Source organism: Cetorhinus maximus, chromosome 18, assembly GCF_964194155.1.
Source record: "Cetorhinus maximus chromosome 18, sCetMax3.hap1.1, whole genome shotgun sequence".
Classification (NCBI taxonomy): Eukaryota; Metazoa; Chordata; class Chondrichthyes; order Lamniformes; family Cetorhinidae; genus Cetorhinus; species Cetorhinus maximus.
Window position 1 is genome coordinate 88,964,015 of NC_135896.1, and position 69,839 is coordinate 89,033,853.

A 69,839-nucleotide genomic window follows, 5' to 3' on the forward strand; every position below is an offset into this window, starting at 1 on the left:
TAGGGGAGGAAACCTGCCATCCTTACCTGGTCTGGCCTACATGTAACTCCAGACCCACAACAATGTGGTTGCCTCTTAACTTTGCAAGTTGTCACCACCACCTTCTCAAGGGCAATTAGGGATGGGCAATAAATGCTGGCCAGCAGTGACATCCACATCCCATGAACAAACAAGGAAAAACCTTTCCAGACCTTATCAGATCATTGTAGCACTTTCTGCACTGGACCAATATCTACCTTGTGACTCCACACCTACTAACCTCTGTGGCCAGCTCTATTCAAGCCCTCTTGGTCTCTCTTGGGGATTTCTTCTTCCAGAATGAGGGAAGAGCACAACCCTCCTCTCAGAGGCTGCATTCGTCAAAGCCTTCAGGGAGGCATCTGGAGAGTGTGGGGCCAGCAGGGGTCACCTGCCCATGCCAAAGCTGGCTTTCTGAGCTCCCTCCTGCTCCACCACTTCAAGCAATGGCAACTCCACTCCTGGCTGCTGTTTGCCTTCTAAAATTGTCCTCTGCTACTAGGTCCTGCCCGCAGTTTGCTTCCGACGCCACTGATCGGGAGCTTGAAGTGATCCAGGTGTCAAGTTCCTGACCCTGGATTAAACATCCAGTTCATATACTTTGTGCCTGCACATGATGAGTCACAGGGCACAAGCCAGGTCTACCCAAGGGGTGAGATCACTGAAGAGTTCTGCTGCAGAGGACTCTGATAAGAACTTCAAGGGGTTGGGGGCGGGGGTTGGGTGGGGTGGTGGCATGGAGGACCAGGCTGATAAGCAGCACACTGAGATACCTGGTGCAGGCCTGGCAGACAGCCATCTGTCACTGTCAAGAAGTATGGAACTGTCTGGATCCAAAATGGTAGAGGGCATCACAAAGTGCTTGGAGCCCACCCTCACCAGCATGGAAGTGGTGGCCAAGTCTAGGACATCACAAGCAGACCCCACTGTGAAGAAGCGCCTGGTGGCCGATGTCTCAGCATCCACTGCAGCACAGATGGAATTTACCGAACCTCTCCGTGCTGTCGTGTAAGCTGAGATTTAGGTCGTGAGAATCTGTGCTTGTTGCTGTGAAAGTTCAGCTTGTTGCCATACAGGCTCAGATTGCTGCCACCATTTCTGCGGATCTCAGTGCTCAGAGGCATTCAGAGTCTCCTGGTAGTGCACGAGTCTGTGCTTCAGCAGATTACCAGGACTGCGGAGGTGTCACCCCGTGGGAGTGGCTGTAGTTTCCTGGAGAATGAACCTGCTGACCTCTCTCAGGATGACAGCATTCCTGCTCCCACCACTGCTACTCCGCTAATGCCCTGCTGTTGCCTCTCAGCCAATTGGCCCAGACTGCTGCTGCCCATGCTGAAGTGGTGCAACCCAAAGCTGGACTCTCGAAGACATTCTCCAAGGCCGCCTGCAGTCCCCCTGTGTGAAAATCTGCGGTCTCCCACCAGCATGCTGCAGCTACTGGGGTAGCACTGCTTCTGAGCACTAGGACAGGCAAAAATACATGGAACACAGGCACTAAGAGAATGCACAATGGTAAGTAGTGCATTGTTGTTTGTACAATTTGTTGTATTGTTGGATAAAGATGCCTTGTAAAGGTTTCTGTTGGCGCCTTTTATTATTGGATGCCTGCAAAGTGGACATTGTGATGGGGCATCTCAGATGGATGTAACAGTGGGAATTGGGTCCAGGTTGGTGGGGGAAGTTGTGTCACTGAAAGCAAAGCTTTCTTGCAGCTTGCCCAGTTACAAGGGGCACAGGACGCTTCCTCCTGCCCCCTCCCATTCCTCTTCCTCCCCCACTCACAGGGTTTCCTCTCTCTGCATCCTCTGCTTCATTTTATGGTCACGTTGCAGACCAAGAGGCTCTGCCACCACAGCCCCCATATCCATATCTGGGTCAGGTATTTCTCTGTCCTCCCTGACGGTAAGTGCCAGTTGTCGGAAACCAGCTCTAAAGGTGCTCCCAAGTACATCCAGACATTGTGCAATAACAGATGTTCTTCAACTTGACTTAACCTGAAAGTTGGGTGCCTAGCCTTTTAAATGACACTCATGCTGGGCCCCTCTTGCAGCGGAACATTTGAGCTTTGGTGAGTGACTTCCAAATTCATTGAACGGATCTGCGTGGTCCAAATTCAGAAAATGGGAGCCACCTCAGTGTAACGTCAGGATAGCACCATTTCCACTGCTCCAGGCACGCTCAGGGGGTGCCCATGTGAACACTCTTCTCCAGAGGACGTGTCATGCAGGCTATGCCAGAAGCAGCTGGCAGTGCAGCGGGCAGCTTCAATAGTGCTACAGATATGAATTTCATGCCCAGTGTGTTCACCCATGAATATCACCAATTGTAATGTCAGGCTCATTTGGAGATAATAAATAATAGATGGGTGTTTCTGAATTGTTTGATCCATCATATTTTTTGCTTTTGGGTAAGTAGCCCTGTTGGATTCATGGCAATTAGCTTGTCACCTGGATTCATCCGTAACAAGCCATAATTCTTCAAAGGCTAAACTGGTGTTCTGGCTAATCTTCATGAGTTAAAATATGTTCCTTTAATCCAATCCAACTTTAAAATACTTAGTACTATCCATTCTGTGCATGTTAAATGGACACTTGCAGATCTAACTAAACTGTGACAGAGAGCAAATTCACTGAAATCATTCAAGGGGCCTCAGCTGCACCTTTTGCAATTTAAATCTGATAGCAGATTGAGGAAAAGAAAAACATGCAGTAGGCTAATGAGGAGAGTGTGAGTTGAGATTTGGAGCTGGAGGAGTTCACATAGCCATGGGGATATTTGTAAATGAGGTCATTTATCTTGAAATCAATACAGTGGTATATAGGAGCCCAATGGAGCACAGCAAGGATAGTGTGGGACATTACATGATAGAAAATGGCCACCAAAATTTTGGATGGCTTGGAATTTGAGTTGGGTGAAGCCGAAAATGACAAGGAAAACGCTGGAGAAGTCAGACCTGGAGGGGGCAAGGTTGTGAATGGGAGTTTGTGCAGTGATGAGGGGTATCGGCAGCTACACAGATGGATATATATTGTCAAAGTTTTTCAACCAATTTTCAAAAGAGCAGAAGACAAGATAAATTGAGAAGTAATGATAAGGTGATATCAAGTGTGGACATTAAAAACCTGAAGACTGTAGGAGGCTACACCTCCACCTTTAAGACACTCCCTAAAATCTACCACTTTGAGTAAGCTTGTGGTCACTGCTCCCAACTTCTTCTTTGGCTCGGTGTCAATGTTTGTCTGATTACAGTCCTGTGAAGTGCTTTGGACATTATAATATATTATAATGTATAAATTTACTACGCCATATAAAGGCTCATTGTTGTTGATGGGACCACTAAAAGGTGGGGGGGGGGGGGGGGGTGCCACAATTTCAGAGACCCTGTTTAGAACATAATGTGATGAGCCTTGATTTCAAGAATGAGAGGAGAACATATGATTCATCATATTTGGAGCTTAGGAAGAATGAGAAAAATGATCAAAGGTATGTATTGATAAAATGAAGAAAAGCATGAAAGATTGAAGGTGGAACTGGTTGTGAGAGAGTCATCGAGCAGATGATCCACTTTCTTTGTATCCTGCCCAGGAATAGCAAACAGGTGGAGTTTTCCAAAAATATGGAAGCAATATTTAGATCCTTTTGAACTGAGAATTCCACTCTGCCCTTTACCTAGGTTTCTTAGTTCAGAAGAGAAACAGGTAGCTGGTGGAAGTCAAAAGTAATCTGAAAAATCAGTCAAAAAAAGTTCCAAAATTGTTACCACAACAACAAAAACAACTTGTATTTATATAACGCCTTTAGTGCAATAAATGTCCCAAGGCTGTTCACAGGAGCGTTATTAAACAAAATTTGACACCAAGTCACATAAAGAGGTATTAGGGCAGTTGGCCAAATCCTTGCTCAAAGAAGTAGGTTTTAAAGAAGGTCTTAAAGTGGCAAAGAGAGGCAGAGAGATTTACAGAGGAAATTCCTCTGCTTAGGGCCTAGGTAGCTGAAGGCCCAGCAGCCAATGATGCAGCAATTAAAACCAGGGATGTTTAAGAGAACAGACATAGAGGAACGCAGATATCTCAGAGGATTGAGAGACAGGGGGAAGTTACAGAGATAGGGAGGGGCTCCCTATCTCTGTAACTTCCCCCAGTCTCACAATCCTCTGAGTTATCTGCGTTCCTCTATGTCTGTTCTCTTAAACATCCCTGGTTTTAATTGCTGCATCAGAGGCCAGGGATGGATTTGAAAACAGACATGAAATTTTAAAATCGGGGCATTGCTTAACCAGGAGCCAGTGTAGGAGAGCGAGTACAGGGGTGATAGATAAAGGCAACTTGGTGCGAGTTAGGATGTGGGCAGCAGAGTTTTGGATGGCCTTAAGTTTACGGAGGGTAGAATGTGAGAGGCCGGACATGAGTGCATTCGAATAGTCAAGTCTAGAAGCAACAAAGGCTGAATGGCACTTTCAGCAGCAGACAGGCAGAACCTGGGGCCGAGCTGAGTGATGTTAACGGAGGTGGGAATAGGTGGTCATAATAATGGTCTGGATATGTAGACTGAAGCTCATCTCGGGGTCAGATATGACACCAAGGTTGCAAGCTGATCCCAGTGGATTGGAAAATAGCTAATGCAACACCTTTATTCAAGAAAGGAGAGAGGCAGAAAGCACAAAACTATAGGCCAGTTAACCTAACATCTGTCACAGGGAAAGTGCTGGAATCCATTATTAAGGAGGTTATAGCAGGATGATTGGAAAATCACAATGTGACCAGGCAGAGCCAACATGGCTTTATGAAAGGGAAATTATATTTAATTAATCTACTAGAGTTTTTTGATGAAGTAACATTCAAGCTGAATAAAGGGGACCTGGTGGAGGTGGTGTACTTAGATTTCCAAAAGGCTTTGATAAGGCACCATATCAAAGGTTACTACATAAGATAAGAACACGTGGTGCTGGGGGTAACATATTAGCATGGAGAAAAGATTAGTTAGCTAATAGGAAGCAGAGAGTAGGAATATTTAAGATAGAGGATCAGCCATGATCATATTGAATGGCGGAGCAAGCTCAAAGGGACGAATGACCTACTCCTGTTCCTATTTTCTAGGTTTCTATGTAAATTGGTCTTTTTTAGGCAAGCTATAACTAGTGGAGGGCCACAAGGGATCAGTGCTGGGTCCTCAACTTTTCACAGTCTATGCCAATGACTTGGATGAAGGGAGGGAATTTATGGCAGCGAAATTTGGCGATGACACCAAGATAGGGAGGAAAGTAAGTTGTCAAGAGGAGGTAGAAAGTTGCAAAAGGATATACACAGTTTAAGTGAGTGAGCAGAACATTGGCAGATGAAGTATAATGTGGATAAATGTGAACTTCTTCACTTTGGCAGGAAGAATAGAAAAGCAGTATATTGTTTAAATGGAGAAAGATTGCAGAACTCAGTGGTGTGGAAGGATCTGGGTGTCCTGATAAATGAATCACATAAAGTTCATATGCAGGTACAGCAAGTGATTAGGAAGGCAAATGGAATGTTGGCATTTATTGCAGGAATAGAATATAAAAAGCATGGAAGTTTTACTGCAGCTGTACAGGGTCTTGGTGAGACCACATCTGGAGTACTGGAGTTTTGGAATCCTTATTTGAAAGAAAAGATATAACTGCCTTAGAAGCACAGACTCCTAGACGTTTACAGCACAGAAAGAGGCTATTTGGCCCATTGTGTCCGTGCCGGTCAACAAAGATCTGACTATACTATCCCATTTTCCAATGCTTGATCCATAGCCCTGGAGGCTATGGTAACACAAGTGAATGTCTAAATAATTCTTAAATGTCATGAGAGTTGTGACTCAACCACCCTTTCAGGCAGTGAGTTCCAAGACTCCCACCACCCTCTGGGTGAAAAATTTTTTCCTCAACTCCCCTCTTAGCCTTCTACCTCTTATCTTAAATCAATGCCCCCTGGTTATTGACCCCTCTACTAACAGAAAAAGTGCCTTCCTATCCACCCTATCCATGCCCCTCAATCTTATACACCTCTATCTGGTCCTCTCTCAACCTTCGCTGCTCCAAAGAAAACTCAAGCCTATCCAATCTTTCCTCATAGTTCAGACCCTCCAGCCCAGGCAGCATCCTGGTAAATCTCCTCTGCACCCTCTCCAGTGCAGAGGAGATTTACCAGGCAGTTCAGAGAAGGTTTACTTGACTCATTCCTGGGATGACGAGCTTATCCTATGAAGAAAGGTTGAACATGTTGGGCCTATACCCATTGGTGTTTAGAAGAATGAAGGGTGATCTTATTGAAATATATACAATCTTGAGGGGACTTGGTAAGGTGGATACCCAGAGGATGTTTCCCCTTGTGGGGGAGACTAAAACTAAGGGCATAGTTTAAGAATAAGAGGTCTCCTTTTTAAGATGAAGGCGAGGACAAATTTTTTCTCTGAGGGTTGTTAGTCTGTGGAATTCTCTTCCCTAGAAAGTAGTAGAGGCTGGGTCTTTAAATTTGTTTAAGGCTGAGTTAGATAAATTTTTGATAGACAAGGCCGTTCAGGGTTATGGGGAGAGGCAGGAAAGTGGAACTGAGGCCACAACCAGATCAGCCATGATCATATTGAATGTTGGAGCAGGCTGAAAGGGCCAAATAGCCTACTCTTGCTCCTAAGCCCTATATTCCTATGGTTCAGCCTTAGACAGTTACCAGGGAGTGAAATGGAGCTGGTAGCTAGGGAACGGAGTTCGTGACCAGTGCCACGGGCCTTCCCAATATTTAATTGGAAGAAATTTCCGCTCATCCAGTTCTAAATACCGGACAAATGGCATAACAAATCAGAGACAGTGGAAGGGTTGAGATGGTTTTTGAATGACATTGCTGAGGGGCAGCATGTAGATAAGAAATAAGAGGGGGTCAAGGATAGGTTGTTGTGGGAGACCAGGGGTACTGGTATGGGAGTGGGAAGAAAAGCTATTGCATGTGATTCTCTGGCTATGAATTGATGGATAAAAATGGAACCAGGTGAATTCAGTCCCCCCAAGCTGGAGTTGGTGAAATCAGCTATTCAAGGCTGCAGACAGGTCGAGAAGAACAAGGAGGGTTGGTTTACCTTTGTCGCAGACACATGTAATCGGTGACTTTGATGAGAGTCGTATTTGAATTGTGGAAGGTGTGGAAACCTGATTGGAGCGATTTAGACACTGGGTTCTTGGAAAGGTGGACAGGGATTTGTGAAGTGACAACACATTTAAGGACTTTGGACAGAAATGGGAGGTTGGAGGTGGGGAGATAGTTACAGTGTATAATTCTGCAGAGTTAATATAACTTTTGTCCCTGTGGGATACCATAGTTGTCGATGCTTTTCTACCATTCTTATTTAAGAGAACTGAATGTTGATACAGTCAATCATGTATGCGCCAAGCCCCTCCCCCGATCCCCACCCAAACTCATCAGAACCAATGTCCCACATAAGTTAAGAGACTAAAGTGAATAACAACTTCAAACAAGTCACAGACAAAATGACAAAAACTTTTAAAATGCTTCCGTTGTTACAGCCTGCAGCAATCCCACATTAATTTATGGCACAACGCGGGAAAGCAATTAGCTTCCAGATCTCCTGGATGCTGCCTTCAGCCACTCATAACAAGTCCACAGACAACATGTCATGAATGAGAGCCTCTCAGCTCTGCTGCAGCTGACACCCTGCTGCCATACTGAGCAAGCACTGCAGTGCTGGTGGTACATGTCTGGCTTGCAAAATGGGAAACCCTGCAGGCACTAATGTATTCCCTACCACAGGAAAAACACAAGATGTGCAATCCTTATGTTGGTTAAATATCTTCCAAGCAAGTGAAAATCCCGTCTCTGTCTGCAGTAAAGAGCAGGCTGCAATTTTACTGCCTGGCAATTGTATCCTTATTGCACCACCTATTGGCTTCTTTTTACAAGCAGCTGCTTCCGTTTGCTGTTGGGTCCCAGTGAAAGCAGTTCCTTGACATTATTCGATTGACAGGTCTTCAACTTGAATTGTCGTACAGTTCCACACAGAGGGTGATAGCTTTTGGACTGTGGTGGATCCCTGGAATTCGGTGACATCCTTTACTTAAGAAGCTTTGGTTGGGGGGGGTACTTTGTTTAACTTAGTTCTGCTTCCCAGTGAAGGCAAAGCACTACCACACTGGTGGCTGTACACAATGTTGCAGAAATGGAGAAAGATTTCTGCCACAAACTACACAGATTCATACAGCACAGAAGAAGTCTGTTCGCTCAACATGACTGTGCTGGCTCTCTGAGGGAGTTACCATTCCCCTGCTTTTTTTTCACTGTAGCCCTGCAAATTATTCGCTTTTTGCATGCATCCTTTTAAAAGGGACTTCTCCATTTCACGATATGCAGCACAGAAAGTGTTTTCACTCGTGAGGTTAGGACTCTAGGCCACTGGCCTTGATTTTGAGATTGGCGGGTGTGGGCGTTGAGGTGGGTGATGGGCTGGGTGAACAACAAACTCATTTTTAAAATATATTCATTCGTGGGATGGCTAGGCATGGGGTCATGCGGCCAGTTATTGAGCAGTGACATTTCACGACTATTAGCAGCTGGGCCACCTTCCCATTGCAAAATGTGTTTGCCAGGCCAGCAGATTGAAGCGACCAGTTACGCTTTACCATGCAGCAAGAGCTACTCAGCATCACATCGTTAGTGGTATTAGCATGGGAGACACTGGAGACTCAGATAGTTCACACTGATGATGCAAAAGCATTAACATCCCCACAACCAACATTTCATTGCAAAGCTCTGCAGTCCTACCACATTTAATCATGAATAGTGATAGGCAATTAAGCAACTAACAGGAGGTTGTTGTGTTGTTATAATGATATAATACCTTGAGCTTATTTACTGTACAAGACATAAGGCACCAATCGCTCATAAGGGATTTGGTAAACATATTGTGGGTTCATTTATTAAGACTAGGCACATGAGAACAGTTATACATAGGAATAAAGCTTGAAGATATCAGGGCTGTGTGTGTGCACTCTGCTCAAAGCAAAAGTGAAACTAAGACTGGATCACGTGACACATTTCCCTTGCATTGATGTCATGTTGATATCCCTTAAAGGCATATTCAACAGAGGAGACTCCATGAACACCTCCACTCCTCAATGTGAGTGCAAAAGACAAGGCAGAAGTGTTTGCAACCATCTTCAGCCAGAAGTGCTGCTATGGACGGTCCTTCTCAAAATCCTTCTGAGGTTTCCAGCATCACAGATGCCAGTCTTCAGCCAATTCACTTTCTGTGACGTCAAGAAACAGCTGAGTACACTGAACACAGCAAAGGCCATAGGTCCGAACAACATATGTTGCGCTGAAGACTTGTGCTCCAGAACTAGCTGTCTTTTAACCAAACTGTTCCACCCAGTACAGCTACAATATTGGAATCTCCCCAAAATGTGGAAAAATATGTTCTGTTCACAAAAAGCAGCACAAATCTAATCCAGCTAATTACCATCCTATTTTATTTATTCATGAGATGTAGGCATTACTGGCTAGACTAGCATTTATTGCCCATCTCTAATTGCCCTTGAGATGGTAGTGGTGAGCCACCTTCTTGAACCACTCCAATCCATGTGGGCATCTAGGCATTTAAGAGTCAGCTACATTGCTGTGAGTTTGGAATCACATGTAGGCCAGACCAGGTAAGGATGGCAGATTTCCTTCCCTAAAGGACATTAGTGAGCCAGTGGGTTTTTACAACAATTGACAATGGCTTCATGGTGATCATTAGACCTTTAATTCCAGATTTTTATTGAATTCTAATTCCACCATCTGCTGTGGTGGGATTCGAACCCGGGCCCCCAGAGACAATACCACTACACCATCGCCTCCCCCACACACCCAGGGGCAGAGGGATTTTAAGTCCTGGGCCTCATTGCTATATTCAGGCTCTGACTCCCACCCAAGCTTAACAGAAGCAATTCAGGTGTGCCAAGAACCTGCGATGGAACGGGAGAGGCCAGAGGCAATCATGATCAGGTGAGAGTAGAAGCCAGCCCACAAGATCCAAGATTTTCTTGTGTGGCCCAAAGAATTACTCCTGTTCCTTGGTCCACAGAGAACTGTTAAAATATTTTAGAACGTACTTTACCTCTTCTGGCCCTTGATCCAGCTCCTGGATTTGAATTGATTTGATTTGAAGGGGAAATCACCAATGCTCCCCTGTTCAGGTCTTGGGTTTAAATATCAGTTTGAGCCTCAATAACATCACGGGAGCCCTAACTCCATATTTAACAAGAGCTCCGTCAGTTTAGAATGGATGGCCTGGTTGCCTATCATTTAAAATTACAGTCAGATTGGGGTGGGAAAGCAGTGGGTAAGTCCCCACTCCACTGCCTGCCCTCCCACCACCAGCCCAGTTTCTGCCAGATGAGATGATTGGGGGGAAGTAAAAGTTGAAGAGACTTGTATCACAAAACTATATTTTCCATGATATTATTGCAGGCTTATGGGTGTGAGAGTGGATGGTTCTGTCTGTGTGGCTGATTTAATTGATTTAGAATCAGATAGACTGCAAGGTTGAAATTATCAAAAGAGTTTGGTGTAAAGCAGACTTTTGAAATGGAGGTGGACAAGCGGGGATGAGGGTTCCACAGATAAGGTGTGAATGATATTTGCATTGCTTAGATAAGTGAAGGGGCTGTTTGATTTACAAATGGATAGTAGGATGTTTACAACTAACAAGACAAATAGGGTAAGGTTATTATATTTATTTTTCCCAAAAGGAAAGAAGCCACATTAACAGCATGAAAGATTTTTGTATTATGGGAAAAATAAATTTCCAAAGACATGTAGAACAATGAGATTTTACACGTTAAAGAGAGAGAAACAGATATAAAGAAGGACGGAAGGCCATGGTGGTGTGGCCGTGTAACACCTTGAATGGTACACCATGTAAAGCAACCTTGGGGAAAAGCCTCTAGCCACTTTTGCAGAAATCTGCTGTGTCCAGGAACTAAAGTTGTGTTAAAAAGCCTTTGGAATTTCACTGTCGAATGGGTACATGTGGTAACCTTGCTGGGTTGCCTGTTTAAATTGAAAATCTATTTTTGACTGTTGCCTTAAGGGGGTGTGTAGTTGGGAGACAGGTTAGTTAGGAATTTTGAGATTTGTTATAATCTCAAGTAACTGTACTCTTATGTATGTGTTTAAATTCTTTTTTGTTAATAAATGTTTTAATTTAATTTTTAAAAATTTCTAAAGGTGTTAGTGGACTCATTACTTCTGAAGTCAGTGCACCAATCTTCTCGTAATAAATACAAATTGCAAAACCATTGTGATAGCGTGGCCAAGTTTCCCTTATGGATTTGGTCTACCTGGCACAATCACCTGCCACTTGTGTCAGACAACTCATCCATCCACTATCACTAATCCTGTCTCTGATAAATACGAATATACAAAATCTTTGGTCAAGAAAAGACCAAGCTGATTAATGGAAAGAAATCTGGAACATTCTTCTTCAATTCCAGTGATCTGTTAAGAAAATCATTATATATATGCTAAATGGTAATTGGTTCTGAGGCCATGTTTGTTGTTATCAACTCTTTAGCATACATGCTGTTTTTCATTCATTGCATGATGAACATGCAGTGATCACTGCTTAAGATCCTTGCGAAGTTTTACTATGTTAAAGGTGCTACATAAATGCAATCTGTTGTTGTTGCGGCTGTCAAGCCAACAGGATTCAAATACTACGAAATTAATAAACTGGAACAAAATAATTATACCAACTGGAGAATGCTCATTAATAAAGTAACTTGGGGTAACAGTCTTTAGTTAACCTTTACCAATTAATTGTATGAAAGACAGAAAGCTATCAGTTCCTATGAGCCTACCCATCAATTCTGTGGCAATGGGGTCAAATTGTATTTGTGCTCCAGCACAAAATATAAAATATTAGGAATAACACAGTTCACGACAAGAGAGGGAATCATAATGAGTGCTCGAAAATATCTCACTGGTGAACATTTCATTTGTGATGAAGAACTGATTACTATTAAACAGCATCTGATGAAAGATCACCGATCTGAAATGTTAACTCTGCTCTTCTTGCCACAGCTACTCCCTGGTTTGCTGAATGTCTTCTGTGTTTTCTGATTTTATTACACATCAGCCTGATCCACTGTGTTTTTTTCCCAGCACCAATGCAGATTGAAATTAGCGCCAAAGACTTGGGAGGTTAATGCTCCAACTCATGGTTGCTGCATTTGTTATGGAGGAGTTGTAGCTGTAACCCTTCCCAAGGTTTCTAGTACCTACACCAACATCACTTACAATGATAGTTCATTACAGTATTGGAAACACTTTCAAAATGTTCTGAGCCCTTACTGATGCCTTTCATTAATCAGGTTTGGTCCTCCACTAGTAAAAACAGAAAATGCTGAATATATAAAATGGTCAGCTTCAATGAGGATCATTTATTGCTAAAGGAATAGAGTATAAAAATAGGGAAGTGTTGTTGCAACTGTACAAGGCATTGGTGGAGACCGCACCAGGAGTACTGTGCACAGTTTTGGTCCCCTTACTTGAGGAAGGATGTAGTTGCACTGGAGGCGGTTCAGAGGAGGTTCACTAGATTGATTCCAGAGATGCGGGGCTTGTCTTATGAGGAGGGATTGAGCAGTTTAGGCCTATACTCACTTGAGTTTAGAAGGATGAGAGGAGATCTAATTGAGGTATATAAGATGTTAAAGGGGATAGACAAAGTAGACGTGGTGCAGATCTTTCCCCTTCTGGGGATTTCTAGAACGAGAGGCCATAGTTTTAGGCTAAGGGGTGGTAGATTTAAATCAGAGATGAGGAGGAATTATTTTTCTCAAAGGGTCGTGAATCTGTGGAATTCACCACCTCAGAGTGCAGTGGATGCCGGGACGCTGAATAAATTTAAGGAGGAGGTAGACAGATTTTTAATTAGTAATGGGTTGAAAGGTTATGGGGAGAGGGTGGGAAATTGGAGTTGAGGCCGAAATAAGATCAGCCATGATCGTAATGAATGGTGGGGCAGGCTCAAGGGGCTGAATTGCCTACTCCTGCTCCTAGTTCTTATGAAGAGAAAAGACAAGTTCCAGGTGCAGATTCTTCACCAGAATAGAAAGCTTTACACTGCAAACTTTAATGCAGCTTTTCTCTTTACAGCCAGGACCTGCTGTACGTGTAGCTGTTCTGGTTTTATGCCTGATATCCAACAATTGTAGTTTTTCTTTGATGTCTGGTCATGTTTAGGGGTGTCAGTATGACATTAATGGGTTGGAATTGAATACTATAATCTTATTCAACTGCATTTGTTTCATTCACTGAAGTTCCCCATGGGTTTTAGCATTCCTACCTCTGAGTTGGAAGATGCAGGGTTTGAGTCGTTTCCACACAGACCCTGTGAGTGCAGACAGGAGTTCCGGCTCTAAGTTTTGCATTAACGTTCAGTGGGATACCCGTGTCTATATTATAAAGGGTTAATGTTAAATATGTAAATAGACAGTCTACCTCATGGGTAGAAATTTTGGGTCAGCGGGGGCCACGATCGGTGGGCCTGGGAGCAGCCAGGGAATGGACCACCGACCGCGATTGGCCCCCGACCGCAATTTCACGCTGGCTGGCCAACTAATGGCCAGCCAGTGTGAAAGTCGCGTTGAAAGGCTCAGCGCTGCTGGGGTGGGGGCAGGAGAAGGGCGGGCACTGAAGTCAGCGTGGGCACGAGGAGCGTTGAAGGAAAGCCCCCTGAAGGCAGAGAGCTGCCTCAGGGAGCGGACGAATTTAAAATCAATAAAAACAGAATTTAAAGTCCAGGAAAAAATATCCACTCATCAGAATGAGTCAGCTCAACATACGGATGCTGAAAATTCTGTCCAAACATTTTAATCTTTTTGTTTATTAACCTCGGAAACCTCATCCCACCGGTGTCTGAGGCTTCCTCAAAAATTCGATTCGCCCTCCCGCCAACTGTAACATTGGACTAGCGGTGAAAAATCGCCATCAATTGCTACTTTAATGGCTTTAATAGGCGAGTGCGCGATGATGTAGGGATGCTTGCCCGACATCATTGCGCACTGTTTCACACTCAAGCGTGCTGGGAGCCTGCCCACATGCTAAGCGAAAAATTTTACCCCATCAGCGATGTAAGATCATATGACATCAGAGTGTGCTGAGAGATAGTTCTATGTGAAGCATCGTGCTAAGCCTTGTACTGTTAGTAGAGTGTTTGATAAAAGGTAAAGTTTACCAACAGCCTTGCTTCCAGCTATCACTGCTTGCTTGTCCCTACAACCACCACCCCCCCACCACCACCCCCCCAACTTCTCTCCCCCCCGCCTTAAACCAGCTTATATTTCACCCCTCTCCTAATTTTACTCAGTTCTGTTGAAGGGTCATGAGGACTCGAAACATCAACTCTTTTCTTCTCCGCCGATGCTGCCAGACCTGCTGAGTTTTTCCAGGTAATTCTGTTTTTGTTTTGGATTTCCAGCATCCGCAGTAGTTTTTTGTTTTTATTTTTGCTTCCAGCAGTGTTGGTCAATCCTGACCAAGGACAACCTCATCTAAGACCCACAACAAATGATAAGAGTGTTCAGTGGGGGTGGGTGAATCCCCCTCGCTGTCTGCATTGTAGGAGTTCATAAAACTATCCCATCTTATAGAACGAACTGACCTATCAGCTAATATAAAGATGGTTGTGGAGATGGAAAAAACACGCTGTGGCGTCATAATCAAAGGAAGAGTATGAAGATACAAAAACAATAATTGCTCCATGGTAATTTTCTTAACAACATGAGGGGAAATTTTAACTCATTCATTCACTTGCACGAAGTTAAAATCAGACCCCATGACGTTTGAAGTACTAGTATATTTATGAAGTATATATATGAAGTTTGAAGTAATAATATATGTATTATATATGACTCAAAATTATTGTGAGCGAGGTTATTTATATTTCCTCTGCTATTTTACAGCAGGTGAAAAGCTATTTGTTTTAAGTTGCTTAACGCTGTTAAAATGGCAGACAGAGGGGTCTCAGAATATGTGAAGTGTTCATTTGCACGAATACTTCCTGGACAAAGGATTCTTGCCTTCATTGAGGCAGTTTCCTCAAGTTAAAGGTTTGGCTAGGTGGACAAAGGGAAGGGGGTAAGCAGCAGAGGCATCTGAATAGGCGATCTCAGTCTTAGTGATGAGGAAGTATATGAGCTCCTTGCACTTGCCGTTGGAGGTGAAAGTGGAGGAGGCAGGGTAGAGGGATTTAAAGACTCAGTTGGTAGTGGATAGAAGAAGCAAGATTGTTGTTCTCCAGGATGACCCGGGAGCAACGGCTAGTTCTGGTGGGGGACTACGATGCCCGATAATATTTTCTGGTTCAGCTGGATCTGATGACTGATGGCTGAATTAGTTGTGCACCATATGATCAAGTCTGCACTCATTGGACAAGAGGGATGGAAGATGGGGACTATACCAGGATGGAAGACATTTAGTGGGGACAAGGATCACAGAATTGTTACAGTGCAGAAGGGGGCCATTTGGCCCAATGTGTCTGCACCAGCTCTCTGGATGAGCAATTTCTTTGATGCTATTCTCCTGCCATCTCCCTATAACCCTGCACATTGTTCCTTTTCAAATAATAGTCGAATTCCCTTTTGAAATCGTCAACTATATCTGCCTCCACCACTCTCTCAGGCAGTGCATTTTTCAGAACTTAACCTGAATTATTTCCTCATGTTGCTTTTGCAAACTATCTTAAATCTGTGCCCTCTTATTCTTGATCCTTTCACGAGTGGGAACAGTTTCTCCCCATCTACTCTGTCCAGACCCCTTGTGATTTTGAATACCTCTATCAAATCTCATCTCAGCCTTCTTTTCTCCAAGGATAACAGTCCCAACTTCTCCGATCTCTCTTCATAACTGAAATTCCTCATCCCTGGAACCATTCTTGTGAATCTTTCCTGCACTCTGTTCAGTGCCTTCACATCCCTCCTAAAGTGCGGTGCCCAGAACTGGACACAATACTCCAGCTGAGGAGAATAGCACGGGAGATGGAGTTATTGAGCAGATCAACAGAAATATCCTGGCAAATGTAAGGTCGAGAGCTAAGCAGTTGGGTGTATGAAAGTGCAATTATGCGTGAGCTAGGGTAGAGTGTTGTTCATAGAAGGATACAGGAGGTGAGGTTGGAAAGAAATATGGGCGATAGGGAAACATGGAAGTGGTCCAAGTTGACTTTATCAGAGATCAACACCATGGGACTAGAGGGGCTATGTAAGAGGGCAAGGCTGAGGGGATGGCCATGAACATGAGTAGGAGAGTTTATATGGAGAGAGAGGTTATGTAAAGTCAAAAGAACTGTACAATCAGAGGAGAGAAAGTAAGGTAAATTAAGATAGAGATTGAAATCACAGAGGATGAGTTCGTCATTCAGTGCAGAGCTTGAGGGAGGATTGATCACAATGAGAAGCTCAGGGCGGGGACACTATATAATTTTAAAGGAGAGGTGAAGAAGTGAAACAAGGTGAGATGCTCAAAGTTAGAGAAAGCGCCAGAGGAATAGGTGGAGAGGCCAAATTGTGAAGTGCAACTGTAAGTACAGTAGGTGTTTTTTATTGTGGAGGAACAGCCAAGGAAATTGTCCCTCGTATGTTCTCAATATTTCAATTTCAAAATCTCGAGTTTCCACTTGTTACAATAGAAAGAGAACATTATTTGGCATGTTACAACAAGCTGCTCTGGTATCATATTCTATTATGAAGCAGTTTAAATTGCTTCAGAGTTTACCTCCTGGCAGTACACAAATAAAAACAGCGGAAGTCATTTCTTTGGATTGTAATGTGGGTACAAACCTACATTGCGTTGCTCAGGAGTTATATAATCATCCTTTTACTGAAATACAAATACAATCAACAACAACTTGTATCTATATAACACTTTGAATGTAATAAAATGTCCCAAGGCACTTGACAGGAGCATCATAAAACAAACTTTGACACCAAGCCACATAGTGTGATATTTGGGCAGATGGCCAAAAGGTTGTTCAAACAGGTTGTTTTAAGGAACACCTTAATGAGAGCTGGAGGCTTAGGGAGAGAATTCCAGAGCTTAGGCCTGAGGCAGCTGAAGGCATGTCTACCAATGGTGGCGCGATTAAAATTGGGGATGCTCAAGAAGCCAGAATTAGATGAGTGCAGTTATCGTGGAAAACTGTGGGATCATTATCAGTCCCCAGTTGCTCAAATTTAAAACTCTAATCTTTGAGTCAAATCTCTCCATGTCCTTTCCCCTCCCTATCTCTCTAACCTCCCCTAGCCCTATTTGAACAGCTCTAGTCCTATTAACCCTCTGAGAACTCTGAGTTCCTTCAACACTGGCCTCGTGTACATCCCCCACTCTCTTCACTCCATCTTTGGCAATCGTTTCTTCGGCAATCTAGGCCCAAAGCTCCAGAATTCCCTCTCTAAACATCTTCACCTTTACCTCTGTCTCCTTCTTTAAGATCCTTCCTTTATCATACCTTTTTCACCAAGTTTTTAGTCAGCTTCCTAATACCTCCTTTGGCTTGGAGATGGTGTATGCTTGTTCATACTTCTGTGAGGTGTCTTGGGCTATTTTCCTATGTTAAAGCCACTATGTCAAGTTGTTGTGGTCATTATCTGATGTTTCCTTTGCTACTGATGAAAAATAAGTGAACACATCACAAACTATTGTCCACACATTATAAGACACCGATACAGTGTAAAATGGGCTCCTGATTTTAAAAACGGACTTTAGATTGTCAGTTTATATACTGACAGTTCAAAAACTGGACAGATAATAACCCAATTTATTGACTTTTTATGTAGTTCTAATAAATGTATAGAATTACAATGCGTTTATAATTGTTTAAAATGATTGCCATTTTTCTTGAGCTCTCTATGCCGCATTGTTCGGGAATTTTCATTGGAGAAGTGGTGGTGATGGCGAACTCTCAGTATTCACCCTCAGTGCCCCTCTGAAACTGACCACAACTTCAGGATGTTGGGCATGTGCAACTTAGCACAAAAATCCTGAAGTTGCAGTTTGTCACACGTGGCTCCACCACAGGCTGCGCTGGGGACTCCTTACCCAACACTCTAGCTGGCAATCACTGAAATCAGCAGGAATTTCAACTTTCTGCTCCCACAAACGCTGTTAGAAACCCCATAAAAGGTTGCACCTTGTTCAATGAAATGTAACTTGGTTTTTGACAATGATGTGAGAATAACATTTGATGAACAACAGAATTGGCCCTGGAGTGCTGTTACACAATCAAGGAGACATGGTGGTGAAGTGGTAAGGTCATTGGACCATTAACCCGGAGGGCCAGGATTATACTCTGGAGGATACGGGTTTGAATTTCACCAATGGCAGCTTGTGGAATTTAAATTCGGTTAATTGATAAGATTAATTTTAAAAATCAGGAATTGAAAACTAGCCTCAGTAATGGTGACCATGAAACTATCATTGATTGTTTAAAAACCTACCGGGTTCACTAATGTCCTTTTGGGAAGGAAGTCTGCCGTCCTTACCTGGTCTGGCCTACATGTGACTTCAGACCCACAGTAATCTGGCTGACTCTTAACTGCCCTCTGAAATGGCCAAGCAAGCCACTCAGTTCAAGGGCAATTAGGGATGGGCAACAAATGCTGGCCTTGCTAGAATGCCCACATCCCATAAATTAATTTTTAAAATTAATAGATTTTTAAGCTAATTCTTTAAAAAAAAATTTTAAAGTTTTTTTTCCAGAATATTTTAGCTTTGGACTTCACTCCGTGTGTATGTCCAATTTTTAATTTGGTCTATGCAAAAAATTTTAAAAGTAAATTTATTTTAGAGTTTTTCATTTCACGTTCAGTCGAGGGGAAGGAGAGGGGGTTGAAAATTCTTTAATGTGATTTGCTGCTTTGAGAACCTGATGACATCACTATCGCTCCAGCTCCATGCTGGGAATTGCCCAATAAGAATGGTGTCATCAGTTACAGTATCACTGCACGGTAATAGAGGTGAAATTCTTGCCAGAGAGATTGCTGAATCTCTCAGCAAGACTGACTTCAAGGTCAGTGTCTGTTCACTGTCTATTATATGTTTACTGTCCAATGCTCACCACTGTCTCTTCACCGACCATTGTTCATTGACCACTGTCTGTTCACTGTCCATTGTTCACTGGCCACTGTCTGTTCACTAACCATCATCTTGTTCATTGTTCTTCACTGACCATTGTTCACTGACCACTGTCTGTTCACTAACCATCATCTTGTTCATTGTTCTTCACTGACCATTGTTCACTGACCACTGTCTGTTCACTAACCATCATCTTGTTCATTGTTCTTCACTGACCATTGTTCACTGACCACTGTCTGTTCACTAACCATCATCTTGTTCATTGTTCTTCACTGATCATTGTTCACTGACCACTGTCTGTTCACTAACCATCATCTTGTTCATTGTTCTTCACTGATCATTGTTCACTGACCACTGTCTGTTCACTAACCATCATCTTGTTCATTGTTCATTGTTCTTCACTGACCATTGTTCACTGGCCACTGTCTGTTCACTGTTGTTGTTTGTTCACTGTCAAAAAAATATATAAATACCTGGAAAAACTCAGCAGGTCTGGCAGCATCTGCGGAGAGGAACACAGTTAACGTTTCGAGTCCGTATGACTCTTCAACAGAACTGTCCATTCAACAGAATTGTTCACTGTCCATTGTCTGTTCATTGGCCATTGTTCAATGACAACTGTCTGTTCTTTGACCATTGCTAACCGACCATTTTCTGTTCACTGCCCATTGCCTGTTCACTGGCCACTGTCAGTCCACTGACCAGTGCTTGCTCGAAACCCCCTTGGTCAGAGTCTGAAGATCTCTCACAGCCCCTCAGCCTCTTGCCTTCAGTTCCCCGCCTGGACTTCATTTCCCAGAGGCTCTGCCGGCTTCCTGCGTCATCGGGATGCGCCACTTAGCGGTGACGCAGTCTCTGTGCGCCGAGTTGGGGCGACAGACATGGCGGCGGTGGACAGTAGAGGTAAAGAGCAGCTTCAGCCCCTGAGCTCTGTGTGCTAACTGTGAGTCGGAGGAGACAGGAACCTTCCCTCCCGGCTAATGTTCCAGTTTCTCGGGGTATAGGGTTTGTTTTATTGTGAGGTTATTGTTTTAGAGAAATATCTGTCATCAATTAGCCTACTCCTGTTTCTATGTCCTTTAGTTTGCCATAGACAGTGTTTGATTCTTGTTTAATTTATTTCTGCACAGTTGCATTGGTTGCTGTTTTTTTTTTAATGAACCATTTCCAATATTTACCAAAGCCCAGAAGATTGTTTATATTTTCACCTCAGGTTCCCCGTCCTAGCCCTGTAGTCCTACCTCTCTCCTATCTCCCCTTATGCTCTCTGAGCTCATCTCATCCAGATCCCCTAACTCCTGTTCTCTTCAGTCCCTTCCTGCCAATCTGCTGACTACCAGCTCTTGCCCCCCATGTTAACCGATTTTGTTCATGATTTTCTCTTCTCTGGTACTGCCCCTATTGCCTTCAAATCTACCATCATCACCGCTCTTCTCTAAAATCCAACCTGTGACTCCTCCATCTTTACAAACCAGTGCCCCATCTCCAACCTCCCTTTCCACTCCAGAATCTTTGAATGTCATCTCCCAAAGCTGCACCCATCTTTTCACCAATTCCATGTTTGAATCCCTCTAATTAGGTTTCTGTTTTGCTACGTTAAAGTGGCTCTTATCGAAGTCACAAATTGATATCCCACATGATTTTAACCATGGCAAACTATTATTCTTCATCCTCCTTGGCCTCTGCAGTTTTTGATGTGGTTGACTACACTATCCTCCTCCAATGCCTTCCTGCATTTTTCCTATCAAAGGGAATCACATCATGCTTCTCTGCATTATATTTCACCTGCCATGAGCTTGCATGTTTTACCAATCTCCTCACTACTAAATTTTTAAGTTTTGTGTCATCAGCAACCTTTGCAGTTATGCTGTGTACACCTAAGTTCTGGTCAAAAGTGTATCAAACAGAGCAATGTTCCCAACTCTGACCACTGGGTGAGTTGACTGAGCACATTCCTCCAAACTGCAAAACAGCCACTCAATAACTAACTCTTCTTTCTATTCTTTAGCTGATTTTATATCCATTCAGTCTTTGCTCCTTTAATCCTAGGGGTTTCAATGTTGTTAGCAAGTCTATTATATGGTACTTTTATCAAGTACCTTCTGAAAGTCCATATGCACAACATCAATCATACTACCCTCAGCAACCTTCTCTCACAACTCAATCAAGCTAGTCAAACACTATTTGCCATTAACAAATCCACACTGCTTTCCCTTTATCAGCCCATAATTTTCCAAGAGTCAGTTAATGTGTGACGGAATATTGTCTGTAAAACAAAAAAATTCCCCATCTCAGAATCTGTAAGAAAGGGTCACATATTTGCAAAAAAAAAATAAACCTTAGACATGAGAATGGATAGAGCATTTGGGGAATGGAACAGCTAATGTTGACACTGACTGAGTCAGTTTAAATATATACTGCAGCATCTGTTCATGTGCTGTAATGATTTTACGCCATAAGCCCAGCTTAATAGATGAAAGAGCACAAGCAATTCATTTCTTCATACAGTCATTTTGGATTTTTCTTTTTTGGAGGGGGATAGGTAAAAGAAACCTAACTAACTCAGAGCCTTGGACTTGGTGCGTTTTCCTTATCAATGCAGAAATGGATAGGAAGTGTGTTTTTCTTTATCAAGTACAAGAAATATCTACAGGGCCTTTAACTTAGGAAAAAAGGGCCCATGCTGCTTCTCAGAATAGATGCTGAGTGTTAGTGGCAGTTTTAAGGATTGATGACTGAATGTTTGGTAGAAACAGATGGACTTTCAGAAGGCTTTGGGAGGCAGAGTGGTGCTAGGATTTTGAGAAAGGGCATCCAAAGAAATAATTCTTTTTATGGAGCACATTTCATGACATTGGGACAGTTCAAAGTGCTTTACAGCCAATGCAATACATTTAAAGTGTAGATTCTGTTGCAGTGTAGGAAACGCAACAATTTGTGCACAGCAAGGTCCACAAACGGCAATGAGATAATGACCAGATAATTTGATTCCTTGACTTTGATATAAGGATTACTATTGGCCTGACCACAGGAAGAACTTTCCTCTTCTTCAAATAGTGTCATGGGATCTTTAACGTTCACCCAGGGGGCAGAAGGGGCCCCTGTTTAACATCTCAGCTGAAAGGTTGCACTTTGAACGGTGCAGCACTCCCTCAGCACTGCACTGGAGTGTCCATCTGGTTTATACACAGGTCTGGAGGGTAGGGCTCCGAGGACTAAAGACAATTGCACATCTGGTAAAAGAGAGGGGCTGCACAGTAGGCCAGAGTCAAAGTTCAGTAGGGGACATAAGGCTTGAGGAGGTTGCAGAAGTAGGGTAGAATTTTATAGACATGGCTAGGCAAAGGTGGAAGTAACTGTTAAGACCCTTGATAGTTCAGCTGGTGAGTACATTACTTGGTGCGTTCAGTTGGTGAGTACATTACCTGGTGTGGAGTTGAGTTCTATAGACCATCAAGATGTCTGCTTTAACTTCCATCTGTTAAATAACCTCAATCATGCGGGTGACAGGCTGTCATGATAAGCCTTCCAACCCTGGGCTGCAGAGGGAAAATACAGACAGGGTTCCCACTGTTAAGGCTCTTGCTTAAATGTGTACAAATCAGTTGGAGAGAGGATTGGAAATTGCTGAGATACCTTCATAATTAAATGGCCTGCCTGATTGCCACTGTCTAGATAGACACATGAAGAGTGGGGGCACTTGGGAAGGCACTGGATGCTCCAAGAAGGTAGCTCATTGCTACCTCCAGAAGATAGGAGTGAGAAAGAATTTAATGGCTCTCCTTAATACAGTAAGCTTCGTGTTATCTGGCACTCTACCAGCCAGAATTCTCTACTAAATGGAATTTCTGTTGGGTCTACTTTTTGATTTTAAATGTGTCTCATCTCTCTGAAATCGGTGCTCAGAAATTGTTCCCCATCAGTCCCACTCATTCACAACTGTTAAAAATTGTCAGACTCTCGGGTAGCTGTTATCCACAGCCTGCCTTTGCTCCGTTCTCAGCATCCCACTGTTCAGCAGCACCATGTTCCCTCGGTGCTGCTTGCTGGATTTGTGCACTCCTGTACCTCTTGCGGGGCCTCAATGCCCACATCATCACGAGGTCTCCGAGGAGCTTTGATTGGTTGAAAACGTGGAGCTCTTGGGTAACTGGCAGCTTTGATTAACCAGCATCCATTCCCCACGCAAACCAGATAATAGAAATTTTACTGTACCTAGTTACCCGAGCAAGTAAACTTAGTTAATGCTGTATGACAACTTTATTGTGTTTTCTCCCCTTCCCTTAGGTTCTGAATAGATTACTCCAATTAACATTTTTAAAAATTGTCTCTTATATTTGTGTGTTTTTATTTCTTCAGATAATCTCCTGGGGATCTCATGGGTGGACAGTGCTTGGATTCCAATATTAAATCCGGGAAATGTGCTCGACTACTTCTCCGAAAGAAGCAACCCTTTTTACGATCGCACTTGCAACAATGAGGTGGTCAAAATGCAGCGGCTTAGCCTGGAACATTTGCAGTAGGTGTTGGTCGATTATCGATATGCCCCGAAATGCAATTGTATTTAACATTTTCCCAGCATAACCTCCAATTCCATTTTCTGTTCGGTTGATTTTTGAAGTTACCATCGTCATTCAGGCTATGCTGCTGTAGATAGGCCAGTTACTCAACATGAGAATATAACATGGCCAAAACAAAATGTGGTCAGTAGTTCTAGGCCACGTGGAAGTCTAGGCTTTTGTCGTCAAAAACCTATTTCAAACTATTACCTCATAAGTGGGACTAAAGTTGATTTTAGTTTAATGGCCCATGGTATAAATAAATGATTTGCCCAAATTTCAAAAGTTAGCTCATAAAATTTGCTGTGTTATCATGAACTTCAAGGACTATTACTTTTTTTTTCCATTTTCTGTACTTTTTGGTTCAAATCCTTCTGCTCTTTTTCTTTTGATCTACTTTTTAGTTTTTCACTTTGTTTCTTCTAGTAAGGGTGGTAAAAGGAGGAGCGGGTATAAATAGAGACCTAAACGGGGATATACATGTGGAGGCAGGGGGCATGGCTGAGGTACTAAATGAATAATTTGCATCTGTCGTTACCAAGTAATAAGATGCTGCCAAAGTCATAGTGAAGGAGGAGGTAGTTGCTACAATGAATGGGCTAAAAATGGACAAGAGGAAGTATTGGAAAGACTGGCTATACCTAAAAAGCTGGTAAGTCACCAGGACTGGATGGGATGCAGCTGAGGATGCTGAGGGAAGTAAGGGCAGAAATTGCAGAGGTGCTGACCATAATATTCCAATGCTCCTTAGATATGGAGGTGGGACCAGAGAACTGGGGAATCGTAAATGTTATACCCTTGTACAAAAAACCATGTAAGGATAAACTCAGCAACTACAGGCCAGTCAGTTTAACTTCAGCGGTAGGAAAGCTTTTAGAATTGATAATCTGGGACGAGATTAACAGTCACTTGGGAAACGGTGAAGTTAAGGAAAGCTAGCATGGATTTTTTAAAAGGCAAATCATGATTAACTAACTTGATCGAGTTTTTTGATGAGATAACAGAGAGGGCTAATGAGAGCAATGCGGTAGATGTGTATATGGACTTCCGAATAATGTTTGCTCAATTATTGCATAATAGGCTTGTCAGCAAAGTTGAGACATGTGGGGGGAAAAAAAGAGACAGTGGCAACAAGGATGCAAAGTTGACTGAGTGACAGAAAACAGAATAGTGGCAAGCAGTTGTTTTTCAGACTGCAAAAAGTTGTACACTGGGGTTCCCCAGGGGTCCATACTGGGACCACTGTTTCCCTTGATATATATTAATGACTTAGATTTGAGTGTTGTCATCACACAGCAGGTGGTATTTGCCAAGCTGACTAAATCCACAAGGGAAACTTGACCACGCTATCACAACAGTTTTGCAATTTGTATTCATTACGAGAAGGTTTGTGCACTGAATTCAGAACTAATGAGTCCACTAACACCTTTAGAGATTTTAAAAATTAAATTAAAACATTTATTAACAGAAGGAAATAATACAACACATACACAAGATTACAATTACACAGTTAGTTAATATTATAACAATTTCCAAAACTTCTTAGGTAACCAGACTCCCAACTACACACCCTCTTTAAAACAACAGCCTAAAATAGATTTTAAATTTATAGCGACAATCCAGCAAGGTTACCACAAGCACCCACTTGACAGTGGAATTCCAAAGGCTTTTAACACAACTTTGGTTACTGGAACAGCAAACTTCTACAAAGTGGCTAGAGGCTTTTCTCCAAGTCTGTTTCAGACGGTGTACCTTTCAGGTATTACACGGCCACACCTCGTAGCCTTCCAATCCTTCTTTAAATATAATTTTCCTACTTTGATTTGTAGATTCCATTGTTCCCACATGCCTTTGGAATTTACTTTTCCCATAATGACAATCTAAAAGATTTTTATATTATGGCCAGCACTTTTGGGAAAAATCAATGTAATAACCTGCCTTATTTATCTTGTTAGTTGTAAACATCCTACCTTGTCTCTTTGAAAACACCTCTCCGCTTATCTTAAAATGCAAATTTCATTCACACCTTATCTGCTGAGACTTTACCCTAGTTCACTCATTAGCATTTCACGTGCCCTTTTATACCTAACTCTTTTGATAATTTCAACCTTACAATCTATCTGTCTCTAATTTAATTAAATCGGCCTCACAGAGCCATCCACACACACAAACGTAAGCCTACTTTACAATACCCCACAATAATATTATGAAAAATACAATAGTTTTGTAACAGTGTACAGGGCACAATTTCAAAAAGCAGATAACACAGAGCTTGGAACTGTGAGGAGGAAAGCAATAGAGTTCACGAGGACATAGGGAATGGGTGGAAAAGTGGCAGATGAAATTAAATGCCGAGAAATGTGAAACTATGCATTTGGTCGGAAGAACAAGGAGAGGCAGTATAAACTAAAACTAAAGGATACAGTTTTACAGAGGTGAAGGTGCAGGGAGACCTGCGGGTATGTGTGCACAAATTGTTGAAAGTGGCAGAGCATGTTGAGAAAGTAGTTAAAAAGGCACACAGGATCCTGGGCTGTATATATTGAGGTGTAGAATACAAAAGCAAGGTTATGATGAACCTTTTTATAAAGCAATGTTTTGACCTCAACTGAAGCATTGACTAAATTCTGGGTACCATACTGTAGGAAGGATATGAAGGCTTTCGAGAGGGTGCAGTAAAGATGTACGAGAATGGTTCCAGGGATGAGGGACTTTAGCTACGTGGATAGATTGGAGAAGCTGGGTTTATACTCAGGAAAGGGATTTCATACAGGGGTTCAAAATCAGGAGAGATCTAAACAGAATAGATGGCAAGAAACTGTTCCCACTTAAAGAGGGCTCGAGAACCAGAGGACGCAGGTTTTTGGCAATTGACAAAATAACCAAAGGCAATAATGAGTGGTTATGATCTGGAGTGCACCTGCCTCCAAGGGTGGTGGAGGCAAATTCAATAGTGGCTTTCAAAAGGGAATTGGATGAGCAGAGGAAGATTAAAAATTAAACCATAAATAGATCCTGTAGTCTCTTTGACCTGGAGCGTGCCTTCACCTGCCAATAATCTGGATAAGCAATAGTGAGGCTCAGGGAATGAATAGAGAATCGTTGCCACTATATCCATCTTACTGGAATGCACCATACTGCACCATATGATTTCCTTCATGTATAGTAGGAAGATTGAACATGCACTGAATCAGATTGAGGTTCCTGCTGTTAATTAGCAGATAATTTATTTTAACCAAGAATAGGTTAATGCATGATATTCAGTCCAAAACTGTGTGTTACAGCAATCAACAATTCTGCTCAATGTGTGAGAATCATTAAGACACTTCCACTGTATGATCTTAAAGTAAAATTGGAGCTTAAAAATGGATGTTCACTTTTTGCGTGGTGAACTTGTATAGGTTGCTTATAATTAATTGACATGTTTAGCTTCATTGATTTGTACCATATGACTCCATCCATATGCAATGGCAGCAATCATACTATAAGCACAAAGGACTTGCACAGCTGTATGTTTTTCTGACTTACCCAGCTGTATGTTTTTCTGACTTACCCTGAGGTGCGAGCATTAGCTGAACTATTGTGTAAATTGCATCCATTTTGCAGGAAGCAACTAACAATAATTGATCTTATTCCTGTGCCTATACTGGGGCTAATGCTAAAGAATTCTTAAAGTAATCTTAAATGAGAATTTCTTTTAAGCACACTATGACAGCATCAGATATTGGGTAAAAGCAAAAAAACTGCGGATGCAGTATCCCACAACTACAGGTCAGATATTGGGTAGGTTGGATACAGTCCAGAGTTTGTATTTACTGCTTCAACTCTGCATTGATATCCCAGCCCCAGCAAACTATCCTGCATTACAACAGTGTATCACATTCAGTTTTCCACATCGCTGGTCTTGGTGACATTTCTGAGTGAGATTGTCTGGTTATTTACAATATTTGCAGTTACTTGAACAAAAATTGTGTAGTTCTGTTGTTTGTTCTCCATCAGCCTGACCTTTGCTCGTCTTTGATCCCAATGAATACCAGGACCTGTAGGCGCAAGCCTACTCTACTTATTAATCTTTCTTCTGTCTGTTCATGTTAGCGTTGTCCCATTTAGATTGTTGTGCATTAATAACCTTGCTGATGCACGTTAATTGGTCCATGCACCAGATGTGTTTGGTAACTGTTGATGTCTTCTTCTGTTCTTCTGGACTTGAAAATGAATATTTTTCACTGCAACTCATGCTGAGATGGGAGTGGAAGTGAGTGGGGCTGGTGCTCATGATCCCTTTGCTGTGATCTTGTGACTCTTGGGATTGTGCAGCAGTGTGGTCTTGAGCTGGATTTCAGATATTGGAGAAAAGAAAAGATTTCATATTAATTTTACAAGCCAGCAACTACAGGTCGGTCAGTTTAGCCTTGGTAGTGGGAAAGCTTTTACAACTGATAATCAGAGACAAAATTAACAGTCACTTGGATAAGTCACTTGGACAATTGTGGATTAATTAAGGAAAGCAGGCATGGGTTTGTTAAGGGCAAATCATATTTATCTAATTTGATTGAATTTTTTGATGAAGTAATCATGCCCCTTTGGACTCCACTCCATATTTTTGTCAAGCTTTGCTCCCTTAGCATTCAGCTCTCCCGCGGTATCCACAAAGCATTTGATGAAGTGCCACATTATAGGCTTTCAGCAAAGTTAAAGTCCATGGAATAAAAGAGACAGCAGCATGGATACGAAGTTGGATGAGTGACTGAAAACATAGCAATGGTGAACGGTTCCTTTTGGCACAGAAGGAAGGTATATAGTGATAGGCGAAGCTGTGATTGTTCCCCCTGGAGAAGAGAAGGTTGAGAGGAGATTTTATAGAAGTATTCAAAATCATGACGGGTCTGGACAGAATAGATAGATAGAAATTGTTTCCATTGGTGGAAGGGTCGAAAACCAAAGGACACCAATTTAAGATAATTGACATAAGAACCAGAGACGACATGAGTGCAGCATTTTTTGCACAGCAAGTGGTTAGGATCTGGACTGCACGGCCCCTGAGAGTGTGGTGGAGGCAAATTTAATCATAGCTTTCAAAAGGGAAATGGACAATTATCTGAAAAGAGAAAAATTTACAGGGCTGTAGGGAAAAGGCAAGGGAGTGGGATTAGGTGAGTAGCTCTTAACAGAAAAACGGCACAGACATGACAGGCCAAATGGCCTCCTGTGCTGTCACCATTCTATGATTCTTTATTCTATGACCTTTTATTTGCTGCCATTGCAGATTGTGTGTGAAGCTGTGTGCTAATTTGGACATTTTATACTGAGTGAGAATTGAAATTAATGGTGATGACAGAATCTGGTGAAAGTAACATTTTTAACACTTGTTCTTGTCCTGGTGCAGCAATATGACCGGCTTGGAATACATTCTACTACATGCCCAGGAGCCCATACTGTATATTATTCGAAAGCAACATAGGTACTCTCCAACACAAGGTAAGACATTTCTGTATCACTGAAGCTGGTTGTCATGTTAAGTTTGCGATAGGAGCTGTTTTACAGCGCTTCATTGGTGTGTTTGGTGTTGTGAATGTTCAGAACATTGTTGTGTGTGTACAGTTTTGAAAAAGGTCCAGTCCAAACTTATTTGCCCTTGTGACATTTGCAGCACCCAACGTAGTTTGCTTTCATTCGAGCTGTAGTGGATTATTTTCAGAATGTTGAGCTAAATGAACCAAAAATACAAAATGTTGCAGCAAAGATGTATGTTCAGGTTGTGAAGTTAGCTGATAAAAATGAAGATGGCACAATTCAGTCAGAAGTTGCAGAATTGACTAATATTTGTATTTTCTATAGAAGAGCCGATGCAGATGAAGAAATACATAATGGTTGTAGCATTTTTCACCCCACCCTCACCAAATAATTTGTTCTATGCTACTAAGAACATAGTAGGCCATTTGGCCTGTCGAGCCTGCTCCACCATTCAATTGGATCATGACTGATCATCTACCTCAACGCCACTTTCCTACGTTATCCCCATATCTCTTGATGCCATTGCGACTTGAATGTATTCTGTTTAGCTGTGCCAGTTGGTTAATGCTTGTGCTTTGCAACTTAGCCCTAGATTCTTGCCTACTCCTAAACTGACACGGTCTAGGAAGAAATACTTGCGCACAATCTCATCAAAAATGCTCCAACATCCAAAAACTAGAAAGCTGAAAATTCTTGGCTCTAAGGTACCAAAAATACATTCACCATCTGAGTACTTTAACTGCCAATTAAGTAGAAGGTGGTGTCTTGTAAAAATGTCTCACTACAAGGTACCAATCAATACTTGTAGTGCAAAATATTGTTTTAATTGATTAAAATTTGGTAAATGTGTGCCACAGCAAGTTCTGTTTGCATTATCTCCCTCTCTAAAGTCTTTTTTGCTTTCTCCACTTTCCGGACATTAACAACTAATATGCATTGTAACTATCCAGATTTGTAGAACTAAAGCCATGTGCGCATTTTCTGACGAATGGAAGAATGCAGCTAGATTAAGATGTTCCTGCTATACAGCATGTAACAATGAAATACTTTGGAAGTGTAATTAGTCACTGTTGTAATGTAGGAGAATGTGGAAGCCAATTTGCGCAACAAGTACAATGTTGACCGGATAATCTTTTTTAGCAGTGTTGGTTGAGGGATAAATACTGGATAGGACACTGGAAGACCTTCCCTTCTCTTTGAATAGGGCTTCTTTTGCAAACGCCTGTTTCCAAAAACGGCAGTTCTGATGATTCAGCACTCCATCAGTACTGCACTGAAGTGGCAATGTAGACTGTCTGTTCAAGCCTCTCGAGCAGTATTTTAACCCACAACCCTCGAATTCGGAGCTGAAAGTTAATAGAATATTATCATTTATTGTGAGGGGAATTGAATACAAAAGTAGGAAGGTTATGCTTCAGTTGTATGCTTTCAGGGCATTGGTGATACCACATCTGGAGTATTGTGTACAGTACTGGTCTCTTTATTTAAAGAAAAATGTAAATGTGTTAGACGCAGTTCAGAGAAGGTTTACTAAACTAATACCCAGAACGGGCGAGTTGTCTTATGAGGAAAGGCTGGACAGGTTAGGCTTGTATCCACTGGAATTTAGAAGAGTAAGAGGCGACTTAATCAAAACCTTTAAGATCCTGAGGGACCTTGACAGGGTGGATGTAGAGAGGATATTTCCTCTTGTGGGAGAATCTAGAACTAGGGATCACTGTTTAAAAATAAGGCGTCGCTCATTTAAGACAGATGAGAAATTTTTTCTGAAGGTTGTGAGCCTTTGGAACTCTCTTCCTCAAAAGGTGATGGAAGCAGAATCTTTGAATGTTTTTAAGGCAGAGCTAGATAGATTCTTGATTAACAAGGGGTTGAAAGATTATCAGGGGTAGGCAGGAATGTTGGGTTGAGGTTACAATCAGATCAGCCATGATCTCATTGAATGGCGGAGCAGGCTCAAGGGGCTGAGTGGCCTATTCCTGCTCCTAATTCGTATGTTCGTATACAAGGTCATTGTTGGTTAAACCCAACTCCGTAGCTCGGCTCTGGTACCCACCCCTTGCCTGGTAACCAGGAATTGGGGCCTAGTCTGTCTCTCTCTAGCCCTGCTTCTTAAGCAAAAAGGCAACTAAGGTTTTATTGGTTAACTCTGCTGCTTGGCACTTTTTAATAGCTTTTATTAATTATTCTTTTTAAAAAAATATCAGTTATTGCTTTGCTACTGATTCTTTTTTTAAATTCATGCTTAAAGTTGTGCCAAACCTTATCTTGCTGAAATTTGCTTGTCAATCCCTTGATTGAGAAAAAGAATTTGAAACATGGCCCCCCCGCCACGCAAAGAGATTGGACAAGCCTGGTGTACAGCAACTTGCGTTTATGCAGATAAATACAATTGGGAAACTAAGCATTTATTTTGATGACTCATTGCATCGTTCCATCTATCGTGTTTTAATGGCTTACTTTGAGAGTTTTGATTGGTGTGTGTAAATCCTCTCCCTACACCTGGAACATGTAGTTATGTTTTCATATTGTCTTTCATGTTACAAAAACCTGGAATTGCCTCTAGAAATGCTCCATTTTCACCAGACTACCGGGGAAGGTATGGTGCAGAGCAGGAGCTCCGAGTAAATTTCTGGCCAAAATGCCTTAAGGTGCTTTGTAGGACGGAGAGAGGTTTTTCCAGGGACTAGGCAAAAAGTAGGGGAGAAAGTTAGGGAGATAACTAAAGGAGAAAAGGGTAAACTTTGAGGAGGCATTTGGAAGACAATTAAGTTCCAATCTAAATACTCTTTAGGTCTGAACTTTATTTTAAACTGCATTCATTAGTTTTCTCTTTAAGCAAATATAGTTACCTGCCCCGGGACAGAAGGAGCATTCCGAGTCAACAATGAGACAATGTTTTTAAAGCACAAAATATTTTACATTAGTAATTTTTTCCCTATTATTTTTCCTCTGTAACTCGAACAGTGTGAATCACTCCCAATCCGCTGTTATGCGTTTTTAAGCAGTCAGCTGAAAGACTGCTGTTTGACTAAGGTCCATAAGAAAGCCATCTATCTTTGACTCGAAGGGCCACAGCATTTGTAGAAACATAGAATGATGCAATACAGAAGGCGACTATTTGGCCCTTTGTGCCAGTGCCTGAGCATTCTTGCCTCTGAGTCAGAAGACTATGGGTTTGAGGCCCCTGCCAGGATTTGGGTGCACAATGAAGTTTGACACTTGATCACATTCATGGCATGGCTGCATAGTGATAGTGCCATTCTTTGGCTGAGACTTTACCCCTGAAGCCTGTCTACTTGTAATGGTGCTGTTTGTTTGGATGTTGAAGATCCCCCAGCATTATTTGAAGACCCATTTTTCCCTGTAACAACAAAAACACTCTTCAATTTGTTGCTGCTTTGAGGATCTTGTTTTGTGTGGAATGTCTCCCATCTTTGCCTCCATTAAGTCACTGCACCTCAATTGTATGTGAGGTGCCATGAGATGTTTGTGGGAGATGTGATCTAACCGCAAGCCTATCTTGTCCTTTTGGTTCAGCTAGAGAGTCGCTTGGGAAGAAGGTAGATTCACAAAATACATTTAAAATTGGGATCCAAATGGTGCTGCTGGAGTTCCTGCGATAGTTATGCATCAAAGCACTTCACTGAAGGCCAATTTTATGTGTGTAACGTGCATTATGCAAGTGACGTGATGGGCTGTCTTGTCCAGATTCATTTGCTGCCATGGAAATGATCCTGTCTCAAATCAAGATTAAAAGCATATGCAAACAGTATTTACCATTTGTCCCTTAAAAGAAAATCTACGCTCTGTATAATTTTAGATTAATTTTTCATGCTGATTTTTTTTCTTCCTTTTTAGTTACTCCTTTGGCTGACTATTATATAATTGCTGGAGTGGTGTATCAGGCGCCTGATTTGGGATCAGTAATAAACTCTAGAATGGTGGGTGACTTTGCTTCAAGTGACTTTTTACTGTTAGATAGCAGCATGTCCCAATCAAATTGATTTATTTTGAGTGTTATGAATGTTGCTGAGATCACTTAAACTGGGGATCCAGGCCAATTTATTTTACTTGTAGTACATATTAGCATTTTTATAGCTTACCTTCTCTGCAAGAAAGAAAGAAAAATGTGCCTTCTCTTCCCTCTCTCCCCCTCCAGTTACATTATACATAACAGTGACAATTGTGAGATATTGTGTGACCTGATATACTTCCTGTCATTCATTCACCTTCAGAAAAAGGCATTAAACTGCTAGCGGGAAACTAATGTTGTCAAGTTTAAATGTAAATATTTCAGTAAACCTTCAAAAACAAATCTTAGCATACTCGATATCCAAGGAGGGCATTTGGGCCACCAAGTCTGTCCTGGCCCTTTTGAAGAGGAAACCTGTCGGTCCTCCTCCCAGCACTCTTCCTGTATTCCTGCACTTTTTGTCCAATTTGCTTTTGGAGGTTATTATTGAGTCTGTTTCTAGCACCCTATTAGACAGTGCATTTCAAATCCTAATGCTTGTGGGAAAAAAAAATTCTCACGTCGCCTCTGGTTCTTTTGCCAGTGACCTCAAATTTATGTCCTCCGATTGTTGACCCTTCAGCCATTGGATACAGTTTCTCTTTATTTACTCTATCTAAATCCTTCATGATTTTAAACAATTCTACCAAATCTCCTCTTGATGCTCCCTATTCTAAGGAGAATAATTTTAGCTTCTCCAGCCCATCTATGTAACTGCAATCCTTCAACCCTGGAGTCGTTCTATTAACTATTTCTGCAACCTCACCAAAACCTTCAAGTCCTTTTGAAAGTGCGGTGGCCAGAATTGGGCACAGTACTTGAGCCGGGGCAGAGCTAGTATTTTTATGTAGTTTTAGCATAACCTCCTGGTTTATGTACTCTCTGCCTTAATAAAGTGGAGAATGCGCTATGCTTTATCAGCTGCTTTGTTAACTAGTCCTGCCACCTTCAAAGATTTGTGTGCAAAACACCCTCAAGGCCTCTCTGTTCTTGCATTCCTTTTAAAATTGTATTATTTTGTCTGATTCTCCTCATTCTTCCTATCAAAATGTATCACCTCTCAGTTTTCTGCACTGAATATAATCTGTCATGTGTCCACCCATTCCACTAATTTGTCTAGGTCCTCTTGAAGCCTGTTGCCATTTCCTCAAAGTTTGCTACACCTCCAAGTTTTGTTCATTTGAAAATTTCAAAATTGTACCCTGTCCAAGTCATCTGAGGAAGATTAGAAGATTCTGGCCAGCACCTGAGCAATTTCTGCTTCCCTCAGCGACCAAAGATGCATTGCACTCAGACCAGTTTGCTTTCATGAATCTTTTGAAGTAATTATTGACAGAGTTATGGAATTGCACAGACTGTGTACAACGGCTGTGTTCCTCCTCTGCCATGCAGAGATGTTCTCCATTTTAGCAAATGTTTTGAAACTTAGATGTGAAGTTACTTGTCCAAGTAGAACACAGTGCAAGCCTCTGTGTGATAGTGTTTAAAATCCTACAGACCAGATCTATATCACATTATGGCCTATGTGGTACCCTCTTGTATTTCCTTATAAGCCAATATTTTTATATAGTGTGAAAAGAATGGTACGCTATTGGAGATGTGGCGACTGATTGTGTTGTTTTGATTCCTCTCTTCCCCAAAATAGCTGACAGCAGTGCATGCAGTCCAGTCTGCCTTTGATGAAGCTATGTCTTACTGCCGATACCATCCCTCCAAAGGATATTGGTGGCATTTCAAGGATCAAGAGGAGAGGGGTAAGTTGTAACATGGCGATACCAGGAAGCTTGTTGTACTCCTAAAGCTGACCATTTTACGAAAGTGTTAGGAGTATACCATCTACTGGTGGAAAAATATATCAGACACGTGGCACTTACTGTCCTTGCCTAATGCACGAAGGACCCAGTCATTTTATACATGGTTCTTGTTTTTCAGCAAGTCTTTGTCATGACCTAGAGAAATTAGAGATGGTATTTATAAGTCAGGTAGAATATCAAAGATGAGCTGAGGCCCTCCTTCATGGCAGCACACTTGATAAATTTATCCCTCAGCTTGAGCCATTCAGGCCAGCTATGACCCTGCTGAATCTCTGCTTGCTGCACACTGTAGTAAAGAAACTGCACACATATATATTGCAAGTACCCAGAGAGCCAACAACATAAACAGGACCCACCTCACCTACACTTTCTTTCACAGAGACTGATTCAAGCCACCAGAGGATACATAGTACAGTTTTATCTTCAGGACGAGTAATCCAGAGGCCTAGGCAAATAATTTGGTGATTGCAGGTTTGAATCCCACCATGACAATTTGAAAATTTGAATTGAAGTTTAAAAACAATATCTTAATGACCTTGAAGTTGTTGGGTTACTGTAAAAACCCATTGGTTAACTAATGTCCCTTTAGGGAGCGAAACCTGCTATCCTTACCTAGTCTGGCCTGTATGTGACCCCAATCTCAACGCAACAGTTTGACCCTTAACTGTCCTTTGAGGTGCATCATCTCTACAAAGAATAACAAAACACTGGAACTCTCTCCCCAGCAACACTTTGGATGTACCCTCACCACATGGACAGCAGCCATTCACTATTATGTTTGGGGTAACTAGTCAGTGGCAATAAATCTCAGCTTTCACAGTGATGCCCACATCCTGAGAGTGATTTTTTTTAAGTGTAAAGCAGATGTCACAAGCCAGGAACAGTTGTGGATTACATTGTGGCAGCCAGTCAGTGAGCTAGTATGCATCATCTTTAAGAATCATGAATGGTAATCACTGCTTTTTTATAATGCCACGAAAATCTGAACAAGTGGAGCGACTGGAAATCTCCCTCAGATTTCATTTTCTAGCCCAAAACAGCCAGCATGAAATTCAAATCCCGCAGGAGTTTCTGTTGACAAGCAGACAGGAAGCAATATTTTATATACTTTTTGGGTGACTTGCACAATCTAGTTTGCTTTTCATGCAATTTTTAAATTAGTAGTCCTATTTGAATGCTCAGTTCTAAAATGTGGGATCACTGCTTTGCTCTATTTGAATTTTTTTAAGATCACAGCCACTGCTGTGAAGTTGAGGGAATTGACAGCAGCAACCACAAGACAAAAGTGTAGCAATCTAGAGTCATCATCCACCATGTATTGTGTGATTTGCAGTGCATGGCTTGCCAGGTGCACTTTGCATCCACTGGTCTTGGACTGAGTGTGCAAGCAGCTGCAATCTAAATCCTCTTCTCCACACCCCTCCAGCTCCGTGCAAATGCAGAGTTCAGCTTCCTGGCTGCTAAGTTTGTAATATTTTAGGATCACTTTGACTTTTGGTACAAATGGAGTTAGGTTCCATGTAGAGCCAAACCCATGTGATTTGAGAGAGGGGTTTCATACGTCTTGATTTTAGAGCATTCTGAAATTATATTTTCACACCCAGAACTGTTTGCATTGATGGGAAAGTAGCCATATGACTGTTTATAAATACAAGTGATTCAAATTTTTGAAGGATTTTCTATCACAAGAATATGTCAAATAGGATCTGGGGTGTGAGGGCCAGTCCATGTGATCAATGTATGGAGTCCATCAATGTGCATTAGCAGCAGAGATGAACTTTCTGCGATGGCGCAATTAGTTAAACAATACCTCCAATGGGGATCAAGTGCATTAACTTAGATTCAACAAAACCGTTTATAAAGGCCTTGCAAACAGCTAACATTTTAGTTGTCTTGTCTTTCCCTTTCAACCCTGTTCCTCCCCATTCTTCCCAGATAAAGTCAAACCAAAGTCAAAGAAGAAGGAGGAGCCAAGTTCAATATTCCAGCGCCAGAGAGTGGACATGCTACTGCTCGATATTCGGCAAAAATTCCAGCCCAAGTATATTCAGGTAAACACCTGTCTGCAACTCTTCAGGCCCCCCTTTTTAAAAAAATAAATAAATTAAATGAAGCAGTACAGAAGCAGATTGTAACTGACAGTGCTGTAGTGATCTTTCAGTTCCATAATGTGTCGGAAGAGTGAAAGATTTAAATTCTACGGTGGGTATAGGATTCTGTGATTTTTCAGATGGCTTTCATTGAGATATCCAATGTCATGCAACAAAATGACTCATCACCATCCCACTTCGGGGAGTCCAGGGGTTGCATCTTTTCTAAGCCCCGTTTTAATAGCCGTTCACACTCTGTCTTCACTTTGCAACTTAAGGATAGCTCCAATTGGGCTTTAATGTGATCTGAACCTGCTTTAATTTAAAAAAAAGGTTTGTCATTATTCAAGGCCGGCTAGGGTGGATATGTGGAAATGGCAGGTATCATGCAGGTCTAATGTGCTCCACCCAAAGAACGTGAATATGAATAGGTTCAATCATGCATCCTACCGCAGCCTTTGAATTCCCTTCTGCAGGGATGGTGAAATAAATCTAGTTTGCCGCAGCATAAATGTAAAGCGAGTTTCCCCATTCTTTCCTTCCCATTTACATCCACATCAACCTCCTAAGCTGAAAAGGTGGCGCAGTCCAGCTCTTGGCAGGCTTTATTGAATGTTGCTTTTCAGCTGGCTTGGCAGAAGTAATGCTTGACTGGGTTAGAAAAGACCAGCCTGCCACTGCAACTTAGTTTCTATGTCCCCTTTCACAAAGTGCCTCTAGAAACCAGCTATCTCACCCTCTGGAGTAGCCAAGTAGAATTGAAGAGTTGTCTTATTTTAAACACCGGGTTCATTACTGTGAGCAAGAATTCAGCACATTAATGAAACTACTGAACAATGCAATGTAAGAACTTTGTTTTTCTTTGTGTTATGGATGTCCCCAAGTGTTCCTTATTTTGACTTGTTAGTTTTCATTTTCAGCCCAAATCTGGAGACAAACCTGTGCCAGGTAAGCTTTTTTTTTGTGAATCAAGCTAATTCAAGTTAATAGGGTGGGCTTCTAGACAAACATATCGACCCCAGCCATTATTACACGCTTATTTTTGCTTTTCAGTGGAGCAGGTGAAAAAAGAATCAGAACCAACAACTGAAACCGTCAAACAGGAGGAAAAAGACTCTACAAAGAACTCGCAGCAGAGCTCGGGCACCAAGGCTCCCCCCGAAAAACGAATGAGACTGCAGTAAAGAGATGATGAATGTCTATCGCACTGAGATTGACTCACCAACTCTGTGGCTGAATTCTTGTGGGCCGCTGAGCTTGTATTTTATTTTGTACAGAAGCAATTATTTTTGTGCTTTTTTTTTAATATCCACCACCCCCATCCCCGAACATGAAATGGGTACATCCTCGAGGAGAAGCTTAACCTTTTCAGACCTTCAATCTTGTTCCACTTCCAAATAATCATCAGTTCTTGTTGCTCCAGACATTATTTTCTGCAGGCTATCCTGCCCTGGTGTTTACGAAGAGGAAGCGGTAAAAAGATGCAAACCTATCATTTTAACAGTTACAGTATAAAAGCTTAGACTGAGCACTCAGACTGTTGGTGCTCAGAAAGATACTGAGGAAATGAGTTTCAGAAGCTATCCGACAGAAGGAGGCATCATAGCCCCAGACCAATCCTGTTCCCACTTTCCATCTGCACTCATGAATGATCCAGCACAAGCCACAAGACAGTCATCAGGGGCATGGAACCCTCTGTGATCTTCCTTGATGTCGGTTCTAACACACCAACTAATAGCTGGTAACTCAGCATAAACCAGAATTCAAAATCAATTAGCACATCTCCAAAAATTATTTTTACTAAGTGAGCCATTAGGGGGGAATTTTTGGATCTTTGATTTAAGGTGTTTATTGTATGTGGCTGGTATTCATCCAGTGAGCACCATTCTTCAACCGATGGATATCCTGAGGCAGTGGAAATTGGAATAACATCATTCTATATGGACATCCTTCCAGCAATGCTGTCAATTTAATAGCCGTTTAAAAAGGATTTTTTATTTAAGGACTACAGTTTTTCAATGTGTATTGATAGTTCGTGAATAAAGTGTTTTATTTCTTGCATAGTGTGCGACAATACTACAGTGTTTCTTTCCATCTGAGATTAGTAACTCATTGTCTGGGGAATTGGGAGTGTGAATGCAAGTCCTATTGCAGTGTGCATCTTAGCAATGGATTGTGCTGCTTTGAAAAGATAGATTATTGAAAATCAAAGATCCAAAAATTCCCCCCTAATGGCTCACTTAGTAAAAATAATTTTTGGGGATGTGCTAATTGATTTTGAATTGTGGTTTATGCTGAGTTACCAGCTATTAGTTGGTGTGTTAGAACCAACATCAAGGAAGATCACAGAGGGTTCCTGCCCCTGATGACTGTCTTGTGGCTTGTGCTGGATCATTCCTGAGTGCAGATGGAAAGTGGGAACAGTATTGGTCTGGGGCTATGATGCCTCCTTCTGTCGGATAGCTTCTGAATCTCAATGGGCAATTGAAATGGGTGTTGTGTAGTTTCTAGGACCTGAACACCGGGAGACACGACCTCCAGAAGATCAAAGTAGAAAATTTGCAAAGGCAAAGTAGCTGTACGAGTGGTTTCCATTAAACACACTCTGCACTGCTTGAAGTTTGTACTATATATTCTACCATGCAGTTTGCTTTGTAAGGAAGTTATAGTACTTGTCAGTTTCCAGATATGCACTGAATAGGACCCAGAATGAAGTAATGTAGGAATAAGGTAATCTTTAAATTTAAGGAAGCATTTTTTACGTAGTGTGACTAAAGATATGGCTTTCTGGCGCTGAAAGTAGAATGTGAGAAGCAACTACAATTTTGTGTGTTACTGAATAAAGAATTATGTTGTGATTTTCAAACCTGTATTTTTAAGAATGAACAAGTTGACATCTTGTGGCGATGCACATACAGAAGACCAAGAGCACGACGGGGTTATTGGGAGGAATTGGTAATTGGAGTGGAGAGGTGGAAGGAAGCCAGAAACAAGCTTAGGCAGTGGGGAGAATTGTGACCCTCTTTTCCTCTGCCAAGGCCAGAATATCTCACTCAGGGTGGGTGGGAGGAATCAGTAGCCCACCTTCCAAATGCTGAGCTCCTCTTCTGACAGGCCTAGAATTATTTTTGGAAAATAATGAGTGGTGATTTTTCTCCCACTCTCACTCCCAGTGTTGTAATGGGAAAACTGGCCTGGGAGTGGTGGCGGCGGATGAAGGACGCGGAAAAGTACCAGCAAGGGCTTTCCAACATGGATCCTCCAGCAGGGTTTTCCAACTGGGGAGTTGGGTCATAGCCACCTGTGGAGAGGGCCTGTAGAGAGCACAAGTGAGAGGTCCTTCCCTCACCTACTCAGCATATAGGAAAACTATGTAGGTGCACAAGATTTTATGTTCTTTGAAATGAAGGGGATGGAAAATTTAAGTGCAAAGATACTTTGCACCCAGCAAGCGAGCCTCATAGGACGAAGTGCACAGTTGGAAGATTTACCTTGTATATTCTTTTTGAAAGCTAAAAACTTTGTATAATTAAAATGCTTTCTACATTCGTGAATTGGCAAGGAAACTGCAATGGCATTATTGAATTGCAGTGAAAATCACTGAAGTTTGTGGATTAAGATGATTTCAGTTGTACTTCACTACTTGTTCTGTCGCCAATCTTCCGTGACTGGTGAACTTGATAAATTTGGCTCATTTCTAAGTTCAGTAACACTGTCACTAAGCAGATATTTAAAATAACTGATGTGCCACCACCACTCATTGAGATTCGGCTTTAGTCAATCAGAGGGGGATTCATGTCTCCAAACCAGTACTCGCCCCAGAGGATGAAGGGGTAGAGAATGGGGGCAGTGAGGAGGGGAACGAATGGGGACGGTAAGAATTGGGGAGTGGGGAGAATGAGGACAGTGAAAATTGAGGCAGGAGGCTTCCAGTGGTTCCTCCTTGAACTTGGCTGTTAATTGTGTATACAATTTCAAACAGTTTAATGAATGGCATTAAGTGAGTTAGGAAGAAGAGTGCAGAGGGTAGACTGAGTTGAGGTAGCATCTTTGAGAAGTTGTGATGCTACTTATTTTTTAGAAAAAGATTCTTTGAATGCATATTAATCAAATTCTTTAGTTAAATAGATGTTGCACCACTGGTAACAGTTTTACACTTGCTGTCTGCACAGCCAAGACTTGATGGTTTTCTCAACTACAGTTTTAAAATAAGAAATTGCCTTCTCAGCTGATGAAATTCTGAATAGCATTCACCGTGGGACTGAGAGCAGATGCATTCTGGAGATACGTGAATGAAACTGAAATTCTCTTTATCTTTTAAAAAGATCAAGAACCATGAGCAGGATTTTCCTTGGTAATTATATCTGAACACTTGGGAGGAGGAGTGTGGCTAGGGTGGGGAGAGGTGGGGGAGACATGAGGGGAATGTGAGTTGAGTCAGAGGGAAGGATGTCTTCAAGCTTTCTAACAAGCTTTGACAGTTCTTTAAACTGTTTATATATGCAGGTACATTCACTATGCAAGCATCAGAATCTCAGTGTGATATTTAAAACATTTGTTCCACTTAATTTGGGGGACCATTAATTTATCTTTTGAATGGAATGTTTTGATAGTACTGAAGGTTAATGTTGGCTGCTACTTCAGGCACCATCTACGTTTTTTAATTCATTCAAGGGACGTGGGCGTCACTGGCTAGGATTGCCCATCCCTAATTGACCTTGTGGTCAACCACATTGCTGTTGGTCTGAAGTCACATGTAGGCCAGACCAGGTAAGAACAGCAGATTTCCTTCCCTAAAGGACATGAGTGAATCAGATGGGTTTTTATGACAATCGGCAATGGTTTTGACATGACATCAGATTTTTAATTCCAGATTTTTTATTGAATTCAAATTCCATTATCTGGTGGGATTTGAACTCGGGTTCCCAAAGCATTACCCTGGGTCTGTGGAATACTTGTCCAGTGACAGTAGCACTATGCCACTGCCTCTTCCTACAGATGACTGTATTTAATGTATCAGAGGGAGATGAGGGCTCTCGAACCTGAGTCCAACTCTTCCCTTAAATTTGAGTAAGTGAGAAGAGAAGTCCAGTTGTGTGTTGGGAGAGGGAGGAATCTGGGGCTGAGCTGTAGACCCATTGTGAATATCATTGAATAGAAATATCGACCAATATACAAAGCACATCAAAGTTGCAAAAGTGTTTATTTGCATTGGTTAAAGGCACAACATTAGCATGCATAAAAAATTTTGCAGGTCTACAATTGACAAGTTGGATGGTTCAGGATAGTTAGTATTAGGGAGCTTACAGAATTTCACACGGTGATGATAAATTTCTCAATCCTGTGAGGCAAAAGATACAAACATTGAGCATTTAAACCCAAAGACAAGAAAAATCACTGGGCTTGTGATAGCTGATTTCTCAAGTCTGCCATCTCGCCCACTTTAACTGCAATTGATCTCTGTTTGTCCCCCTTGTGCCTCATTTGCCAGACTTTTCTAAGTATCAATCAGCTTTTGAATAAAACAGTTCTTTTTGATACCCAAATCAATCTGAACAATTGATGGTCAGAATTCTACTTTGGATTATAATGTTAAAATCACAATAATAATCTCACAAAGAGATTGATGCATTTGATTTTACTTGTTCCGGAACAATCCTGATAAAGGATCTATTATTAGCCTTGGTATTGACTATTTTCTTATTGAAGAGTTTTTTTTGAGAAAAACGCTTGCTCTTTGACAAAGCAACTCAAAGAATTGGGAAAAGAATAAGAATTCGAAATTTCACTTCTTCAGTTTCAGAAATTCATTTGGTGGAACAGTGATCTGCCTCTCTCCGCCCAGACACCTGTGCTCCGTGGGTGGTGCTGTGGTAGCTCCAATGTGTTGCTTCCCCAGCAAACAAAACCTGCAACATCTGGAATCAGGGAAATGATTACAGTGTACCAGGCAAACAGTTTTTAATGATTGCATAATGTAGGTTCATCGGTAGTAAGGGATAACAATGTTGGAATGAATGCAATATCTTCCATTTACTATACAACAAATGGTATGGCTAGTTGTCTTGGTCTCATTTAACAGAGGCTGTAGTACCACATCTTAGTGCAGTGTGCCTCGTTTGCAGCCTTGGAGGGATGGAAGAATATAATGTATGAACTGGAGCGAGATCTCCCAAAACCACAGGCTATGAAATGGTTAGTGACTTCATGAAAATGCGCAGAGCAATATAGATCTGTACGATCTAAGGTCTGATTCAAGGTGTAAGTTAGCTGAGCTCACTGAAGACAGTGAGTGAAAGGGACTGTGATCATTCGTTTCAGTATCCTAGAATTGAAGACGGGAAACTTGACTTGGGTTCCCATTACTGATTGCTCTCCAATAACCCCTGATAGATGTGCATGTGTATGGAGTGAGATGAGGACCAGATTGGACTTGGCTATGTTGCCTTCATGATCAAATCGCTTGTGACCAGTCACTGGCGAGGCTGGCCACTTGTGCATGACATTCTATTGAACAGTTTTTCAACAATTAGCCTTGGGTAGTGGGCTAGAGAGAATTACATTCACAACAACACTATATATAATGTTAAGCAGTTACATCAACAATAACCAAACATGCACAGTTGTAACAGTTTATCTCCCTATCTATGCACATGCAGCATTGTTTAGGAGCTTTGAACTTTGACATAAAAATATTTGTTGGCTGTTCAGATGGTTATTAAAACAAGGTTTAATCCTTTTTTTGCACTGAATTAATTGAACACCATCTGCAAGATACCATACAAACCACACAGCATTCCAACTTGGACCCACTCCTTTATTGTTACTGGGTCAATATAATGGCATTTCCTATCTCATATCCTTGTGGGAGCACCATCACTACAAGGACTGCTACAGCTCACCTTAATTTTATCTGAGAAACTGAACTGGCAATAAATGTAGCCCTGCCTGTATCCTGAGGACAAATAACACGTAAAGAAAGAAGCTGGAGTCCAGCTTTTTTACAGTCAGTTTCAGTAGTCTGGGTTACTGATATGCAGGAAAGAAAATCAGTTTGGGTTTTTCATTTGTGCTTTCTATTCTGTAACTCCTGTTGTATTTAATATGCATGTGTGAAGGTTGAGTAGGAACAAGATCAGACTGAGCCAAACACAGTTGAATAGGCTGTGATTTGCTGTCACAATTCGGATATTAAGAATTGCCACTTGGGTTGAGGTACTGGAGGCCAAGCAGTGCAAGAAACTGCACTTTTTGCACTGACCTAAAACTCCATGAAAGGAGGTAAGAAGGTTGGAGGGAGAATACATACCTTATGTCTAAATAATCTGCTCAGCGTTTAGAATTATAAGACCTCAATCTGTGAGTTAGACTGTCATATGATGTGACTTACCGGAGAAGTTCCCTCTGTTGCCTGTGGTAGAGGTTCAGCCAGCATGTCAATCATATCCCCAGTTGAGTTGATGGATATGTGGGAGTAGGAGCCCCGAGTGTAAGGGTTACTGAACCATTTTGTCACAAAAACATTTTTTGGTGTTGGCAGCGAAGGTCTCCCTGGAAAATATTACGGTGATTATTAAACCAGAACTAGTGTAGATCCCACAAAAATGCCAAAATAATTTCTGCCAGAATAATACTCTGGATGCTGCAGTTCTAAAATAAAAGCAGAAAGTGCTGGGAACACTCAGCAGGCCTGGCAGCATCGAGAAACAGCTAACCTTTCAAATAGATGACCTTTCATCAGAACCTGGAAATGTTAGAATCGAACAACTTTTAAACAAATGCAGAGTCAGGGGAAAAGGCAGGATCAGAAGAAGAACAAAGGGAGGATCTATGATAGGGTGGAAGGTAAGAGCGGTTAAGTGACAAACGGTATAATGGTGCTAAAGAAAGTGATAATGAGACAAAGATGGAAATGTAATTAGAACTATCTGGGTCTTGCTGCCATTTTTCTGATATATTATCAAGGTTGGACATCATTGGAACTTCTATCGAGAATCAATATCATAAGATTTGGTTTATAAAGACTGTGTGGGTGAGTTAGCCCATCCAGCCTATTTATTCCAATACATTTATCTCATAGTATATGTTCCAATTTATACCAGTAAATTGTCTGAAAAGCTTGGTGAAATCTGAAGTCGCTTCCTCAGGACTCAGAGATTCCACGAACTCTGCCTCTTTTCCGGAAATTGTTCCCACAAGGACATGACCATACCTTTGAAACAAAAAGCCAAACTTTAGTCAACGGTGATTTCATGCAAAACAGAAGAGTCAGAGAAACAGGGCTCTTGGGTGTTGTAAGCCTGGAGGAGGTTACAGACAATCAGAGGGTAAAGGCTGCAAAGGAATTTAAGCATCATGATGAAAGTTTTAAACTGAAGGTACTGAGTGTAGGTCAACAAGGGAAGGGATAATAGGTAATCAAGATTTGGCGTGGGTATGATACACAGGGTAGAATTTTGGATGAGCTGAAGTTTAGGGATGGTCAAGGATGAAGGATGGGAGGCTAATCAGGACATCATTGGAAGTGTTGAGTCTGGAGGTAATAAAGGCATGGAGGAAAGTAGGCTGCAACTGATAGCTGGAGGCTTGTGATGTTACAAAGGTTACAATAGGCAGTCTGTGTAATGAAGAATATATGGGATCAGAAATTTGGCTCAGGGTTAAATTGGGTATAGAGGTTGTGAACGGTTTAGTTCAACCTGAGACGATAGCTGGGGGGTGAATAGAACTGGTAGCAAGAACATGGAGCTTTTGGTGGAAGTCAGGGATGATGGATTTGGTCTTCCTACTGGAGCAAATTGCAGTTTAGTTTGGATGTCGGACAACCAGTCTGACAATATAGAAATAGTGCAGGGTTGGAGAGAGATGATGGATAGAGCTTGGTGTTGTTGGTGCACATGTAGAAGCTGACCCCATGGCTTTGGATGATGTGGTTAAGGGGAAGCATGTGTACAGAGAAGAGGGGGCGTAGGATAGATCCTTGAGGCCCTGTGGAGGGAAAGTGGCAACAAGGAGAGAAGCAATTGCTGGAGAGACTTTAGCTACAATAGTGTAAGAGTGGAACTAAGCGAGGGCAGCCCCGCTGAGCTAGATAATGGAGGAGGGTGTTGTTGTTAGCCATGTTAAACACTGCTGGGAGAGTGAAGAGAACAAGGAGGGATGGTGCACTAGGATCACAGTCAGAAAGGATGTCATATGTAGCCTTGATTAAGATCATTACAGTGGTGTTGTAGTGGTAGAAACCTGAACGGAAAGATTCAAACTTGTTAATGGAAAGATGGGCACATATTTGTGCAACAACAATGTGTTGAAGGATTTTGGGGAGGATAGGGAGATTGGAAATGGGGCAGTAGTTGTCAATGAGGCGAGGGGTCAAGTATTGTGACTGAAGATTGTATCATTATAAATCACTGCTTGGTACCTCAGTACTGAGTTTCAATTTCCCTTTGCCTCTTGCTCCCCCTGCTGGTACTGTTACCTTTAAATTTGGTTTATTCATACAAAAATAACAGTGCAACAGAATAGTCTGAAGTAACGTAGGGATTTAACCACAAAAATAAACTCCATGTGCTCCATATCTGTTTTTTTTTTAATGCACCATACAATTATTTAATGTAAACAAGATGGCACTGGTACTTCTTGAGAACCACTCCATCAGGTGACTTTTCAAGGGTCTTGTACGATACAATTACTGGTGGAGTAGATGGGTGTCTCTTTAATTGTTGGATGACACATGCTGCCATTTTGTCTTGACAAAGATGGGCAGTTTTTACATTTTATGCCAGGTTGTGGCCAGAAGTTTTATTGCAGTTGCAAACTTGGATTGAATGCACATTTGCAATCTGGTGCACTTCTGTCACATGCTAAACAGAAACAGAAATTAAAAGGGATCAGGCAAATTTTGATCCTTAACTTTTACTTCAGAACCAAACCTTTTAAAAATGGTGTTTTACCTCATTGAAACTCCCTAAAGCACTGGAACCTAACTTGTCAAAAGACTAAACGGAACAAATATTAATCCGAACATTAAGGTTACTGCGTACAGTAGCATTGTGGTTATATTTCTTAATTAGTAATCCAGAATCCTGGATTCATAATCTGGAGTTGTGAGGTCAAATCCATCACAGCAGCTGGGAAATTTAAATTCAGTTACTTAAATAAATCTGGAATAAAAATAGTGTCAGTAATGGTGACCATGAAATTACAGGATTATCGTAAAAATCCAACTGGAAATAAACCTGCCGCCCTTACCCAGTCTGGCCTACATGTGGCTCCAAACCCACAGCTATATGGTTGACTCTTAAAACTTACCAAGCCATTCAATTGTATCAAAACCATAATGTCAGACTGCAGAAAATCAAGAAGGTAGCTCACCACCAGCTTCTCAAGGGTGCTTAGGGATGGACAATAAACATTGGCCTTGTCAGTGAAACTATCATCCATGAATGAATAAATTAAAAAAAAATTAATTGGTAAACATTAATGCGCTAACTTTTGTTTAAAAGTTACAAGGCTGAAACATCACTTATCCCTTGTTTCATAAATGTTGCATAGCAAGGCTACCAAGCACATCATGAATTCAGTATAGTTGTGGAGAGCTCAAACTTTTGAAAATTTGGCACAGAAACATGGACCTGGAATTTAAGACTCTTTTGATGGCAAATTGTCAGCATTCGCTGTCATTACTCCTCCGAATCTGACTGTCACTTCGGGATTTAGCAGATTAGCAGGAGTGCAGATTTAAGATGGAAATCCTAAAGTTTGCTGCTTCAGCACAGACTCAGCCACCCCACCCACCATCAGAGAAATAAATTGATTTAGTAAGAACTTGACCTTTTCTGCTATCATGTCACTGTTAGAAAGCCCCTAAAAAGTTGTCTAGTTCAGTGAGGCGTAACTGGAGAGTTCCAAACGCCTACTGCCCTTTGCATGAAGAGGCATTTCCTAAATTTACTCCTGAAAGGTCTGCCTCTTATTTTTTGATAAATCTTATACTCCCTAATTAGCAGTAATAGTTTCTCCCAATCTACTGTATCTGTTCCCCTTACTACCTTGAAAACTTTGATCAAATTTTCCTTAACTTCTAAATTCCAGGAAATATAAACCTAGTTTGTGTAATCTCTCCTCCGCATTTAAGTTTTGAGATCCAGATATCATTCTGGTAAACCTACACTGCACTCCTTCCTAGGGCAATATATTCTTCCTAAGGTGTGTTGCCCAGAACTGCTCAAGATATCCCAGGTCTAACCAGGGCTTTGTATCGCTGAAACATAGCTTCTGCACACTTGTATTCTAAGCTCTAATTCACTGCTCCCGATTCGGTGTACAACACTTACATGTTTGCATATGCGCATTTGAATTCCAAGTTGATATTTAAAGACATTTTTGAGAAACATGCTACGATGATATACAGATGTCAGACTTTTTTTAGTACCTTACTGTCGGTCTGAACACATAAACAACAGGAACACATCTCCACCACTCGATCAGGTTGGGCTTCTGGCCAGACAATGGGGTCTCATCCTCCCAAACCAATCCAATTATGTCTGTATTTTCATCCCAAAATGGGGCCTCATACTCCAGGTAAACCTTGTTCATTGTACCAAAGCCCATTTTTGAATAGCATGCAGATGGCGCTCAGGGAGGCTTGGTTGAAACAGTGACTGACTATTTGCCTTTAGACAGCCTGCGAATCAAAATTTAAAAAAGGATATCTGAAACATAATTTTTTCTATTCTATTTAACTTAGACTATTGTCATTACGAATTAACCTTCATACTAGTTGCAATGTTTATTTCCCTGGGTTGTTTGACATTGTTAGCTTTTTGCTCTCACACTGCTGCCAAAATCAGTGGCCAACATTATGATGGTAAAGCTACCTGACTTTCCAGAATAGGTTTAGTAAATGATATTTAACTCTAAACCATTAAGACCAACATCCTCTTATTTTTACCTGCATTGTCTCTGCTTCCAAATCATTTAACATTAATTTTACTCTTTTTTTCTAACTACTGTAGTTCATTCTTAATTTTCTTTCATCTTCTAATCTTTAAACTCATCTTTTCCATGTGTCTTCTGAGCTCCAGGGTCCATTTTGGAGGTGGAAGCAATGTTGAAAAAAATCTGTCATTTGATTTATTAAAAAATGCTTCCAAAGTTTTTGCAGCCAACTAGATTAGGAGAAGCCAAATATTCATTGCTTGCAGCTGTCAATCTCTGATTCCAATTCCCAGTCCTGTTTTTCAAATATTAGATCCATGAATAGATGAGTAAACCCATTAGTGGGCCCCAGAAGAATACAGCTGGATGAGGAAGCTTGTCTTGTAAACCATGGGCTTTTTGGTAAGTTTTATGTGAGAGGAAAGGAAGGATTAGACTCCTACTGCTTCTCTGCTGTCATTCCCATCAACAATGGTTATTGGACTTGAGATGACCGACACATCGATCCCAGCCAACATGATGAGGAAGTAATAAGTGTTGCAGAGAGGAGGGGTTTTTAAGTTAAACAGCCCTGATTTCTCCCCTCGCTACCTGTCTGTAAACAGGAAAGTGTTTTTGATTTCCTCCTCCATAAGTGGTGGCATATTTTCCCCAACCCCTCAGTTTTGGGGTAATCCAATCCTCTATTAATAACCACACAGCAAACTTGAGATAGGTTAAATTGAGAGCGTTAGTTTCTTTACACACACTCAAAATATGGGGAGGGGGTGTTGCTATGTAACCCCGGTACATTCACACAATAAAAAGAGGGATAAGGGAAGGAAAGAAGTACAGGGCAAAGACCACTCCAAACAAATAAGAATTATTGTTTCATGTGAGTCCAGAGTCCAGTAAGTCACTGTCCAAGGAAGGTTCTTTCAGTTGGCTTTGTCTGGCAGAAGTCCAGGTCTTTTTCTTAGGAGCTCGGTTGAAAGCTGAGGCAGGTGAAGATACGGCAAAGTATTCTTGTATTCTGGGAGTTAGTTCACTTTGCAGGTGAAATGCAGGATTCTTTCTGGAGACCAGGCTTTGAGAGAGAGAGAGAGAGACGGAGGTCAGAGGCAGGCTACTATAGCCTTTAGTCCTGTCATCTCTTTTGAGGTTAAACAGCAACTGAAGACGGAATCGGAAAGCTGTATAATTAAAGCAATTCAAACAGCTCAAGTCTCAGTCATGTGACAGGGTGGTTTCGGGTCGAGCCATTCAGCTAACGAGGCCCCTTTGTTAAAACCCATTGTATTTTGAGCAGGTAACTGTGGAACCATTAGCACAATGTTGGAGATGAGGAGTCAAAAATAGCTCTGCCTTTGTCCAGAGCTGGCTGCTGCAGACGTTTCCTCTACTTGTTTTTGGTGTTGGCTTGGTTGGAATTTTGATACAATACAAGTCACATTCCAGAAGGTTGATGAGTTCACCTTTGTCCATTGGAACTGCTCAGAATTTTACAGAACTACCAGCATGTGACTAGTTGTGGTTATTGTATCAGCCCAACAATTGTCCATTAAAAGAAAGAATTTAAACAAGAGAATATAAAAGAGAAACAAATTTGTTTTAGTTTTTTTTTTCTTCATGCCTTCTTGGCATGACATAAAGATTGCAGTTTACTTCCTTCTGGGAGTTACAACTAAATCCAAATCATGATACACCTGGCAGTCGGAATATTCAAACCTAGCCCATTAACACACCAGAGTTTTAATCCCTCACCTTAGATGGCTTGGCCAAGTAGACTTGTCACCCTGGTATTTTTAGGGTGACATTTGATATCCAGTAAGGTACGGTGTGTTATTGCAAAGAATGGTTATCCCTTTCTCCAACAGGCTGATGTTTTTGAAACCTAAGTATACCTAGCCCAATACTTATAATTTAGTTTCTCTTCACTTTGGAAACCTGAACTTACAAATGTGCATTGAGAATTGAGAGTACTCATTTCCTCTATGCCAGCCATGCATGCACTATTTCCGTGTAACAGACAGTCTTCACTCTGCATTCATGAAATAGACCCTCTGCTCTTTTCAACATTGTTGAAGTCCTGAACTATGTTCTCTAAAGTTTCTTGTTAAGAGCTTTTCCACCTTGGGTGAAGGGTGCAATTTAAAATGCCAGAAATTGAGCATTGCTGAAAAAAATGACATGCTGTCAAAGGTTTTCATCGTGTACTCATCAGGACAAACACGAGAATGCCAAATTTCAAAGGGAGTAACAATTTATGCTGCATGACAAAAGAGTGCTGATTGGTTGGCAAGTTGACTCTGATTGGTTGAGGCATGCCCACCAATCAGCATCCTTTTCTCATGCAGCCTAAACTGTTGCTCCCTTTGAAATTTTGCATTCTTGCATCTGTCTTGATGAGCGCAAAACGAAAAGCTTCAACAGCATATCTCTTTTTTTCAGCAATATCCAAACAGTTTAGTAAGACAGAGACCAGTAGAGCTAAGAACTTGATGCAGCAGTTTTTTAAAACCTGGCTCCACATTCTATTGGAGGTGTACTCTGCCATTGCACAGGTTGAGATGACCTCCTGGCAGGGATCTCACACTCCTTCGCTTCAGTGTACTTATGAGTTAACCAGGGATCTGTCCCTGGAGTAATAATGCTTTTGCATGGCAATGCACACCCAAAACCTTTTGCTTCAACATAAAAGGGGCAGCATTATGGTCATTATTCTATACTACATATGTGAGCCCAGCCAGGAGGATCCCAACAGATTGAAGCTCATAGTCCAGTCACAAGGTTAGCAATGACAGTTACATATTATGTAGAAATTACTGTGGTTCAACCCTGGTTGTGTTTTATGAATGAATGAATTAATTAGAAGAAGGCACCTAGACATATAGTTATAAAAGTTAACCAGTGAAATCGTTACAATGACGTGATCAGCTAGAATATGATCTCCATCTTCACACGCCACTCTGACTGGATAGAGTGAGCCATCCTCCGATTCAAAGCTTCCATTCCACTGGACCTGTTTAACAGGTTTCTCCAGCAGCAGCTTTTCCTTCGGGATAGTCTCGAGCAATTTCTGCAATAGGCTGGGGAATAACCTGGAATGATAAAAGTGGAATTAGGAATACCATTGCAAACATACAATAAAAAAAAGATGGGGGAACCCACCAACCTTATTCCATCCAGGCACGGTGAATGTTAATGTCTTACCAATTAGGTTTTTAAGGTTTATTAATGTCATGTCAATTACATTGTTAAGGTTAAGAAAAACAAGGGATAGATATATTAATTGTCTTTGAGCACATATAAATAGGGGATAGCTGGGACAATGGGTTGAGTAGGGGGAGAGCTTTGAGACTAAACAAGTCAATAAACTCTTTCAATATAGAAAAGCTTTGTGGCTTGGCTTTGGCTTCATCAACCAGCTTGGATCCTATTTACAGTGAATCAATACACATTACTTTATGTACTTTGTAACCATGCTCTTTCCTGGGAGAGGTTAAAAAAAAGTCATCCAATTTAGGAAAACGTCTGGGGAATATTTCTCAATTCATAGAATTGATCAGCCATCAGGGTAGGCTGATTACCCCACGCCCCCAACAACTCCCCCCACTCCACAGCTCACCAGGCCTTCCCACAGTAACAGAAGTAGCCTTTGGGAGTCAGCAAAAGTTCATTGCTCATCAATAATTCAGACACTAACAACCAACTTTCCATAATTGGAAATGTTCTCCATACAGGAAGTTGTCAAGTTCACTTTAATAGGGCTGCAATGAATTTGTACTCAGCACATCTCTTGGCAGTCCAGTCCTTCCACCTCATATAACCTCTCTGACCAGACTTCATTATTTGAAAACCTTTAAAAGCCTGCATTTCTTTTAAAAAGCCTCTTGGAGCCTCCTCGCGTAACTGAGAGCTGTAAGGTTGGTCACACTGCTTCACACTTTCATCAGATCCTCGACATCCTTCACCATGGGGAAAATAAAATCATTGGGATATAAGCCCTGAGTAGAATATTTATCAAAGGAACACAATATTCTCCTTAACCCTTCACCTTAACTCTTCATTAAGGACTCTTCTGGGCTGACACACCAGCCTATGTCTTGGAGTGAATGATGTTCAAATTTGGCTCGCTGATCTAGCTTCTGTCAACCAGTTCAGATGATATCATAGTAGCAAATTCCCATCAGGATCCTCCCAAGCTACTGAGTGAAGAAACTAACTTTTTTGTGAAAGAAGTCGGACAACAAAGCTAATGAACTAACAATTACTTAGAATTACTTCGAATCCTAGTTAGCAGCACTTAAACATTGAATATGCTGGGCTTAATTGGCAAAATAACATAGTGTTATAAAAACAGTTCAGTTATTTTACAGTGATTCAGCATTAACGACTCTGTGATTTTAAATTTACAGCTGAGATCAATGCATTAGTGAGATCAACTTAGTGTTGCAGCCTTTAGATAACTAACCAGGTAATAATGTTAGATATCCAGTCTATTCTAGTCTCTATGAGGTGTCAGCCTGGACTTTGTGGTAACATTCTTCCAGCAATCAGAAGGTAGTGAGTTCAAGTCCCATTCCAGAGAGCACATAATCTAACACTTTAGTGCGGTGCTGAGGAAGTTCTGCCCTATCAGTCTTGTAAATGAGATTGAGGTCCTATATGCCCTATTAGGTAGATGAAAAAAGATCTAGAACGCTTTTTGCAGAAGAATAGGGAAATTTTCCTACTGTCCTTCACTAGGACAGGGTATCTGGTCAATATCACATTATTCTTGTGGGATCATGCAGTGCAAAAATTTAGCCCACACTTTCCTACACTACAATAGTGACTACAAACCACATGAACTATTTCCTCTTGCTCTATCAAGTAAAAACTGTGATCCTTTGGCTTTCAATATATGTATTCATAAAAATGTGCAAAATTCCGTCAAAATCTGTAGCACATTAACTTTTTTATATCCTTTAATGGAACATGGGTTTTGCTGGCTAGGCCAGCATTTTTGTTGTCCATTCCTAATTGCTCTTGAGAAGGTGGTGTTGAGCTGCCTTCTTGAACCGCTACAGTCCATGTGGTGTAGGTACACCCACAGTGCTGTTAGGGAGGGAGCTCCAGGACTTTGATCCAGTGACAGTGGAGGAACGGTGATATATTTTCAAGTCAGGATGGTAAGTGGCTTGGAGGCGAACTTGCAGGTGGTGGTGTTCCCATGCATCTACTGCCCTTGTCCTTCTAGATGTTGGAGGTCGTGGATTTGAAAGCTTCTGTTGAAGGAGCCTTGGCGAGTTGAGGCAGAACATCTTGTAGATGGTACACACTACTGCAACGGTACGTGGGTGGTGGAGGGACTGAATGTTTATGGTGGTGAATGAGGTGCCAATCAAGTGGGCTGCTGTGTCAGGATAATGTTGATCTTCTTGAATGTTGTTGGAGCTGTACTCATCCAGGCAAGTGGAGAGTATTCCATCACACTCCTAACTTGTGTGTTGTAGATGGTTGTCAGGCTTTGGGGAATCAGGAGGTGATTACTCACCTCAGAATTCCTAGTCTTTGATCTGCTCTTGTTGCCACAGTATTTATATGGCTGGTCCTGTTCAGTTTCTGGTCAAATGTAACCCCAGGGTGTTGTTAGTGGGGGAGTCAGTGATGGCAATGCCATTGGATGTCAAGGGGCGATGTTTGGATTCTCCCTTTTTGGAGATGGTCATTGCCTGGCACTTGTGTGGCATGAATGTTACTTGCCAGTTTTCAGCCCAAACCTGGAAATTGTCCAGGTCTTTCTGCATATGGACATGGACTACATCAGTATCTGAGGAGTTGTGAATAGCAGTAAACATTGTGCAATCATCAATGCGTCAGGAAGATATAATAATTTTCATAATGTTATTGGAATTTATTGTAGAGTAATAGTGGGGTCTATGTCTATGGGCCTGTCTGTGTGTGGGACTTAATTGAATTACAGGCAGCTGGTCTGAAGGCTTTGATGTATCAGAAGATAAGCTAGGATTGAAATGTTAAGTAGGTAAACATGGGGGAAGTTTTAGAATGTGAGGTGTAAAGGGAACATTTGAATTTTTTAATAAACCAGACTAGCTTGAATTCAAAAGAGGGTGTGAAATGTTTCACTAGTCAGAAGAAGTTAAGTGTGTTTATTTTTCTCAAAGATTACTGGTAAAATTGGTACTATGACAGATTTTTATTATTAGAGAGGTAAAGTCCAAAGACAGTGAAACAGTGGGAATTTGCATTCAAAGGGGAAAATATGTATAAAGGAGAGAAGGCTATGTGTAAAGGCAGGCATTCTAAGATCTAATACAAGTATGAAAAGCTGCCGGCCTCAAGCTGTTGCCTACAAAGAACTGAAGCTGAGAAAAACTCATTTTGAATTCGACAGTTCAAGGTATTGTGTGTTACTTGCCTGGGATTTTTAAAATCTATGTGTCTTACTGTTGCCTTAATGAAAGTGTAACTGGGAGTTAGATTAACTAGGGCATTTAGAAGTTATCATAGTAGTAATTTGTATGTGCTTCAAATCATTTCTTCTATTAATAAAGGTTTAATTTAGTTTTATAAGAAACCTGTAAGACTCGGTGGTCTTATTCAAAGTCTGCATCTTGAAATACATACAAATTGCAAACAGTGGTGGTAGCTGCTTCAAGTTTCCCTTGGGATTTGAGCAACTCAACATTTACCATTGGCTGTGCCATAACAAGCGAACATCTCCTGTTCTGACCCTTATGATGGAAGGAAGGTCATTGATGAAGCAGCTGAAGATGGTTGGGCCTAGGATACTACCCTGAGGAACTCCTGCAGCGATGTCCTGGGATTGAAATTATTGGCCTCCAACAACTACAACCATCTTCCTTTGTACTAGGTATGACTCCAACCAGTGGAGAATTTTTCCCCTGATGCCCACTGACTCCAGTTTTGCTAGAGCTCCTTGATGTCACACTCTGTCAAATGCTGCCTTGATGTCAAGGGCAGTTACTCTCACCTCACCTCGGGAGTTCAGCTCTTTTGTCCATGTTTGAACCCAGGCTGTAATGAGGTCAGGAGCTGAGTGGCCCTGGCAGAACTCAAACTGAGTGTCAGTGAGCAGGTTACTGCTGAGCAAGTGTCACTAGATAGCACTGTTGATGACCCCTTCTATCACTTTGCTGATTGTCGAGAGTAGGCTGATGGAGTGGTAATTGGCCAGGTTGTATTTGTCCTGCTTGTGTGGACCTGTAAGCAGTCTATGATATGAATTGCAATATATCCTTATAACTCAACAAAGTTAATTAATGTGGCTGAATTCAATAAAGACTTAAAGAAATAATAGATTGAAGAAATGTAACATTCAATTATTTTTAGATGTTCAGAGGATGTGGCAGTATTTATTGCCCATCCCCAAATGTCTTAAGGCATTTTAAGAGTCAACTGCCTTGTGTGGAATTGGAGTCACAAGTTGACCAGATTGGGAAAGAATGGTAGGTTCTCTCCCCCAAAGAATGCTCTTGAACCAGTTGAGTTTATAGAAATGTGATTATTTTCTGGTATTAACCTCAAAATTACCACGGGTAGGATTTTTTGGATGGTGAGGTTTCCCGTCCCCTGGCTGAAAAGGTCAGTGGGGAACACATTCCCACCAATCTCAGCAGCCCCGCAGCCATTCTATGCTCCATGGAGTGTTAATTGCCTGGAGACGGGCTTTCTGCCGCCCACTCAGGAGGAAGTTCCACCTCAGAGCTGTCAGCTATCTCATTGGCTGGCAGTTCTGTAGGCCAAACAGTGCCATCAGGAGTGGTGGCCACTGCTGGGATGACAACCAGTCCCATCAGTTTAAGTGCCAGAATCCACAGGACCAGTGAGGTGCGGGGTCTCGCAGCAGGGATGCGAGGCCGTTGTGGGTGGGTGAGGGGAAGGGTGGGAGGGCCTGGATGGTAAGGCCAAGAAGGGAGGGTGCACATGTGGAGGTGGGGGTTAAACCAGGGGGGAGAGGGGCTGCCTGAACTGGAAAGGGGCCCAGGGATGGAGACAGCCCCCTTTTCCCACCCAAGCCTGAGCAGAGTGACTTGCAGGCTTCCCCTCCACCCCTGAACTCCTCTCACCAGCCTCAAGATTGCAGCAGAGTGGAAAGCACTAAAGGGCCTCAATTGGGGTGAGAGTGGGTGGGCTGCCCTGGGTCTTGCCCAACCCCCCGTAAAATTGCGGACAGGTCAGGGGTGGCAGGAGGAAGGCCATTTGGGAAACTTAACGGCCATCCCAGCTGCCTGAGAGGCTGATAAAATTCTGCCCCACATTTTAAAAATATTTCACATGTCTCATGATAAATGTTGAATTTTGACTTCAGTGTTGCTAATCCAGTATCATGATCACTAGGCCACTAAACCCATGCAAATGGCTAAAAAAATCAAAACCTGTAAACATTGCACAAGGTGTCAAGGTGATCAGCAAAGAATGTTAGATGTGCTTTACTAACCCTGGAGAATTTCGTTCGTCACCTTCAATGTTTTTATGCTCCTCATATTCATGTACAGACACATCTGCCAGTCCATTTGTTGCAAGGTGGATACAATGCCACATCATTGACCTGCTCAGCAACCCCAACTTCTGTCTCCTCAGGTCAACATTGTCACTACTCCATTGTGCGAGTAACATTTTTACTTCCTCTCGGTAGACATCAGCAAGGCTTTTAGCTTGTGTGTACCCCTTTTCTTGAGCAAGAAGATGAGCATGCCTGAGAATGCTGCTAGCTAGATCTCCAATTTCCTCAGTGAAGTCAGGATCGAGCTGTTTTTGTGTATTGGTGAGCACTGACCATTTAGTGTCTGACGTATTGTGTACTTGCTGCAGAAGGTCATACTGTTTGGCCAATTGGAAAATAGGATTCTTCATGCTTGCCCCGTGAGTGTACTGTGCTCCTTCAGCAACCACTGATTTGCCTAAATATATTGTGAGAAGAGCTTTAATTCATAAGTAAGTTCTACACCAAATGATTCTTTTAAAAAAATCATTGAAGGGAATATCAATCGTCGATGATTTCCAAAGGCTTATTTTATAAATTAAAAATTTACATATTGGAAAGATCATAAATCTATAGCCATTAGCTGTGTTTACTTGCTACAAGTGAACACAACACCAGAGTTACGATATTCACCATGTCAACCATATGGTTTGGATTTCTATTCTTTCATTGAAGCTTTAAAAATATAACTAAAACAACATTTTTGAGTCTGTGCAAATTGGAATTTTTGGACACGCTACTAACTTAGACCTTCTCATTGCTGTCCCATCCAACTGACCCCATATCTCTATGCACCATCCTCTTCAAATGGGTGAGGTACTTCAATATTCAAGAGGGAATCTTAATGCTTCTGTAAAATCCTTCGTTAAATTTTGAATGTGATGAATACTGTTACTCTAAGGGGGTGGGGAACAGTACTCAGAGGAGAACATCTTTCAATTTACTGGAAAGCTAAAAGAATTGGTAATTTTTGGATTTAAGTCTTTGGGTTCAAGTGTCAGAATTGGCTTCCAGTTATACAAGGTATCTAATTCCTGTTGACCTTATTTTTGGTTCGTGAGCCAGCATTTGCTGTTCTCTAGAGGAAACCTGCCAAGTAAAGTTAGGAAGGATATCAACTGAACATTAGTAAGTGAGACCACATGTAGTATATTGCTTGTGAGTGCATAAGAGAGCTAATGAAATTTCTAATATGGCACTGTTTCACATTTAGAAGTAATAGATGTTTGGAATTTCTGATGTCCACATTGCCTCGTCAATGGGTATACCTTACAAATCTATATGAAACATTTACATCCATTTAGTAGCAGGAGGTGAGAGGTTTTTTAATATTCATTCATGAAATGTGGGCATCACTGGCTAGGCCAGCATTCATTGCCCATCTCTAATTGCCCTTGAGAACTGAGTGGCTTGCTAGGCTATTTCTGAGGGCAGTTAAGAGTCAACCACATTGCTGTGGGGTCTGGAATCACCTGTAGGCCAACAGATTTCCTTCCCTAAAGGAAATTAGTAAACCAGGTGTGTTCTTTTTACAACAATGGCTTCAAGGTCATCATTAGACTTTTAATTCCAGGTTTTTTTAAAAAATTGAATTCAAATTTCATGATCTGCTATGGTGGGATTTTGAACCCAGGTCCCCAGACCATCACGCTGGGTACCTAGATTACTAGCCCAGTGACAATACCACTAGGTCACCACCTCCCTCCATAGGTGGGTGTATTCATTATTTATCATTGTTAATTTATTTTATCATTTAATCCCAGTTGAGCAGTGATTTAAAACAAAAACCAAGCCCTGAATCAATTAATTTCCAAATTCCCACATATTTTCTGTTTCGTTAAACTTACCAAACGGACAGTTCTTGATCCGTCCTCCAGGCTGACTTGACGCCTCAATAATCTGTACATCGGTGAACCTCTGCTTCATCAATTTTCCAGCAGCTGCCACCCCGGCCATCCCAACTCCGACAACGACGACCTCTGGGCTTCTCTTCAGTGAATTCTTGGAGTTCATACTTCAAAACTGAAGACACAAACAAATATGATACAGATTTTCTGCAACATTGCGCGAAGAAACTGCAACAGCCTAGTGTTAGTGTGATAACTACCCCTTTAAAAATTAGCCCTCGTACAGAGGACCTTTAGCAGCCAGCCAAAACCAAGGGTATGGAATAAGTTTGTTTCAGTGCAACGTTGCAAGACTTTTTTAATGAGGCCTCCCTGATAACAGGTTTGAAAGGGAATCTAAATCTTAACTTACACGCTTCATGACTGGTTCAATTTGTATTTGCCTGATGGTTCTTTTCTGAATTGTGGCATGAAAATATAATAGTTCCCATAATATTATTGTGATTTTTTGTAAAGGTAGTGGTTTTGTAAAGGTAGGTGGGGTTTGGATAGTTTCTGTGTGTGTGTGTGTGTGTGTGATTTAATTGGATTGGAGACAGATGGTCTGGAGGTTTGAGTCATTAAAAAAGAAGCTAGGTTTGAAATGCTAAATACATAAACATGGCTGAAGTTTTAGAACGTGAGGTGTGAGGAAAATTTGCATTTTATAATAAATTGGGTTAGTTTGAATTTCAAAGAGATGGTAGGATGCTCTGCCTAGCTAGAACAAGCTAAGCCAAACAGTGAGTTTATATTTCCCAAAGGTTTCTGGTAAAATTGGTACTATGAAAGATTTGTGTTATGAGAAAGGTAAAGTTCCAAAGACATATTGGAACAATGGAATTTGCATTAAAAGGGGAAAACATGGATAAAAGAGAGAAGGCTATGTGTAAGCGGGGAAGGCATTCTAAGATCTAACACAAGTGTGAAAAGCCTCCAGCCTCTGTGCATCAATTTGCCATCCACAGGAACTGAAGCTGAGAAAACTCACTTTGAATATCACTGTCCAGGGTATCGTGTTGCTTTGCCTGGATATGTTTAAATCTATTTTTTTTTTCACTGTTGCCTTAATGGAGGTGTAACTAGCAGCCAGATTAATTAGGGGTTTTAGGAGTTATTATAGTAGTAATTTGTAGATATATGTATGCGCTTGAAAAGCTTTTCTTCTGTTAATAAATGTTTAATTTAGTTTTCTAAAAAACCTCTGAAGTCATGGTAGTCTTATTCCTTCTGAATTCAGGGCACGTGTCTCGAAATGAAATACAAATTGCAAAACAGTTGTGACCGCGCGATCCAGTTTCCCTCGTGGATTTGATCCACTTTGCACGCATCACCTGCCACATCATAACAATTGGAATAGGCAGATATTCATCCAGAATATCCAAAATCCAGGATGCCCCATTAACTATTTTTCGGGATATGAAAAAGCCAATTTTGTTTAAACCTGGTTAGTGACAGTAGGGCTGCCAACCCTCCAGGATTGACCTGGAGTCTCCAGGAATTGAAGATCAATCTGCAGGACACTGCTGTGTGCAACCCTGGACAAAAAAACATTCAGACATTAAAAAAGACTGGGGTTTTTTTGGTCATTTTCTTTGAACATTTCTCTTTACTAGATATAAAAATATTGAAAACAGAGGGGGGAAAATAGGCTACTTGGCTGACAGTTAAGCATCATCCAATGGGGTAATGAGTCTTTTTGCTTTCCAATTGGCGTAGGAAGACAGTGCGTTACAAGGATGGATGTGTTGGCCAACTAATGGCTGGAGCGTGGGGGAAAGTCATGCGATAAAACCTCCAGGAATGCATTTAATCACAGTTGCCAACCCTAAGTTACAATTTTTCGTGAGAAAAGGCAGCTCCAAAATCTCCAAAGGACGGCTGGAAGATAGTTTGAAAAGATGAATAAATGATGCTGCACTTAAAACCCAGTTTTAAAAGATTAGATTGGCTCTTTGAATCGTAGTCTTATTTTATCTACTCAAATAGATTGATAACAGACATCCCACGAGAGCTGTCTAATTTTTACATAATTTGCATGTTTTTCAACTGTCCAGGGAATTAGAAGATAAAAGGGTAGGATAGGATAGTGGAATTGAGGTAGATGATCTGCTATGATCCTAATGAATAGAGAAGTAGGCTAAAGGGATTTCATCACTTACGCCTGCTCCAATTTGTTACGTTTAAATTATGAAATTTTAAAAGTCCAATGCTATTTACTTCTCCTTTAATAGAATAGAATAGGAATCTTACAGAGGCAGACAAGAATCGAATAGCTAAAACAAATTATCAAACAGGGTTGCTGCTTGTTAACCTGGGCACTTTACTGAAAGTTTACCTGGATCTGAAGACAAGGATAGACACTTTCAGTTGGAGAGTTGGGCCTCACCTTTCACATTGATCGAAGATGTGAGCTATGGGGTGATGTTGGTGTAGTGATAATGTCACTGGATGTGTAATCCAAAAGCTCAGCTTAATGCCCTTGAGACATGAGCCTGAATCTTCCGTTCGGCGTGCAGGGTCGGGCCCCACACGCCGGCACATAAAGTGACGTGCGGTGACGTTGGGAGTGTGTCCCAATGTTATTGCGCATTATTCCGATCTTCAGTTCAGTGGGTGTGCACCAGAGTCGGATGCGGACCCACCGAATTGTCAAAGGCCACTTGTCAGGGCTGCCCGTCCAACCTAAAGGTTGTCGGGCAGGCGAAGAGCTCAGGCGGCCTTCGCATTTTTCATGGAACCTCATCCACAGACGGGATGAGGTTTCATGAAGTGGATGAGGTTCCATGAAGGGTTTATTAATTTAATAAAATGTTTCCTATAAACTCATAAACATGTCCCAGCTCATGTGATGTCACATGAGGGCACATGTCTGAAGAATTTTGATTTTTTCATTTTTCACATTTTTATGACTTATCTCAATCAAGGCAGTTTGAAAAGATGGATAACTAATTGCACGGAGCTGCCTCAGGGAGGTTTCTGAGCTTTATCGCATGCATGCAAGAAAGAGCCTAGGCCCCAACTCCCCCACCTCCTCCCCCACCCGGACAGGTAGCGCTGAGCACTTCCGGCCCTTAATTGACCCGCCCACACAAAATGGCAGCGTGCAGCCGATCGCGGGCGGCAATTGGCTGCGCGCCCGCCTGTGCCCCCTCTCACCCAGCCCGTCCGACGGGGAGAAAATTCTCCCCGTGAGTTCAAATCCCAGCATAGCAACTGGTAAAATTTTAATTCAATTGATTATTTTTAAAAATCTGGAATTGAAAGCTAGTCTCAGTGATTCTGACATGAAACTATCATTGATTGTAAAACTCACCTGGTTCACTGATGCCATTTGGGGAAGGAAATCTGACATCCTTACCTGGCCTGGTCTTTATGTGACTCCAGATCCACAGCAAAGTAGTTGGCTCTTAACTGCCTTCTGAAATGGTCTAGTAAGCCACTCAATTGTACAAAATTGCTCCAGCAAAGTCAAAAAGAAATAAAACTGGATAGATCACCTGACATTGACCTAGACAACAGAAACGGTAATGGCACACACAAACCTACAAAATCCTCCTTACTAACATCTGGGGGCTTGTGCCAAAATTGTGTCAAAATAGGCTAATCAAGCAACAGCCATTATCAATAGTCATTATCATGGAATCATATCTTATAGACAATGTCCCAGACACCACCAGCACCATCTCTAGGTATGTCTTGTCCCACCTGCAGGACAGACCTAGACAAAGCCAGTAGAAAAGACAGCACAGTGGTATACGGTCGGGAGGGAGCTGCCCTGGGAGTCCCCAGTGATGACTCCAGACCAGGGCTAGGGGGAGGAGTCCAAGGCATGGTACTTTTCCTGTTTCTGGGCCATTTATCCCACCCTCTTCCTCCCCTTTTAACCCTCCTCCTCACATCCTTCAGGTACTCAGAATTGGAAACTACAGTCACAGTGGGATCAACCGGCTTCATATAAGTTTAGCATAACTTCTTGGCTTATTATGTATGCCTTATTAGTAAATCCCATCAAAAGCTCACGTTTCAGTATGATGTACTTTCCAGCCGTGGCTTTGTTGGACAATTACACATGGCTTGTTCCTTCATATTCTGCAACCAGCTCCGCTTCTTTGAACCTGGCCCTACGCAATATTCGGACAGCAACACCCAAAAGACTTGAACCTCAAGCACCACAAACAGCAATCCTATGTACAAATGAGAACATCTTGAACTAACAATGACATATTCTACTGGCCCAAAAGACTTGAACCTCAAGCACCACAAACAACAATCCTACGTACAAATGAGAATATCTTGAACTAACTAGACGTATTCTATTGGTACATGGTTTCTGGTTTCACTTCCAAATTTAAAAATGACAAACATTCCAATAGATTAGAACCAGCCTAATCACCGGCAATCGTGCGCTGTTTCAATCCACACGAGTAGGCTTTGATAACAGAAAAATTACACTTTGCATTGAGTGATAAATATTTTCTCATTTTAAATTGAAAGTAACCACACTTACAAATACCCAGCATGGAGCATATGATAGGAGAGTGAAGTACTGCAGGTGTTGGAAATCTGAAATATAAACAGAAAATACTGAAGATACTCAGCAGGCCAGGCAGCATTTGTGGAGAGAGAAACTGAGCCAACCCTTCAGTTCCACTATCTGCACTAGTTCTGACGAGGGGGTCACTGACCTCTGTATCTCTCAGCACAGATACTGCCAGGCATGCTGAGCATTTCCAACACTTCCCGTTTCTATTGGAGCTAAAATAACCCCTGTTACCAGCCCCCCAAAAAAGCCAATCAGACTTCTAGTGAGCCTCTCATTCCCCTTCAGCAAGAAACCCAGCAGCAGCTGCCTGAGATCTGGTTTGGCACAACATTAAACATGAATTTTTTAAAAATTAAGGTATGAAGAAAACATAAACAACAAGTCAAAGCAATAAACTGATCATTAAAAAAAGAGTAATTGATAAAAATGACCATTAAAAAGTGCCAAGCAGCAGAGCTAACTAAGAAAACCTTTTTTGCCTTTTCACTTAAGCAGAGCTAGAGAGAGGCAGACTAGGCCTCAAGTCCTGGTCACCAGGGAAGGTTCAGGAGACTGGGGCTGAGCTAAGGAGTTGGGTTTAACTAACACTGACCTTGCGTTGACCACTGTTGGCGCATGAGCTGGCCTCGGTGGAACACAAACAAAAGTGGGGGTCGGAAGCAGGTTGCCTTCCAACCTGGGTTTTCCCCCTCACCCAGCCCATTGTATGGATAGATTTTTAGGAAGGAGGAGGAGGAGGGGGTTAGGGGATGTGTGTGTGTATCACTCCCAGTATCATGGTTCTCTCTATCTCTCACACACACTCACTCACGCTCTCATACATTTACTTACTCAATCTCTCACACACTCACTCTTACACACACACACTCACTCACACTTTCTCACACACACACATTCTCTCACATACTCGCTCTCACACTTATTCATTCACATACTCACTCTCTTACACATTCACACACACACACACACTGACATACTCACTCACTCTCATACACACACTCACTCTCTCACATACTCACTCTCTCACACACTCGCTCATACACTCTCAGACACTCACTCACTCTCACACACGCACTCGCTCACATACAGACTCACTCACTTTCATGCGCACACACACACTCACTCACTCTCACACATACTCATTCACATTCACTCACACTCTCACTCTCTCATAAGCACTCATTCTCTCACACACCCATCCACTCTCACACACTCACTCTCTCACACACACACATTCGCTCTCACACACAGGCTCACTCACTCTTATGCACACACACACTCACTCACTCTCACACACTCTCATACAATCACTCTCTCACACATTCTCTCACATACTCACTCTCACACTCACTCATTTACACATACTGTCTCAGACACATTCACTCACACTCTCACACTTATACTCTCACTCACATACTCACTCACACACTCATTTAGATACTTTCACACGCACTCTCAAATTTTCTCAAGTTTCTGTTCTTAACTTTGCCTCCTGATCCCTCATAATTTCCTGGTGAATGTACAATCATTCTTTTTGCTACTTGTATATTTTTTTATATTTGAAGGTTCTCAAATGCTCCCCCACCCTTGCCTCTCTCACTCTCTCCCATTATCTCTCTCTTTTGCTCACTCAGGTGCTCCCTCTCTCTTGTGCTTTCCTCAACTCATTTCCTGTCTCTGGATCAAAATCCTGGAACTCCCCCAACAGCAGCACACTGTGGGTGTATCTACATCACATGGACTGCAATGGTTCAAGAAGGCATCTCACCGCCACCTTCTCAAGGGCAATTATGGATGGGCAACAAATGCTGGCTTTGTCAGCAACACCCACACCATGTGAGAGCATAAAAAAAGCAAAAAATAATTCAGGGTAAACAGGCTGCAAAAATGAAACCAGTACATTAAAAAAACAACCATGGGCAGAATATAATGCTCGGCGTATGGGTGCGACATGCCCAAGTGTAAAATGACGCGGGATGATGTCGGGCAGTGTCCCGATGTTATCGCGCAGTCTCGCGATATTTCATTCGGCGGGTGCGCCGGAGTCGGCTGTGCGCCGATAATTCAAAGGCTTATTAAGGTCATTAGCAATCTAATTAAATTCAAATTTACGCTGCTCATCCAACCTTACGAAAAGGACAAGCGACCTTCACAGTTTTTAGGAAACCTCATCCACGAGCGGGTTGAGGTTTCCTAAAGCAAATACACATGAAATAAAAGCTTTATTTTTGATTTAAAAACATGTCCCAGCTCATGTGACAGAGTCAGGGGGACATGTTTTATTAAATTTTTATTCTCTTCATTTTTTTTTTAAAGAGCACTTCAATCTCCCTGAGGGAGCTCCGTGCCTCAGGGAGATTGAAGTACTCTTTCACGCGCATGCGCGAACTGCGCGCCAGACCCGCTCTCCCTCCTCCCCCAGCTTAGCGCTGCGGCTCGCGTTCCCCCGCCCGCATAAAATTGCGGTGTGGAGCTGATCACGGGCGGCAGTCGACCTCCCGACCGCCCGCGCCGAGCACCCCCGCCAAGGGCAAAATCCAGCCCCATGTCACCAAATCACCAAATGATCACAGTGAAATAAAATAAGCTGGTAAAATCAGTTTGTTAAAGAGACCCCTGAGTAACATAGTGTAAGCCAACATATTATTTATCTTTGTAATGCACAACCACTTCTTAACTATGTAACTGTTTCTTTACTTCTTTTAAATTAATGAATGTAGACCGGTTGTGGTGTAACCCTGTATGTGGAGCCTGTCTCATGGTAGTAACATAGAACATCGAGGTGACAGAAGAACCCAGGCCGAAGATAAACTGCATTGTGGGCTCAAAACGCAAAGCATGATGGTTAATTTAGTCAAGCCAAAGCCTTGCTTAGTAGGGTCTGAAAAACGATTAAATTGTGCAAGAGAACTGGCCTCGAACTTTGAGAAAGATAAACTCCTTTTGTGCTCGTTAGAGGTAGTAAAGACGTCTGTCTGTACCAGCCTGGGGATTGATAACAGTGTCAGAGATAACAAAGGAGAGTCAGGCTGGTTCTATTCCTTCAAGCATGACCTTGTGAGAGGCCCAGGACATAAGAACAAGGGAAAAGACACTGACGTAATTGAAAACCAATTAAATAGGCCAAAAACAGGTATTACCTTATATGGCACAGGGCCATAGCAAACAAAGGTATAAGGGAAAGAGTCCGCAGAACCATCTTGACTTCAGTTGTTAGAGCAATTTGATCAGTTGCTCAGAAGACGTGCATGGAGGATTCGTCATTCCATTGATGACCAAGACGGACTCTGGCTCGCAGGGAAGCTAAGAAACCAATATTATTGTATGTACAAAACAAAAACAAAAATACCTGGAAAAACTCAGCAGGTCTGACAGCATCTGCAGAGGGGAATACAGTTAACGTTTCAAGTCCGAATGACTCTTCATCAGAACTTCATCAGTTCTGATGAAGAGTCATTTGGACTCGAAATGTTAACTGTGTTCCTCTCCGCAGATGCTGTCAGACCTGCTGAGTTTTTCCAGGTATTATTGTTTTTGTTTTGAATTTCCAGCATCCGCAGTTTTTTGCTTTTATATTATTGTATGTACTATTGCTTAGTGGTTTAATGAAGGTCTATCACCTTTGGTGAATCTTCTTCCAAGGTGTTGTCTAGAGTAAAGATAAAAGAACCTTGAGACCAGGTACAGGGTTTTACAATTGGACTCGATTTTAACTCCCGCCAATGGGCCGGAGAGGGCTAAAATAGCCAGACTGATAACTCGACATCAGCTTGACTCTATTTCCAGCAGTTTAAATTTTAAAAAACACAAATTATGCCATTCTGCAGCTGCCGCAAAAGTAGCACTAGGGCCTAATTAAAATTCAAAGGTCACAGCATGATGACATCATTGACACCACAACTTATATTTACTCGTGAGAGAGGGAAAGGCCTGAGCTGTTGCTTGTCCCTAACCTGAGGCTGGAGGTTCCTGTGTTGATACCTCAATGGCCTCACCCCTCCCTATCTCTGTAACCCCCTCCAACCCTAAAACCCCCTGAGATATCTTCAGTCCCCTAATTCTGGCATCTTGAGTATCCTTGATTGCAACTGCTCCATCATTAGTGGCCATGCTTTCAGTTGCCTGGGCCCTAAGCTCTGAAATTCCCTCCCTAACCCTCTGCACCTCATGACCTCACTTTCTTCCTTGAAGACTTATCTCTTTAACTAAGCTTATGGTCATTTATCCTAAGGTCTCCTTATAAAGTTCGGTGTCATATTTTGTTTTATAATGCTCTTGTGAAACACCCTGGGACATTTTATTACATTGAAGCTGCTATATAAATACAAGTTGTTGTTGATGAATCACATGGCAATGACTAAGAGGCCACCCATCACAGTTCCAACTGGCCAAGGTAAGTGCTAAGGACCTATTCCTTTTAAGCACCCTTTGTCAGCCAGGAGGAGCAGGAATGCTCCCTCTCAAGGAAGCCTTTGGCCTCCCTTAGCCCTGATGATGGCCATGATCCTTCAGCCTTATCCCCTCCACCCCCCACCCTTCCCCCAACTACTCAACCCGATCATGGCCTGGAGCTTCAGCATCCCTCCCTATACTGACTGCTAGGGACCGACCCCATGGGCTGAATTTTTCCCCGTCGAGGGGATTGTGCAGTGGCGGGTGGGGGCTGGTGCGTACCCAATCGGCGCCACCGATCGGGGACACGCCGCCATTTTTACGTGGGTGGGCCAATTAAGGCCCGCCCAGCATGACACTCGCCCACAGTAGCGCAGAGCACTCCCTGTGCGGTGGGGGGTGGGGATTCCCTGAGTCGTTCCCTGCACTCTTTTGCGCGTGTGTGTAAATTTAAATAAAGGGAAATAAAAAATTTTAAAACATCTCCTCTCATGTTACACTGTCACATGAGCTGGGACATGTGAAATTTAAAATTTTTATTGAATTTTATAACACTTCATGAAACCTCATCCCGCCCGTGGATGAGGTTTCATGAAAAATGCGAAGGCCGCCTGGTCTCTTCGTGTGCCCGCCAACCTTAAGGTTGGACGGGCAGCTCAGCTAATTGAGCTAATTACTATTTAAATGGCCTTAATAGGCCTTTGAGAGCTCGGCGGGAGTGCAGCCGAACTGACAGTCTAAATGACGCGCGGGGACATTGGGACGCCCGCCCGACATCACCGCGTGTAATTTTACGTGTCGGCGAGCGGGCCCCCACCTCCGCTCGCCGACCAGAAAATTCTGCCCCATGGGTCCCTCCGCCAGCCAGCCAGGCTGCCAATCTGGCTGGCTATCAAGTAGGAGTGTGTAGAGAATTACAATATTTAAATGAGGCCCTGTTAAGATCTGTACGGCCTCCACATCCTGGCCTTGCTGAGTTGTTCCTACACGTCCATGCTCCCCCGCACTCTCCCTGCCTCTCCTTTAATATCTTAAGTAATTTGCATCTCGAACAATTTCGCCATTAATCTTAAATTCTTTAGCATTTAACTTCTCCAGTACCTATTAACAATCCCGATGTGAACGGAGAATTTCTTTTCCAACAGGTAGCCCCCAGGTGTTCTGCTATTTTTCACTATTAGCGTAGTATTCATTTTAGGCTAGTAAGCATATTTCATTCCACTTGGCCCTCCATTATGAATTCCGTCCTGTGACTTTAGGAGGTTAGTTTTACAAATATCCCCAATTCAGTCGAGAAAATGAAAGAAACACGGAACCTCCAAACACGCTATTATTTTAGAAAGGAAGGTCACCCCTTCAGCTGGAGTTTGGACTGGACTTGCTTGAGTAGAGAAAGAAAATCCCACATGAACAATCCACCCTATGTACCACA

The 69,839-nt window shown here is 42.0% G+C and overlaps 1 protein-coding gene and 1 pseudogene across 2 annotated transcripts; one reads left to right on the forward strand and one right to left on the reverse strand.

Moving 5' to 3' along the window:
- Positions 1-19,994: 19,994 nt before the first annotated feature.
- med6 (mediator complex subunit 6) lies at positions 19,995-38,722 on the forward strand. Of its 2 annotated transcripts, none has more exons than XM_078563141.1 (8): positions 19,995-20,063; positions 23,520-23,679; positions 29,106-29,197; positions 33,095-33,177; positions 34,894-35,002; positions 36,998-37,113; positions 38,073-38,100; positions 38,206-38,722. In XM_078563141.1, exons 1-8 carry the CDS (start codon positions 20,042-20,044, stop codon positions 38,334-38,336), a joined length of 741 nt encoding a protein of 246 aa, XP_078419267.1. In that variant the 5' UTR covers positions 19,995-20,041; the 3' UTR covers positions 38,337-38,722. The 2 variants fall into 2 exon arrangements, with proteins under 2 accessions (XP_078419267.1, XP_078419268.1); XM_078563142.1 differs by having other exon boundaries at positions 38,060-38,100; positions 38,206-38,363.
- A 4,237-nt stretch (positions 38,723-42,959) lies between these two features.
- Positions 42,960-59,596, reverse strand: LOC144693421 (peroxisomal N(1)-acetyl-spermine/spermidine oxidase-like; annotated as a pseudogene).
- Between the last annotated feature and the right edge of the window lie 10,243 nt (positions 59,597-69,839).

What these genes read in the sequence shown, in the direction of transcription:
- med6 (XM_078563141.1), top strand. Translation starts at nt 20,042, where the DNA reads ATGGCGGCGGTGGACAGTAGAG. An exon ending in TAGGTACTCTCCAACACAAG is followed by an intron (nt 29,198 to 33,094) that starts GTAAGACATTTC and finishes CTTCCTTTTTAG; the next exon opens with TTACTCCTTTGGCTGACTAT. An exon ending in TCCAGCCCAAGTATATTCAG is followed by an intron (nt 37,114 to 38,072) that starts GTAAACACCTGT and finishes TTTCATTTTCAG; the next exon opens with CCCAAATCTGGAGACAAACC.